The sequence below is a fragment of the Equus quagga genome, chromosome 11, assembly GCF_021613505.1.
Source record: "Equus quagga isolate Etosha38 chromosome 11, UCLA_HA_Equagga_1.0, whole genome shotgun sequence".
Taxonomy (NCBI): Eukaryota; Metazoa; Chordata; class Mammalia; order Perissodactyla; family Equidae; genus Equus; species Equus quagga.
Genome location: NC_060277.1, coordinates 76,299,248 through 76,351,591, shown reverse-complemented (window position 1 = coordinate 76,351,591; position 52,344 = coordinate 76,299,248). Strand labels below are relative to the sequence as shown.

Below are 52,344 nucleotides of genomic sequence, written 5' to 3'. Positions count from 1 at the left end.
GGATTGCTGGTCATAGCGCAGGCCTCCGTCTTGGCTTCCTCATTAGACTACAAGCTTCTGGGAGGTGGGGCCCTTGTCTGATCCCTCTGAGCCTGGTGCCTGGTTCACAGTAACCTCCTACAATACCTGCCGGTGCAGGCATGCTCCTTTACTAGGGTGGTAAGGCAATGACGACTTCAGAGCCATCTGGGTTGAAATCCCCAGGGCTTGAGAAAGTTGATTCCCCTCTCTCACCCTCAGTTTCCTCCTCTGTGAAATGGAGAAGCAAGGAGGACTGGCAGTGAGGTTAGAATGAGATCAGATGTGGGAAGCACTTCGAAAAGTGTAGTTATTCACTTTTCCCTGACTCCGCGCGTGTCCGGAGGAAGCACCCCGTCCCAGGCGCGGCGCGGGAGCGGGGCCGAGGTCAGGGACCTAGGGGAGGGCGGCGCTGGGACCCGGCCGCCCGGCGCGCGCGGCTGTCAATCAAGGCCGCCGTGGGCGGGGCGGGGCGGCGCTTCCGCCTGCGCGTGGCCGCGCCGGGCCGCTCGGCGGCACCCGGGACAGTTAGGAGCCGCGCCCGCAGCCGCCGGCCGCGCGGCCGGACGAGGGGCGATGGAGCTGGAGCCCGAGCTGCTGCTGCAGGAGGCCCGCGAGAACGTGGAGGCGGCGCAGAGCTACCGGCGGGAGCTGGGCCAGAGGCTGCAGGGGCTGCGGGAGGCGCGGAGGCAGGTCGGAGGGCCGCGCCCGGAGCGGCGCTGTGGGCCCCGGGGAGGGCGCGGGGTGCCCGGCGGTGGGCGAGGCAAGGAGGGCTCCGCGGGGTGGGATGTGCGAAAACTCCAGACGGAGAAGGGAAGAGGCGCTGATGTGCTGGGACACCCAGCAGGGTCTGGGGAGCGGGGAGGTGGGTGCTGGGGGAGGGTTTAAGGAGCAGGGACAAATTTGGGGCACCGCGGGAGAGCGCGAGGGGCGTTCCCTAAACTGGGGCAGTAATGCGCATGGGGGGTGGGGTCCGAGGTTGGACAGAGTGAGGAACCAGAACAAAATCCCGGGGCGTCACAGAGGGTGGTGGTGACTGGCGGAGTTGGGGGAGGCGAAGATTCTTTGGGAAGAGCTGCTGTGAGGATGCGGACTGGCTTTGGAAAGCCTCAGGAAAATGTGGGGCAGTGACTTGGGGAGACCTGACGGTGGAGGCAAAATGGATATTGGAAGGGGAGGAATAAAGAGAGAGAGAAGCAGGAGAGTTAACACTGAATGAATGGGATTAATGCCTGAAAGTGGTACTTAATATCTCATGTGATCTTGAATGCATGAAAAAAACCCATTTAGCGTAACCCCATTCTAGATGGTGTGGAATTTAAGGTGAAGCTGTGTTGCAGAGACAAAAGAAGGAAAATGAAACACTGGAGAGATGGAATACAAAGGTGTAGGGAAATAGAAACATTTAAAGAGGAGTGCTGAAAGGAGATGCTAAATATACTTTCAAGCGACAGCAGTGACCTGTTCCATGGGGACATGGCTATCAAAGATATAGGAAAGCCACGTGGTTTCTCTACACTCTGGAACATATACAGAAAAAGATAGAACCCCCTGTAAATGTGTAATAGGACAGATAATCCTCAAGCTACTCTTAACTTTTTGAGTGAGCGGGATTCCCTCAGAGTGGAATCGTTTGAGTGATTGGGAATCCGTTCAACATTTGAGGGAATGGGATCTCTCTACGTCGCACTTGGTATTAATCTATATCATCATCCTAGTCACTCCCATGCTGCGTAGAATCTGAAAATGTCCAGCTGGTAGAATAGTGCTGTGATAACACTGCCTTTGGATATGGTCATTATTAAGGGTACTTACCATGCTTTAGGTTTTATATATTTTAAAATCCTTACGGAGCTGGTGCAAGCCAGGTGTCATTTGCGGTTTAGTAGCAGCAGTGGGAGCAAAATCTAGATATGGTTATCCTGATTTGGTGAATGCTTTTCAAGGTCTTCCAATGCATTTATCTTGATTTCCATTTGAAAACATCTGCATTATTCTTTCTGCTGTTTTGAAATAGAGCTTCTAAACCTAGGACATTGTTTAAAAAGAGATTAAAGTATTTCTTACATTTGGCTAAGGTTCCAGCCTGTTAAGATATGTTATATATGAGCAGGACTATTGCTTAACGTCATCAGCAATTAAGCAGCAGCAGAGTGGACGCTAAATGAATGAGCTCGGCACTCAGGAGTAGTACTTATCAATTTCTGGTGTGATATTGGATGCATTAAAATTTAGTATGATCCCATCTTGAATGGTTTAGTATTCAATTTCCAAAGCTATATTCTTTTAAATTTGTTTTTTTTTTTTTGGAGGAAGATTAGCCCTCAGCTAACTACTGCCAGTCCTCCTCTTTTTGCTGAGGAAGCCTGGCTCTGAGCTAACATCCGTGCCCATCTTCCTCTAGTTTATACGTGGGACGCCTACCACAGCATGGCTGCCAAGCAGTGCCATGTCCGCACCCGGGATCCGAACCAGCGAACCCCGGGCCGCCGAGAAGCGGAACGTGCGAACTTAACCGCTGCGCCACTGGGCCGGCCCCTAAATTTTATATCCAATAATTTAAATACAGGACATACTTTCCTATAATTTAGTGTAATTTGCTATGGGTTTTTGTTTTGTTTTTGAGGCCCATTGTCTTGGGCTTGAGACAGAAAACTCTAAGAGACCATCCAACACAGTTAGGTTCCTGATGACATTGCCTTCTGACTAGACTGAGTAATCGTGGAGTTCTGTTTTGTGAACTGGAATGTGTTTTGTGCTGGTGCCAGTTACAATGTGTCTCTCCTCAAAGCTAGTGGATTGTACACGTTTGGGTTTGTAGAATAAGGCCTCTGTCAACTTGCATTTTAAGGAAGGTCTGTGTTACAAAAATGTTATCAAAATAAGCAGCTGCTTTTGTTTGGTGGTTAGGATATTTTTAGGGTTCCAGTCATTTTCAGAATAACTATGTGAAATAGATGGCTTTTTAGTCAAAGATTTTGCACGGAGGAGGAGAGCAGAGAGGAAGGATGCTCCCCTTTATATCTATTTTTTACTTGCTCATTCTCTTTCCTTTTGGCGTATGATTTTTTTATTGATACGTAATTTATATACCATAAAATTTGTGCCTTAAAATGTACAATTCAGCGGTTTTTAGTGTGTTCACAAAGTTGTACAACCATCACCACTATCTAATTCCAGAACATTTTCTTCACCTCCAAAAAAAATCCCATACCCGTTACCTGTTACTCCCCAGCCCTTGGCAACCACCAAATTACTTTCTGTCTCTATTTGAATTTGCCTGTTCTGGGCATGTCATAGAAATGGAATCATACAATATGTAGCCCCTCGAGACTGGCTTTCTTTGACTTAGCATAATGTTCTCAAGGTTCATCCATGTGATAGCATGTATCAGTACTTTAATCCTTTTTATGGCTGAATAACATTCATTGTATGCATATACCACATTTATCCATTCATCGATTGATAGACATTTGGGTTATTTTTACCTTTTGGCTATTATGAAAAACGTTGCTACGAACATTCATATACAAGTACAAGTTTTTGTGTGGACACATTTTCAATTCTTTTAGTATGTACTTAGGAATTGCTGGGTCGTATGGTTAACTCTTTGTTTAACCTTTTCAAGAACTCCTGGCATACTTTTTATCTTTGCTTTTGTTTCTTACCCTTTAAAAATCTCTCATGAAATTTGTGTCATATTAAGAAATCGTGTCTATGAAAGTCTAGCAGGAAGAAGAGTAAAAATCTTTTAAGTTATTCTGTCAAAAACAACTGCCAACATGTAGCAGTTTCTCCTCTTGTGGTTAAGTTTAGGCCCTACCCCCTGTCTTCAGAGAAAAGGAAGTTCTGTGTAGGAATGCAAGGGTAGTCTGTAACTCTTACTGTTTGAATAAGTTAAAGGCTAGATAATGTTTACAGGCAGCCTGGCCTAACGGGTGTTGAAATCGTTAAGAATAGTTATCCATAGCTCCCTGGAATTCTTGGTACTAAGATGTAAATACCAAAGAAATTAACTCCCACTCTTCTTAAATACTCATTTGTCCATTCACTCAATAAATATTTGTTGGATGCCTCCTGTAGGTCAGAGATACTTCTAGGTCCTAGAAATAGTGTGGTCAGGAAAACACACCACTGCCCTCATGGATTTACTCTTTTCTTTGATGGCTGATCATTAGACTGTTACCCCTAAAAATGAAACAAATAGGAAAAACCTAAATTCGTATGTATTCACTTTTAGATTTCACTTCCATTGTGTTTTCATCTCTTGTTTATTTCTACAGAGTTGGGTTTCCTGCTTGTTGTAAATAGAGATAGCTGATCAAGATGTCACATAGCGATGTCAGCTGGCACTACCTCCCAGAGTGGCACTACGTTGATGACATTGCCACTGTCCGGAGTCTAGTCCTTAAGCTGTGCGGTCCAGAAACTCCATCTTTGTGCGTTATCCAAGGGGGATTAGTTTGAGGTACTGGAAGTGCCTACAGTGAGAAATACCAGTGTTCTGGTCTGTGTTCAGTTATAGTTCGCTCTGTAAAATGAGTGTGTTGGCTTTCCTGTGCCTTTTAGTTCATGTGATTCAGTGTCTCTCAGGAGCATTGACAAAAGCAAGTCTCTACTCTTCAGAGTAAAGGGCCAGATCCTGGTACCTAATTAAGATACTATCTAGTGAGGACTCTGGTCAGTGGTGTCCCTCTGATCCTTGCTACTACGAGTGTGGTCTGTGACCACAGCAGTGGCATCATGACCTGAGAGCTTGTGAAGAATGCAGGAATCAGACTCCACCCAGACCTACTGAATCATAATCTGGACTTTAACAGGATCGCCAGGTGACATATGTAGACACATTAAAAAGTGAGGCACATTGCCTTAAGAGTATACCATTATTGCTTCATCAGCTCTCTACTGATTTCTGCAGTTTCATCTAAACTGTAGGTGTGTGTCATAAATTGTTGTGGTTTATCCTCAAGATTAAAACTAATGTACAATACCAGGTTCTCCATAGATCATTATTCCTGCAGGATTTGAAAACACATAGCATACTAGTTAAAAACTGGGACAGATACAGAACTGAGCGGAAAAAAAAAAAAAGTTATTTCAGAAAACCAGGGCAGGAAGTCTTAGTAGCTCTGCAAAGAAAAGAAAGCTATTATTGCTTCTTTTATCTCCCACTTCCCCTTCTGTTACCGATTTTCAAAACAGTCCAGAAATCTGTTTGAAAATAATTTGTTACTGCAGTAGTATTTATACTGTCCCTATTACAGTATCCTAAGAAAAGGTTAAATCTAGAGCTGGGGAAAACCAAGCACAGATGAAATAATTTTAAGATAACCTATAATTCTGCCACCCTCAATGCTGTTAACATTATGGTGTATCCTTCTAGACATATTATTTTGCAAAATTGAGAGACTACTGTATATGCAACTTTGTATCCATTTTTTTCTTTTGGTTAACATTATGTCATAAGCATTTATTATGAAAATTTTCCCATGTGTAGTCTAATTTTTAATGCAGAAGTGAAGAGAGTCTATTGTATAGGTACTTATGGAGCATTTGTTGGTGGTAGGCTGATATATATTGGCTGAGGTATGCCAAAGTACTGAAAGCAAGGCTCTAGAAGCAAAACTAATCAACAACCAAGAGAAAAAAAAAAAAAACAGCTGCACAGGGCCAGGCCTGGGGGCCTAGTGGTTATGTTTGGCTCACTCTGCTTTTGCGGCCTGGGTTCAGTTCCTGGGCATGGACCGACCCCACTAGTCAGTGACCATGCTGTGGCAGCGGCCCACATACAACATAGAGGAAGATTTTCCATAGATGTTAGCTCAGGGCACATCTTCCTCAGCAAAAAAAAAGAAAGAAAAGAAAGAGCTGCACTTATATTTGTGTGGAAAAGACCACATATTTACATTGGCTTTTCAGTCATATTTTCTCAAATAAGTCTTTTCACAAATTGTCTATAAACATGACACTCTGAAAGCTTCTTGTTGAGTCCAAAACTCACTTGAAATATAGAAAAGTATAGAAGGGATTTGAAACAAGTATTCTGAATCAACAATGTTAAAATTAATGACGTTAATTAAAAAGTGAGGGTTGGGGCCAGCCTGGTGGTGCAGCAGTTAAGTGTACACGTTCTGCTTTGGTGGTCTGGGGTTTGCCAGTTTGGATTCCGGGTGTGGACATGGCACGGCTTGGCAAACCATGCTGTGGTAGGTGTCCCACATATAAAGTAGAGGAAGATGGGCATGGATGTTAGCTCAGGGCCAGTCTTCCTGAGCAAAAAGAGGAGGATTGGCAGCAGATGGTAGCTCAGGGCTAATCTTCCTCAAAAAAAAAAAAAAAAAGTGTCAGAGTGCCCACTTTTTCTCTCTAGATTTTATTTGCAATGTAAATTGTAGTGTATGTATAATTTTGATAGAGAAGAACTATTCTTATTACTATAAATCTGGTAAAAAATATGCCTAATTTGTGATCTAAAAAGCCGAACAAATGTAGGACAGGCTTTGATTATCGAGGAGTATCAATGAATCCCTTGTATTTGCAGTCGTTTTACTTTGTTAGCATTTGCCTCTGTTAGCCATGAGACCTTGAGAAACAACTTTCCTGATCCGCCCTTTCCTTATCTGTACAATGAAGTTGAGAATAGTACCTTCTTGGCCAATGTGGGAATTAAAATGAGAAATGTATTTAAAATGCTTAGCACCATGCCAGGGACATATGAAGTGCTTAATAAATATTAGCCATAATGATAATACCACTAAATATAATTGTTATTCAGGGTGATCTTCCCCTGCATCTCCAACTGGCAACTTATTCTTTAAATGTCCCCTGCTCTCTTTTCCAGCAGAATGCCCTTTTTGAGCTCTGATGGCAGTTTGTGGCTGTCCCACTTAAATGAGAACTTAATACGTTTTATTATAGTTATGTGTTCATGAACTTTCTCTTTTACCAGAATGACAGTTTTTCTGAGGTTAGGAGCATGCCTTATTCATCTTTATAGCCCCAGTTCCTGGCACATACTAGACCTCAGTAAATATTGAATGAGTGCCTTTATGAATGTTGTGGGTGTAATTTTGCAGACATTCTTTTTAGATTGTCCATGGTCTTGATTATATGCATTCTATTCATTAATGCAGACGGTCAAGAATTAAACATTTGTTATATCATGTGATTTGGTTATTTGTTACCACATAAACTATGCCAAAGTGTAACGGCTTAAAGAGCAATCGTTTTATTTGCTTCCTAGTCTGGGGATTGACTGGGGCTCAGTTTTCCTGATTTTGCTGGCAGCACTCATGTAATTGCAGTGAGCTGGCAGCTGAGGCTGGAATGTTCAAGTTAGAACGTTCACATACCTGTTTGGAGCCTTCGCAGTAGCACAACTCAATTGGAACGCTGGCATGGCTGGACCTCGGTTCATCTCTCTCCTTTCCTCCCTTCCTCTCCCTCCCACCCGTCCCACTTTTCTCCCCCTTCTATTTATTGTCTCCAGAAAGAGAGCTGTACTTCTTACATGGTGGCTCAGGACCCGTAAAAGTGCGAAAGCAGAAGTTGCCAGGTCTTTTGAAGGCTGAGGCCTGGAACTGGCACAGCATCAGTTCCACTCTGTAGCTATGCACATTTGACTTCTTTGCTAGTCTCTGGCCCAGCCTATGTTCTAGGGGAGAGGACTGTTCAAGGTTATGAGTACCAGGAGGTGTGGTTCATGGTTCAGTGGGGGCCGCTAATGTAAGAGACTACCAAATCATAAAGATCTTCTTTTTGAAAGTTCAAATAAGCATTAAAAAAAAAGTCTAAGAGAGACAAGAAGGAAATCTAGCAGTGCTTAGGAGTCTATACACGAGTCAGACAGTTCAAATTCTCTGCCACTTTACTAGCTTTGTGATGTTGGCAAGTTCATCTGACTCCCATATGTTACTCATCTTACAGATGCTTTCTTCATAGGGTTCTGGTAGAATTTAAATGAGACCATAGGTATAAGTACCTGGCCTATAGCCGGTGTTCAGTAGATGATAGTTGCTGCTGAATTGTTATTGCCATCTTTATTATTTTTTTTAATGATTTGGTGTCAGTGCAAAGACAAATAGCTAATGCAGTACATTTCATATGAACTGAGAGGAAACATTTTGGTTAGCTTTTTCAATTTCAGTTAACTATTTTATATCTTTACTTTGTCTTTATTTTTGATCACTATGTTCTTGTTAGCTAATCGTATTTAAAGCCAGTCTCTAATTTTAAGATCGTTTTAGTTTCCTATTAGCAATTTTCCTAATTGGGTAAATAGATTCTTAGATTAAACTTGGAGGATAAAAATTCTTTTCTTCTATAAAGTCATGATGTTTTAGAGGAGATTCCAGTTACTTAATTTCCTGAAATATACACACATATTATATTATATTGATATAGCAACTATATATTGCCACTTAAAACCAGAGATGTCATAAATCAGATTCTATGTAGGTTTTATGACTTTTTGGTAACTAAACTGTGGACGAAGCTGGATCGGTTCCTGTTGTCTTGGAGGGCTGTGAAGTGTGTATTTACTAGGTTTTTGCATGGCTTAGTATTGATGTATAAACTCGGTGACTTTTTGGCATTTTGTGAACTTATCCTCAAGTTAAAACTTTGAAATTATAGTTGCTTTGGGATTAGATTCAACTGCAGTGGAAACTTTGTAAATAAGTTTTAATGGTCTGTTACAGTAGAGGTTTTAGTGGAAAATTCGTTTGGAATATTATCAATGTAAACAATGTATATTACAATTTCCTTTTGGAGACCTTGAGTTGTGTATCATTTGTATTCCTAAATCTACTTTGTTACTAACCATCACAGTTCTTTTGCCTAGAATGGCTAGGGAGCATTTGGGGCTGATTGGTTGTCTGCCGCAGGATTCTTCATGCAAGGACGAGAAATACGTGTTAAGAGCAGAACGTGTCTTCAGTCAATACATAATTTACAGGTTTACCTGAGAACTCTTTAAAATGGGATCTGTAAATACTGAACTGCTTGGTACAGTGGGAAGACCATGGTCCTTGGAGTCAGACTGTTTCTGGCACCGTGAAGCCTTGGGGAAGTTATTTGACTTCTTCGAGCTTTACTTTGTTTACTTTTTTTGATAAGTTAAACAATACAGATCCCCGTCTCAGAGTTGTGAAGATTTAGTGAGCTACCAACATGTTGGTGAACATATTGGAGCATGGTACCACATCGAATATGAAGAAATTCACCCAGCGGTGAAGTCTGCATTTTGAAATGAGTTCATAGAGCCAAGCAAATGAACCTCATTAGTCACATGATTGGATTAAAGGGGACTGAGGCTTTAAATTATGAACTATTTCAGGGAGAAGGAAGTGATGCCAAGGTAGCATCAAGTTTGAAACAGCAACGGTCGGGATTCTCTGAACAAAAGGGACCAAATTTATAATGAAAGTACAGGAGGCGGGTTTGGAAATGGATTCTCCCTTCCCCGGCCCTCTCACTGCTTTGTGTTCACATACTTCCTTTTTTTCTGAGGTTCTGAAACAAAAACAAAACATAGGCTCTGCAGCAGCTGAAGGAGCTTTTGAATTCTTTCTAAACAGGAAATTGACTTTACCTAACCGATGCACTTCCTGTGTGTGTGCCGTATCCGTTAAAGAGGGCGCCAGGCCCTCGGTGGTATAGTGCTCCACTGCAGAATTTCCTCTTGGTGGTGGGAGTGCACACTATATTACAGTGCTCCAATGTGTTGTCTTCATTTATTCTGGTATCTCTGAGGTCTACATGCATCACCTGGGGATCTTGTTAAAAATGTACGTTCTGGTTCAGTAGTGCTGGGCGGGGCATTTCTAACGATATTCCAGGTGATGTATCAAAATCATAAGGCATTCTCTCCCTGGTTCTTTTAAAAAGGTCTTAAAATCACACAGGATTAATTTTATTTTTACTCAACGTTTATTTGCCAGCTGCTATGTATGTTAGGGCTGAGTCTCAAGGATCCCACAGTTGAGTGAGCAGCCAAATCAAGTACATTTTGAGTATGGCCTCTTTTTTTTAAAAAAAACTTTGACTTGGATTTGTTTCGTAGAAGTTCTCTAGTAACTTTACAGAGATTTGTTAGCAATGGAACTTAACTTAGCATCTCTCCTTTTCTTTATGATTTGAGGGCTTCCTTTACTTACTGCACATACGCCGGCATAACTCACATTAATGTCCAAAGGAGAAAAAACTGTTTCCGTGATCTGCCCACCACAGCCGATCAGACTGTTCCTTTTTTTGTTTTTCTTCTGTATTTCTTTGTAGTCCTTGGGCATGGGCATTTTGTTTTTACATGATTGTGAACATTTCTGGAAAATAATTTTGCGTTCTGAGTTTTATTTATTTATTATTTTTTTTAAAGATTATTTTTTTTCCTTTTTCTCCCCAAAGCCCCCCAGTACATAGTTGTATATTCTTCGTTGTGAGTCCTTCTAGTTGTGGCATGTGGGACGCTGCCTCAGCATGGTTTGATGAGCAGTGCCATGTCCGCGCCCAGGATTCGAACTAACGAAACACTGGGCCACCTGCAGCGGAGCGTGTGAACTTAACCGCTCGGCCACGGGGCCAGCCCCGCGTTCTGATTTTTAAATTTAGTATTTGAGGATAAATAGAAAGCTTTCTGAATTTCTCTATTAACTGTTGAAATATTGTGCTTTATCCATATTTTGATATACAGTTGTTCCCTCCATACCCACGGGGGGTTGGTTCCAGGACTCCTGCAGATACCAAAATCCACGGATGCTCACGTCCCTTGTATCAGATGGCTTAGTATTTGCATATAACTTATGCACATCCTTCCGTAGACTTTAAATCATCTCAAGATTACCTATAGTACCTAATACAATGTAAGTAGTTGTTATATTGTGTTGTTTAGGGAATAATGGTGAAAGAAAAAGTCTGTACACGCTCAGTACAGACGCAACCATCCTAGTTGGTTATTAGTGATTGATTGAGCCTGTGTGTGCAGAACATGCAAATAGGGAGTGCCAACTGTATTCTTTCTTGCTGGATTCTTCTTTGACTTCAAATACTGTTGTTGAGATAAGTTAGCAAAAGGGTTAGGGTAGTAAACATAATATGTCATATGAAACTGATATGATAATATCTGCAAAGTAAAGTATATGTTTGTTTTAATTCAACTAGGTGTTTGGCTGTAGTAAGAATTTCCCTGTTGAGCGAGAGAGTGAATTATGTTATCTCTATTCTTTAAAAAAATGAAAAACAAAAGATACTAGTGTCTGTATACACAACTAATTTGTTTTCAAAATATGTGTGAGAGGTAAAGATTTTCCTGTGATACCTCCTGGAACAATGGTTCTTTTTTTTTTTTTTTTTTGAGGAAGATTAGCTCTGAGCTAACTGCTGCCAATCTCCTCTTTTTTGCTGAGGAAGACTGGCCCTGAGCTAACATCTGTGCCCATCTTCCTGTACTTTATGTGTGGGACGCCTGCCACAGCGTGGCGTGCCAACTGGGGGCATGTCCACACCTGGGATCTGAACCAGCTAACCCTGGGCCACCAAAGCATAATGTGCGCACTTAACCACTGTGCCACCTGGCCAGCCCCATGGGCAACCGTTCTTAATCTGGGCTCTGTGACCCTGAGGGCAGTGTTTCTCAAAGTATGGGCTGCAGAGTCATGGGTGTGCTTGTGGAAAGTGAGAACGCCATCTGTACGCTCCTCCAGTCTCTCCCGCAAGCTTCTGGATGTGTAAGTCTGGGATGGAGCCCTGCAATCTGAATCCTAACAGGCAGCCTACATGATTCTTCTGCAAACCAAGTTTCAGAAATACCGCTCCAGGCAAGCCATGGTTGCCATCTGAGGGAATTTGTAACCTCTGAAATGGAAGAAGTTTCTTTAGGGTATGGATGATTCATTTTTCTGGAAAGAGGGTCTGTAAACCTCTCATTGAGATTTGAAAAGAGGACTGACTCACAACCGACTAAGTCATTGCCCCAGAGGTGTGTTTTTCATGCACATTCTCTGCCTCTTTTGAGTCTCTTCGGATTTTAAGTAAATTCTTAGTTTTCTTTTAGCATAATGAGGGCATTTTATCCACGAGGTGATTTTTTTGTATTATGGCTTTCTAGTCTACCATTTTTTTTTACTTCTTTTCAGTAAAATGAATTTTAATCCTGTCCTAATTAAAAAATTTTTTGTACTGAAATGTATTATTGCCAAGAACTACTTCGTGCAGATAATAATACTTTCTAACATTTATTTATTGAGAACAACAATGTGCCAGTTATTTTACCAAGTGTAACACATAGATTATTTTTATTTAGTCCTCACAGCAACTCCATGAGGTAAGCATTATTATATTCTTTAAACGAAGAAGGAAATTGAGGCGTGATGTGCTTAATTAACCTGACCAAATTGACATAGTTTGTGAATGATGGAACCGGAGTCTGAGCCCGTTCTGTGTCCCCTGAAGGCCAGTTCTGTGCAACTCTGCAAGTTTGTGCGAATGAATCACATTTGGTTTATCAATAAATGGAAGATGATGGTTGTGCCGTGCCTTGTGGTTATGCGTGATGCCTGCGGATTAGCTTTTCCTAGGGATTCTGAGTTTTTACGTTGTTTCTTTTCAGATCAAAGAGAGTGCATCACAGACAAGAGATGTCCTCAAACAGCATTTTAATGATTTAAAGGGAACCCTTGGGAAGCTTCTGGATGAGCGATTGGTGACCCTTTTGCAAGAGGTGGACACCATTGAACAGGAGACGATTAAACCACTAGATGACTGCCAGAAGCTCATAGAGCACGGAGTTAACACTGCGGAGGACCTGGTCCAAGAAGGTGGGAGTTTAGAGAGCCTATAAAATGTGACACATTCAGATAGACACTGTTGATTTCTCCGGACACCAGCAGGCTTCTCGCCATCTGTGAGCTGCTTGGGAGGTTCCTACCTTGGGTCAGTTTGTAATATAGGATGACGGATACACAGTGAAGTATCCCAGGTTAAGAGGTTAAGTGCCATTAAAGTGTTCATTATAGTCATTTACAAAACAAGAAGGAGTAAATTATTTTTTCAAATGGTTCTGTGATATCTCATTTACTTTTTTTTTTTTTGAGGAAGATTAGCCCTGAGCTAACATCAGTTGCCAATCCTCCTCTTTTTGCTGAGGAAGACTGGCCCTGAGCTAACACCTGTGCCTTTATATGTGGGACGCCTACCACAGTATGACTTGCCAAGCGGTGCCATGTCCGCACCCAGGATCCGAACCGGCCAACCCCAGGCTGCCGAAGCGGAACGTGTGCACTTAACCACTGTGCCACTGGGCTGGCCCCTCTCATTCATTTTTAAGACAGTGATTTTAAGGTCATTTTGAGTCTGTTCAGATATTTTTCAAAGTGTTGATTGTTTATAGTATTTAACTCCATTATTTTTAGAAGGTTAAGAAATATGATTGGTGTTTACTCCTGAAATTGTAGTGGTTCTAGTCCTAACTTTAGCCAATTATTTTGGTTAAAGCATCCCCGATCTTGCCTTGTTACCTGCCTGCCTTTGTGTCTCCCTTCCTTCCTTCACACAGGTCTTTGTCAGGTACATCAAATAAAAGGTAAGAGTTCTGCCCTTTGGGGTTCACAGCCCAGTGAGAGAGGCGTGCGTGCCGAGATCTGAGACCTGATGGGAGCTGACCAGGGGAAGTGCTTAACTCTGTCTGGAAGAGTGTAGGGTAGCTTTCCGTAGGAGGAGTGCTACAGAGGCTTCAAGAAATTCATCAAGAAGGCAAGGAAGAAAAGGAAGTAACAGCACAATTGGCAGCAGAAGTAACAGCACGAGTGAGGTGAATGGCATATCAGGGATCTATTGAAGTATTTTAGGCAGCAGAGTTTGCAGTCAGATTTGCATTTCTGAAAAACGACCCTACCTACAGTTTGAAGACTTGATTAGAGGTTGTGAGACTGGAGGTAAAAGAGACTGATTAGAAAGTTGTGGCTGTCATCCAAATAGGAAATGATGAAGGCAGTGACAGGTGAAGATGACGCAGAGCTGGTTTAAGACTTCTCGGAGATAGCCTGATTGATGATTTTACCCATCAGTACGTGTTGATTATTGGTGATTGCCTGGATGTAGGTTGGAGGAGAAAGGGAAAGGCTTAGGATGACCAAAACCAGCCTGATTTTGGATGACCAGGTGAATTGTGCTACTTACTGACATAGGAAACAAAGAAGGAGGGTGGGCTTCAGCAGGTAGTTAGGCATTCAGTTTGGGGCATGTTGAGTTTGAGGTGCTTAAGATGCCGGAAGGTAGTTGGGAATGTGGATGTGATGCTTGGGAGAGAGATCATACCTGGAGATGTCAGTATGGCAATTAATGGTATATATGTCAACTCTGAATCCATGGGAGTAGGTAGTCATCAAGAGACAGTGTGCAAGATGAGAAGAGAAGGTGGCAGAGGGTAGAACTCTGAGGGGTGCCAACATTTAAAGGGCAGTGGAGGAAAAAGGAGCCGAAGGAGGAGCTTGAATGCCATCCATTCTTCATTGAGTGCATTCTTCATTGATAGCATAAAAAAGTGTGCGTGGCTCACAGGTCTGTCACTCCAAGTGGAAATTAATCCCCTTTTTAGTCCCACTTACAATGTGGTTCTAGTGTTATCTTTCCATGCTAATTACATTTTTGTCTTATCTTCAGTGAGAAGTGTTTATCTGCCACTGGCCATAACAGTGCCTTTGAGAAAATTCTTTTTCGCAGGACCACAGGCTGTCTTTCCCTGGAGACTTTGTATTTGGAAACAAACCCAAAAGCAGTTCAGCACAGGTCAGGAGTGTACTCCCATCACCCTGAGGACTGAGAAATGTTTTTATTTTAGAAAAGAAACCCTTTGAGGCACGTACATGTTTGTTATAGCATCTGATACTTGAATATTTCTACACTTCAGAAATATTTTAAATTTCATCCTCTTGCCTCCTCTCCCCTCCCGAGGGATAAAAACTTATTTATGGAATTTTGAGGACTTTGAGGCAGTGTTCAGTGTCTCTGTTTTCCTTTTGGTGAGGGAGACGGTCATGTCGTGTGGTCTCCAAAAACTTGAGTCACTCCAGGGTGCCTTCAGATGGAAGAGAGTCCTGGTAGTGTTCTTCAGGGCTGTGGAAGGACATAGAAGTTGGTCTTTTTTTTTTTTATGGCTTTTTATAGCGTTTCCTTTCTATTCTGTTGAGTAATTTCCAATCTAATGTATAATATTCTTTTAGGAAAACATAACTCTATCATCTGGCTTTATAAGACCCCATGCCCTATTGCTCCTGTTAGGGTAGTATTTGTCCTTGCTCCTAATGAAGTTGATGAAGATTCTGTAGGAGAGATGGAAAAAAGCACCTGGGCCTTCTGCTTTGCATAAAATTGGTTGACAAAGCAGATTTCCTTGTTGAGAGCAGAATCTTTCCTCTCTGGCAAAGTATTGCCATTGTGTACCGCTTTTCCTCTTGCGCTTAAGCTTAGAGTCACTTCTAAAATAGTTTCTACTTTTACTTTTTGGGAGTTTAACTGCGGCATCACTTAAGAATTGCTTGCAAGAAAACCGGAGACCAGCCTAGGCGTGAGTTGTGTTGATTACTTTATAATGTGACCATTTTTCACTGTACTGGTTCTCTTATTCCTTATTGTAGGTGAGATCGCCATTCTTGGTGGTGTAGGAGAGCAGAAGGAAAAATTGTGGAGCTTTACCAAAAAGGCCTTACACATTCAGTTGGACAGGTAAAGGAGGTAGAGCCTTTTGGGATTAGTTTTAAGCATTTAAACTGTCTACCTTTTTCCCCCCAATTAAAGATTTTTTTTCTTTTTTTTTTCTTCTTTTTTTCCCCCCCCCCCCCCCCCCCCCAGTACATAGTTGTATATCTTAGTTGCATGTCCTTCTAGTTGTGGCATGTGGGACGCCGTCTCAACGTGGCCTGACGAGCGGTGCCATGTCCGCGCCCAGGATCCGAACCCTGGGCAGCCGCAGCGGAGCGCGTGAATTTAACCACTCAGCCACAGAGCAGGCCCCTAAAGATTCTTATTAAGGGAGATAGAGAATATATTTTTCAAAATTCACTGCCCATTGCCAGTATTACTGGTATGAAATAGTTGTGATTGTAATCTTTGGTAAGGTGTCACTACAGATTATCTGCAATTCTGATGTGCAAGAGAAGTGTTAAATTTTAAAAATTGTGAACATGTCATTGAAACTGAGTCGTATCTCAGTGAAGTGGACCTTTTTTCTTTGGTCAGGAAGATTGGCCATGAGCTAACATCTGTGCCAGTCTTCCTCTATTTCATATATGGGACACCACCACAGCATGGCTTGATGAGCAGTGTGTAGGGCAGCGCCTGGGATCCAAACCCACAAACCCGGAGCTGCCGGGAGCAGAGCACACAAACTTAACCATTATGTACTACACCACCAGGCCGGCCCCATGGATCTTTTTTTTTTTCCCCTGCTTTTTCTGCCCAAATCCCCTCAGTACATAGTTGTATATTTTGGTTGTGAGTCCTTCTAGTTGTGGCATGACCCATGGATCTTTTGATATAAACTTGACAATTATGATCCTCCCAGTTTTCTGTCTTCTTGCTCATGTTTATTTGAGAAAGGAATCTTTATGTAACATCTTGCAGAGCCCCCACTGCCATTAGCATTATTTACTGGGTGCTTCAGCATCATTGTAGTATGTGACCAATCTAAAATATTCCTTGTGTTTTTAATTCTCAGTTAAAAGCCTCATAAACAATGAGCTTTGTTTCCTCAGTTTACCAGAAGTGCCTTTACTGGTTGATGTGCCTTGTTTATCTGCTCAGTTGGATGACTCAATTCTTAACATAGTGAAAGACCACATTTTCAAGCATGGAACAGTAGCGTCTCGCCCGCCAGTACAGATAGAAGAACTAATAGAGAAACCTGGAGGCATCATCGTACGGTGGTGTAAGGTACGTAATTCAGAATTGTAGAAATGGCTTCAACATGATGAATTTGAGATTTGGGGTCTTTGATTTTTTATTAACTACCTTTGAATATTTTTTCCTCTTTGTTGCTTTACAATTAAAGTCACAGGGAGCTTGAACTGAGGTAGCTCGTCTTGTTTGAGATACACAGTTTTGACGGTTCTTTTTAAAATCTCTGTATCACAACACATATTTCCCATCACATATTTCCCAAACTTAACTCTTAGTGAGTTGAGGATCTCTCCCATTTCTATTTATTAGAAAAGTCGAAAGTCGATGGTGAATATCGGTGTCTCATATTTTCTGTTCAACACTGTGCTAATAATACCTCTGAAATAAAATTCCTCGCACTCTCAGCATTGCTGAGAATATTGTGTCTTAAATCATATTATGTGTATGAGTTACCGTATTTTAGATAGAAACCATGTCCACATGAGTCATAATGTCTTGGCTGTTGACAAATACATCATTCAGAAGTGGGTGCTCAGCTTCTGGAAACTATTTTTTTAAGTGGAAGTTTTTTAAATGAAGCTTTCATATAGAAGAAAGAAGTAGAGATGCTTTTGATGGTTCAAAACAAGGGCTCTTATTCCATTTTTATTCTTTTGCCTGTCAGTGGACCTAGAGTTTCCAGTTTTTTTGCTATAAGCGTTATTATTCAGGTTTCTTTGTGTACATGTGTAGGATTTTTTTCTAAAGTATATACCTAGCCATAAAATTATGAGGTCTTAGAGAATTGGTAATACTCCACTGGGTAATACCAAATTCTTCCCAAGGGGTCGTACCAGTGTATCTTCCACCAGCAGTGACCTGCATGGTGTTACTCTGTATCCTGACCAATACTTGGCATTGTCGGACTTTATGTTTTAGCCAGTATAGCACCTTGTGGTTTTAGGTTGCATTTTCCGTATTACAAATTTGGTTGAATATTTTTATATATTTTTGGCTGTTTATATTTCTTATTCTATAGAATACTTATTCTTATCTTTTGTCCATTTTTCTGTTGGGTGGTTTGTCTTCTATTAATTTTTAGGAATCCTTTATATATTCTGGATGTTAATTCTCTCTTGGTCTTATGAATGATGTAGTTGTGGAATTCTAACTTGAATATTTTATCTTTCGCATCATTGTGTAGAAAACATGCTATTTCTTCAAAAGAAGCAGATTTTTTTCAAGTCAGACTGGGAAGTCTAAAACACATTGTTTAATAAGGAAAAGAAGGGAAAAATTGATGGCATATTTCCTGTGACCTTCCTGAGAATAGCCCATGCTCAGCACGTGGGCTTATGCTTGGCCGAAAATGCCCCCGTTCAAAGTTCTTAAGCAATACTGCCGAGAGAAGTTCTTCTCTGATTTTTACCTAACATAAAGCCTTTCTTTTTAGGTGGATGACGACTTTACAGCCCAAGATTACAGGCTCCAGTTCCGTAAATGTACTTCAAATCATTTTGAGGACGTGTATGTAGGCTCTGAAACTGAGTTCATAGTATTGCACATAGACCCCAATGTTGATTATCAGTTCAGAGTCTGCGCCCGAGGAGATGGCCGACAGGAGTGGAGTCCCTGGAGCGTCCCCCAGATAGGTCATTCCACATTGGTGCCTCATGGTATGCTGTTGCCTTCTCACTCCTGAAGCTTAACTATGTATAATAACGCTTGTATTCTGTACTAAAGGCAGCCCGCTAACAACTTTTTTTCCCAAGGATAAACCCTGAATTGATGAGAACAACATGGAATATGTCTTTTACTTCCTGCTCAAATTGCTTCATGTGAATTTTGAGAAATTTTCATCAGTTCTTATCTTCAGAGTCCAAAAATAGTGCCAGACAGGATTATTAGCATCCCCTAAAACCGGAGATTTTAAATATTGCATTAGGACACTGATTTCCCAAGCCTTCAATACGTATCTGGATAGAGAGTTTTTCTTAAAAGTCTTATGATTTGAAATTGATCTCTCCTGTATACTATTTTAAAAGATTTAGATTCATTTGTTAATTAATTCTTAATCAGGTTGGAATAAGCTCAAAATTATGTTTTAACCATGATTTTATTAGATAGGAGATAACTCTTCTTGATCGTCCATGCCAGAATTGTTCAGCAATAGCCTAAAACCTTTTTGTGGTTTACAGGATTAACCACGATGCTATGTCACTGAATCTTTTTTTTTATTGAACTTGCCCATGACCCCTAAGAGTAGTCTCTTCTACTTTCAAGTTTTATTTAACATGTCTGTATTAAAGATATTCCTCAAAAGATTCCAATAATTTTTGCTATCTTTGCTTTTTAAAAAGAGTGGACAGCTGGCTTTGAGGGGTACAGTCTGAGCAGCCGAAGAAATATAGCACTCCGGAATGATTCTGAATCCTCAGGTGTTCTCTACTCCAGCGCTCCAACTTATTTCTGTGGGCAGACGTTAACATTCAGGCAAGTAGATATTAAAATATCTGTGTGTTGTGCCATAGGCGGGCTAGTGAAGTGCATAGAGCGTACGCGAGCTTTGGATTCAAAATAGTCTGAGTTTATTCCATTGTTTGTAGGCAGTGGAACTTTGGGGAGATTTCCTTATTTCTCTTTGCTTCCGTTTTCTTATTTGTAATCATAGGGTTATTATGAAGATTAACTGAGATAGTGTATATAAAATGCCTCGCTTATGTCTCATACATAGTACCTACTCATTATGTTTAGATCTCTTTTCCTCTTGGAGAGATAGGGATAAATAGAAAACCTCTCAAAAGTCAATCTTAAAAATTAAGAGGCCAAGAATGTTTTTCCTTTGTGAATCAGTAAGAGTAGGTCTCTGAGAGGGACAACCTATCAGTGTAAACGCACTATGTATATATATGTATAGTTCTCTGTCAAATAAAACTGAAAGCAAGCTCTTCTACCACCAATTAATTTTCTCTTTATCCATTTCTTTTTGTATTAGAAAAATTTCCTTTTTCCTGTTTTCACGTTATCTGAGATGTGTTCTCTATGGTCATATTTCCAAATAGTTCCTCCTGGAACCGAAAGCCCAGTTTTGAATTTAGAAAAGGAAAGCTTGCCTGATCTTCACCAGACTCACCTCAGTGTAGCAAACTCTTCTCTGTTTCATGTCTTGAGATCGTGAGTGCTTGTTCCAAGTCCCTTTTTTTCTTGGCCCCTTGTCATATAAGGCATGGAGGAGCTCTGCAAGTTTTATCTAAGCTAATGGTGCCATGTTCTCCATCAGCCAAGTCATTTGAACTGTCACCAGTTATCAGAATGCACTAGTTTATGCTTTGGCTCATTTCTTTTTTAACGTATTTTTTTATTTTATTGAAGTCATATTGGTTTATAACTGTGTAATTTCAGGTGTACTTTATTGTATATCAGTTTCTATGTAGACTGCATCATGCTCACCACCAATAGTCTAGTTTTCATCCGTCACCATACATATGTGCCCCTTTACCCCTTTTGCTTTCCTTTCTACTCTCTTCTGCCTGGTAGCCACTAGTCTGTTCTCTTTATCCTTGTGTTTGTTTATCTTTCACATATGAGTGAAATCATACAGTGTTTGTCTTTCTCTGTCTGGTTATTTCGCTTAACATAATACCCTCAAGGTCCATCCATGTTGTTGCAAGTGGGACGATTTTGTCTTTTTTCGTGGCTGCATCTTTATCCATTCATCAGTTGTTGGGCACTTGGGTTGCTTCCACATCTTGGCTCTTATGAGTAATGCTGTAGTGAACATAGGAGTGCATAGATGTCTTTGTATTGTTGCTTTCATGTTCTTTGAATAAATACCCAGTAGTGGCGTAGCTGAAGCGTATGGTATTTCTAGTTTTAGTTTTTTGAGAAATCTCCATACTGTTGTCCATAGTGGCTGCATCAGTTTGCATTCCCACCTGCAATGTATGAGGGTTCCCTTTTCTCTATATCCTCTCCAACACTTATTTCTCATCTTGTTAACTATACCATTCTGACAAGTGATATCTCATTGTATTTTATTTGAGGAATATTAGCCCTGAGCTAACATCTGCTACCAATCCTCCTCTTTTTGCTGAGGAAGATTGGCCCTGAGCTAACAAATGCACTCATCTTCCTCTGTTTTGTAAGTGGGATGCCTGCCACAGCATAGCTTGATAAGCGGTGCGTAGGTCTGCACCTGGGATCCGACTGGTAAACCCTGTAACACCAAAGCAGAGCACGCGAACGTAACCACTATGCCACGGGGCTGGCCCTTCTCATTGTAGTTTTGATTTTCTTTTCCCTAATGATTAGTGACATTAAACATCTTTTCATATGCCTGTTGGCCATCTGTATATCTTCTTTAAAAGAATGTCTGTTCACATGATCTGCCCATTTTTTGATCAGGTTGTTTGTCTTTTTGTTGTTGAGAGTTGTATGAGTTCTTTATATATTTTGGAAATTAATCCCTTGTTGGCTATATGATTTGCAAATATTTTCTCCCAGTTTGTGGGTTGTCTTTTCATTTTGTTCATGGTTTCCTTTGCCTTGCAGAAGCTTCTTAGTCTGATCTAGTCTCATTGGTTTATTTTTTTCTTTTGTTTCCCTTACCTGAATAGATGTGATATTCGAAAAGATGCTGCTAAGACCACTGTCAAAGAGTGTACTGCCTATATTTTCTTCTAGGAGTTTTATGGTTTCAGGTCTTACCTTCAAATCTTTAATCCATTTTGAGTTAATTTTTGTGTCTGGGGTAAGATCATGGTCTACTTTCATTCTTTTGCATGTGGCTGTCCAGTTTTCCCAATACCATTTATTGAAGAGACTTTCCTTTTTCTACTGTATGTTCTTGGCTCCTCTGTCGAAGAGTAGCCGTCCATAGATGTGTGATTTTATTTCTGCACTTTCACTTCTGTTGCATTGGTCTGTGTGTGTGTGTTTGTGCCAGTACCATGCTGTTTTGATTTCTGTAGCTTTGTAGTATGTTTTGAAGTCAGGGACTGTGATGCCTCTGTCTTTGTTCTTTTTTCTCAGGGTTGCTTTGGCTATTTGGAGTCTTTTGTTGTTCCATAGAAATTTTAGGATTCTTCGTTCTATTTCCATGAAGAATGTCACTGGGATTCTGATTGGAATTGCATTGAATCTGTAGATTGCTTTAGCTAATATGGACATTTTAACTGTGTTTATTCTTCCAATCCGTGAACATGGACTATCTTTCCATTTCTTTATGTCTTCTTTGATTTCTTTCAAGAATGTCTTGTAGTTTTCAGTGTATAGGTCTTTCACCTCCTTGGTTAAATTTATTCCTAGATATTTTATTTGTTTTGTTGTGATTGTAAATGGGATTGTATACTTGATTTCTCTTTCTGCTAGTTCGCTATTAGTTAATAGAAATGCAGCTGATTTTTGTAAATTGATTTTGCACCCTGCCGCTTTGCTATAGTTGTTGATTATTTCTTATAGTTTTCTGGTGGATTCTTTAGGGTTTTCTATATCTGGAATCATGTCATCCACAGACAGCGAGAGTTTTACTTGTACCTTTCCAATTTGGATACCTTTTATTTCTTTTTCTTGCCTAGTTGGTCTGGCCAAAACCTCCAGTGCTTCCTTGAATAGGAGTGGCAAGAGTGGGCACTCTTGTTTCTGTTCTCAGAGGGATGGCTTTCAGTTTTTCACTGTTAAGTATGATGTTGACTGTGGGTGCTTTGGCTCATTTTTGACACCTCCTCTCACCCCTTACATTACGAGGAAAGAATGACTCAATAATCAGAAAAACGCCAACAAAGAGAGAGAGAAATAAGGAGTCTAACACCCAAAGACTACTTAATTATTCCGCAGAGTAATTATGAGTTTTCTATACTAACATACCCATTCTCTGTTTATGTCCCTTGTTTTCAGAAATACTTTCCTTAGTGGATCTCCTGAGAACAGGGTACTTTTGTGTAATGATAGGGCTTCCTGAGTTAATAGGTTCAGGCCAGATATATCAGACCATAGTAAGAATGATGATCATAGTAATAATAATTGCAGTTAATATTTAAATAGCATTTACTGTGTGCCAGGGACTGTTCTAAGGACTATACTTGTATTAACTCATTTGATTCTCACAAGAACCCAGTGGAGTAGGTGTAGTTACTCATTATAGGGATGAGGATGCTGTGGCAGAGAGAAGTTAGTTCACTTACCCAGTGTCACATAACTGGTAAATGGCAAAGCTGGAATTTAAATCTAGGCAGTCTGACTCCAGAGTCTGTGATTTTTTTTTTTTTTTTTTTGAGGAAGATTAGCCGTGAGCTAACTACTGCCAATCCTCCTCTTTTTGCTGAGGAAGACTGGCCCTGAGCCAACATCCACGCCCATCTTCCTCTACTTTATATGTGGGACGCCTTCCACAGCATGGCTTGCCAAGTGGTGCCATGTCTGCGCCCCGGATCTGAACTGGTGAACCCCGGGCCGCCAAGAAGTGGAACGTGTGCACTTAACCGCTGCACCACCAGGCCGGCCCCAAGAGCCTGTGATCTTAACTGCTGGAATATACTGCTTCTTGTTTGTCGTTTTCATGGGAGAATAAATGTGATTCTAGTTAATGTTGAAATCTACAGTTTCTCTGCAACTGTATCCTTAATTCTTTTTCCTCTTCTCTGACCTTTGTCCCCTGGTGATGGCGGCCTGATGCTCTCCTGCTTTTAAATTCTTCTTCTATGAACACAAGGGAAGGTCTGATAGATGACATACTTAGGTTTGTTACTTAAGTCATTCAATAAATATTTATTGATTAAGACATTGGAAATTACACGAATTGATTTAAATGCACTTTCTCTCTGTGGACTGTGATCTGACACTTAGTAGGCCTCAATAAACCATTAGTTCCTCCCTCCTCCTCCAGAGGGGCTTGACTGGGCTCCACTTGGCGGAGTGATTAACTGAAACTTAGTTAAAATCAATATTATCTTAGCCAGACCTTTTCATTTTTGTCATTTTTCCTTTGCATGTGGAATGAAAATGTTTTCTCTCCTTGTTTAAAGGAATTTCAAGTATCAGCAGTTAAGTCAGAAGATGTGAGTTGGGGGAGGGCACCCCCATGCACAGGGGAGGGGCAGATGGGCCTACTTGAATAAAGGTAAACTTTATTCAGCTTTTTGGCAGTGTTTGAGGGCCTCATAGAAGGGAGATTATAATTCCGTAGGCACTGCCCTGTTGCTCAGCCCCATCTGTCCATGTTCACATTTCTGGAATGCTTATGGCTGCTGAAGCCAAAGAAACCTGCCACTGGTTGGCTCCTAACAGCCTCGAGAGCCCGGTCTCATTTGGTGCCCGGGTCTGCTAGCAAAGCCCTCCTTCCAGGCCTCTTCCTGATTTCCTGTCTAACATTCCTGCTTTCCTTCCCCTTGCTTCTGAGATTTCCTGATCTTGCTATGTTTTTTTTTTAAAGATTTTATTTTTTCCTTTTTCTCCCCAAAGCCCCCGGTACATAGTTGTATATTCTTCGTTGTGGGTCCTTCTAGTTGTGGCATGTGGGACGCTGCCTCAGCGTGGTTTGATGAGCAGTGCCATGTCCGCGCCCAGGATTCGAACCAACGAAACACTGGGCCACCTGCAGCGGAGTGCGCGAACTTAACCACTCGGCCACGGAGCCAGCCCCGATCTTACTATTTTTTTAATCATATTTTTTTTTACTTTCTCTTCTCTACCACCTACTTTCTTTAAAACAGCTTCCTTAGTCCTAATAGCCTAGAAGCTTATTGTCTTGTTTTTACCGATGAAGAAACAAAAGCACAGGGAGACTGAGTGACTTGTCAGTATTCAAATCCTGGCCCTCTAGCCCCAAAGTCTGTGCTCGTAACCACCGTGCTACCCTCCCTCTCACAAGTAACACAAAGTGGTAAATCAAGGGGCAATAAGTTGGCTATTTTTTGTTATTAGCTTTTCCTTCAAAGAACATAAGAAAAGTTCCAGTTATCTATTGCAATGTAACAAAACTTAGAAGCTGAAAACAACAGTAGTCATTTATTTTGCTCAGAAAACTGCCATTTGGGCAGAGCTAGGCAGGGACAGCTCGTCACTGCTCATGTGGTGTTAGCTGGGGTGGTTTGACTAGGGATGGTCACTCACGTGGCTGGCACATTAGTTCTGCTTCTTGATGCCTCTCCATGTGGGCCTCTGCGTGGGCTGCCTGGGCTTCCTCATAGCACGGTGGCTGCCTTCTACGAATGAGCATCCCAAGAGATAGGAAGTAGAAACCGCCGGTTTCTTAAGGCCTGGGCCTAGAAACTGACACAGTGTCACTTCTGCCATATTCTGTTGTTCAGCCAGTCACAGAGTCCAGATCCCAGGGAAGGGGCATAGACCCCACTTCTTGACCTGAGAAGTGTCAAAGAGTTTGTATCTCTTTGAGATAACATTCTAAGATACAAAGTATCTTAGAAATGCTATGCTTGATAGCTGTTAGAAATAGTTCGCTTTGATATGTGAGTTTGGTTTAGTGCTTGCGTTTAGTTAAGCAATTTAGCGTTACCTTTTCTGAATGAATTTAAGCTTGGGGAGATTTTCTTTTTCTGTACGAGCCTGGTTTCTGTCATTACCAGGTGTATCTTTAAAACTAATTGTTAGCTCCATATATTAAAAAAAACTCCAGTCTAATTTAATGTTTCCTGGAAAATTCTAAAAAGGCATAGTCTCTACTAGGATTAAGAAGTTAATTTGGGGGCCAGCCTGGTAGCCATGCTGTGATAGGCGTCCTACGTATAAAGTAGAGGAAGATGGGCATGGATGTTAGCTCAGGGCCAGTCTTCCTCAGCAAAAAAGAGGAGGATTGGCAGTAGTTAGCTCAGAGCTAATCTTTCTTCAAAAAAAAAAGGGAAAAAGGAAGTTAATTTGGGGGCCAGCCAAGTGGTGCAGTGGTTAAGTGCACATGTTCTGCTTCAGCTGCCTGAGGTTTGCCAGTTTGGATCCCGGGTGCGGACATGGCACCGCTTAGCAAGCCATGCTGTGGTAGGCATCCCACATATAAAGTAGAGGAAGACGAGCACAGATGTTAGCTCAGGGCCAGTCTTCCTCAGCAAAAAGAGGAGGATTGGCAGCAGATGTTAGCTCAGGGCTAATCTTTCTCAAAAAAAAAAAAAAAGTTAATTTGTTTTTAACTAGGGTCTTTGAAATCTTGTCATTTCCTCTTTATATTTGAGATAGAATGCAGTGTCCCAGAGAGAATACAGCTTTGCTGGGGTTTTATATTTTCCCAAGGTGATCCCCTCTAGAGATATGGTGTGTAGTCCTTTCAGGTTGGAGCTTGGCTCTTATTACAGACATGGGGAATGTCAGACAGAAGAGTTTTCCCCACAGACCCTTTATTATCGACTTGGGTGAGATAAGCCAGCTGGTTTCCTAAGTAGATCTCCTGTCGGATTCTGTACTGTAGCTTTTAGTTTATTTGTAGGGGGAGGATTGCCTGAAATCACCAAGGTGTTTCTGCTTTGGGGCGTTCGCATATAATAGCTATTCCTCCCAGATAATCTAGTGAATATTTCTTAGACTTTTTTCCTGTCCATGTTCTCTCTGTTGTAAACTACTTTTGCAAAATGTAAGGACAGATCTCCTGAGCCGCTCAGTCTTTTTGAATCTGAGGCTGATCATTTCGTTCAACACTTATTCCACTCAGATGGTATTTACAGTACTTGGTATCATAGGGAATGCAAAGCTTAAGAAGAAGAACAAAGCAGAACCTTTAGCTCCCTGTGGAGTAGGCAGTTTATAAATTAATCTAAGAAAGATCCAGACTGCTGTGGAATATAGAGGAAGGAAGGGTTCCTTCTGGATGAGGGGTTGGTGAAGGCGTTATCTCAGTAGAGCTGGAAGGACAGTTCGGGTGGGCAGACGAAGCAGGAAGCAAAGATATGGGGAAGAAAAATGCAAACAAGAGCAAGTAATGAGTCTGCGTGGGCCTAACAGAGATGGGGAGTATGGTCAGAGAATCCCAGAGAGGTGGGCTATTCTTTTGGAAGGCTAAATATGTTTCTTCTTGAATTCTCAAAGAAAGGCCCTTTTTGCACCCCTTTTGGAGGTCAGCTGTGCCCACTTTACAAGGAGGATGTTTGATACTGCATACAGAGATCCCCCCGCTCCTCAATAAAAGGCTTCACGAGGTAAAACCAAGTCAGGCTTATGTTTCACAGTCTTGGGGGTCATAGCTAGCTAACAGTTTTGAGCCCTACTATGTGTTAGTTCTAAGTACTTAAATGAGTTAATGTATATAAATCCTCATTACATCCTCATGAGGTAGACACATTTTACAGATGTGGAAACTGATGTGTAAAGAGATGAAGCAACCTGCGTAAGGTTGTACAGATTAATAGTGATGCTGAGTTTCCAATCCTGATCGTCTCGCCCTGTAAGACTCTGCTTTGACTTTGAGTGAGGTGGGAGGCCTTTGGAGGATATTGAGCAAAGGAATGACATGATCTGACATATGTTTTACCAGTCATCTTGGCGGCTGTGTGGAAAATGGTCTGTAAAGTGGTATGGGTGCAGGCAGGAAGACCAGTTAGGAGGCTGTAACAGTCATCCTGGTGAAAGCTAATGGCAGCTTGGACCAGGATGGAGCAGTGGAGGCAATGGTGAGTAGTCAGAATCTGGATATATTTTGAAGGAAGAACTGACAGGATTTATCAACAGATTGATTGCGGGATGTGAGAAAGAAAGTCAAGTAGGACCCCGGGGTTTTTGGACTAAGTAACTGTTAGGATAGAATTGCCATTTACTGAATTTTATAAGGCTGTAGGAGGACCATATTCTGGGTAAATATCTGTTTGTTCTTTCACAAATTAAATTTGACTTCCCTGTTAGACATACAAGTGAAGATGTGGAGTAGACAGTTGGGTATGCAAATCTGGAGTTCAGTGGAGAGGGCCAGGCTGGAGATATTAATTTGAGAGTTTTTAGCATATAGGTAAGTATTTCAAGCCATGAGACTGGATGAGGTCAGCCAGGGAATGAGTGTAGATCGAGGACATTGGAGAATTCTAACGTTTAGCAGTTGAGGAGAAAAGGAAGAACCAGCAAAGGATTCTGAGGAGGAGCACATGAGGTAGACAGGAAAAATGGGACAAAGTGGTGTTCTTGAAGCCAAACCAATGTAGTGTTTGAAGGAGGAGGTAGTGATCAGTGATGTCAAATGTTGCTGATCCATCAGATAAGAAAAGGGCTGAGGATTGACTTTTGGGTTTGTAATGTGGAGATCCTTTGGTGACCCTGACATGAAGAGTTTCAGTGGAGTTGTAGAGGGGAAAGCTTGATTAGAGTGGGTTCAGAAGAGAGAATGGGAACTTCTAGGACCAATAGATACATGGTACCATGTTAATTCTGAATTTTTCTACTTCTAGAAACTTTTTGGAGTAATAAGAAGAATGTAAGTGGGGGACCCATAAGTGCTTTTTCAACAAAACTAAGACAGAAAACTCAGATTCCAAATTAGGTGTAAATGCTTCCTAAGCCACAGCCAGGCAAGAAATCCATTGAGAAAATCATGACAGTTTGTTGAGAGGAAAATGATGAGTGTGGAGGGGTCAATCTGAGAAATCCCCAAATATTCAGTCCCAGAAGAAGACCCCACCTTAAGGCTGTAAACTGTGCTTGAGTGTTCTGCTTGAGGAAGCAGAGAGAAAGGTGGAAAATCCCAGGGGAGTCCAGAGTGCGTCACCTTAGGCAGCAAGGACTGTGTCCCTTGGTGACAGTCACCAGTGGTCTGTGAAACAGCCTCTGAAGAAGTCAGGGAAGCCCAGGTCTGGCAATAGAAGCTCTTCTGAACCAGGTTAGGTTTTGAGTCTTAGAGCAGACATGGCTTCAAGGAGAAGCCATGTTATAAGGCAGTATATTCCTATAGCAATGGGGGACAGGCCATAGAACTTAAATCTGAAAGTTACCCTGGTTTGCCATGCACCCCCTTACATCCCTCCACCTATTACAAGAAAACCCAATCTATTTATACAAATGACACAGAATGAGTGCTCATAGTGTCTATACAAGGTAAGATAAGAGAGAAAAATGAAAAAGAGCCGTAAATGTTTTCTACAGATGATGAAAACACACCCAAAATATTATCAGAAACGAGGAGAAAACTGTATCCAGCATCTCAGTATTAATTATTTTAAAAAGGTTAATCACAGTTATGAAGGAAGATTACAAAGAAGCAATACAAGAACTCAGGGAGGAGATGGCCAGATAGTAAGAGGTGATGCACTGACAACAGGAGGATATGAAATAGCAGTTGCCAGAACTTAGTAAGGAGGTAGAAGAAAAAGACACTGTTTCAAAATCAAGACCAAATTATAGGGAACACAAGGAAGATTGATACCATGGGAAGCAGGGATAGTAAGAAAAATGAACAAATTGAAACAAAAATAGGGAAAAAAGGATTCAAGAGAAAATGATAGAAAAAAGGTAGGCCAAAGAAATCTAACAAAGGGGTAATTAGAGGCCCTGACAAAGAAAACCAGAAAAGTGGAACATAACGCCTATGTTAAAATACAATTGAAGAAACATTTCTGAAATAAAAGTTTCTATTTTTAATTTATCATGATTTTTAAAATCATTAATGGCTGTAGAATTTTGTGAAATATCTTTTCTCCATCTCCCTGGTTCCCAGCCCCCCCTTTAACTTCTTAATGTAGTGATTTAAATGAATAGATGTTCTGACGTCTTCTTTGCATTCCTGGGATAAACCCTACTTGAAGGCATTGCTTTAAGTTGTATGTACATTGCTGGTTTGAATTTGCTAATATTTTTATTGCTTTTTATTTAATCTATATTCATGAATGAAAACATCCTATAATTTTCCTTTTTCAAACTATCCTTTTGTGATGTCTGTCTCAAGATTATGATAGGGGCGGGCCCTGTGGCCAAGTGGTAAAGTTCACTTGCTCCGCTTCAGCAGCCCAGGGTTTCGCCAGTTCGGATCCTGGGCACAGACATGGCACCACTCATGGCAGTGTCCCACATGCCACAACTAGAAGGACCCACCACTAAAAAAAAATATACAAGTATGTACCAGGGGGCTTTGGGGAGAAAAAGGAAAAAATAAAATCTTAAAAAAAAAAAAAAAGATTATGATAGCTCCATAAAATAATTGTATGATCTTTCCCTGTTTTCCGTTTTCTCAAAAAAAAATATGTGGTAGGTTATCTCTTCCTTGAAGCTTTCATAAAACAGTCTGGATCCATTAATTTTTTTTGTTGGGGGGCCAGTTTTTTCAGTTGTTAAAATTTTACATAAGTGAATTCCATCTTTTTGTTGTACAGTTTTAGGAGTTTTGACAGACGTATTCAATCATGTAACCGCTGCACAGTCAGGTCCAGAACGGTTCCGTCACTCCAAAACACCCCCTCATGCTGCTGCTTTGTCCTAAGCCCTCCTCTCTCTGGCTGCTATTGCTCTGTTTTCTGTTTGTGTAGTTAGCCTTCTTCAGAATATCATATAAATGGAATTATGCAGTATTAGCTCTTTGAGTGTGGCTTATTTCCTTTAGCATTATATATTTCAGACTCACTCACGTTGAGAGAGAGATATGTATCACTTGTTTGGTCCTTTATGGCTTAATAGTATTTTGTCATGTGGATAGATCACGATTTATCTTCCAGTCTTTGGCAGTATTACAGCCTCTGTAAACATTGATCTACAGGTTTTCGTGTGAACATAAGCTTTCATTTCTCTTGGGTAAATGAATATCTTAGGAGTGTGCTTGCTGGATCATACTGTAAGTGTTTGCCTATCTTTATAAGGAAGTGTCAAACTGTTTTCCAAAGTGGCTGTACCATTTTACATTCCATCCAGCAGATTATGAGATTTTCAGTTGTTCTGCATCCTTGCCAACATGTGGTATTGTCAGTGTTTTGTTTTGTTTTTGCTTTTAACTTTAGCTATTCTAATATACATGAGTCATGCCTCTTTGTGGTTTTAATTTTCTTTTCTCTAATGACTAATGATGTTGAGCATCTTTTCGTGTGCTTATTGGCCATTTGTATATCTTCACTGGTGAATTGTCTTTTCAAATCTGTTGCCTAAATTGAGTTGTTGGGTTTTTTTAAATTATTGAAACTTGATGAATATAAGTCCGTTATGTATGTGTTTTGAAAATATTTTTTCTCAGTCTGTCTTGTCTTTTATTCTCTTAGCAGTGTCTTTTGCAGAGCAAAAGTTAATTTTGATGAAGTACAATTTAGCAAATTTTATCTAGTGCTTTTGGTGTTGTATCTAAGAAATCTTTGCCTAATGCAGGGTCACAAGGTTTTCTCTTATGTTTTCTTCTAGAAGCTTTATTTTTAAAAATTATTTTATTTAGATCTATGAGCCATTTTGAGTTACTTTTAGTATCATATGAAATGTGGGTTGAATTGTGTTTTGTTTTGCATCTGAATGTCCAGTAGATCCAGCACTATTTGTTGGGAAGACTTTCCTCTCTCCATTGCACTGCATTTTCACCTTTGTCGAAAATCGCTTGACCATATATGTGTGAATCTATTTCTGGAGCTATTTAAACTATTTCTAGTTTCTTTGTCTTTCCATTTAACTTTTAGATTCAGCTTGTCCATTTGTAAAAAAAAAATTCTGCTGAATTTTGATTGAGATTGCCTTGAATCTATAGATCAGTTTGAGAGTAATTGATATTTTAATTTGCATGTGTGTGTGTATGTGCGCCCCCGCACGTGCTCGAGAGGAAGATCGGCCCTGAACTAACATCTGTTGCCAGTCTTCCTCTTTTTGCTGAGGAAGTTTGTTGCTGAGGTAACATCTGTGCCAGCCCTCCTCTATTTTATATGTGGGATGCTGCCACAGCATGGCTTGATGAGTAGTGTGTAGGTCTGCGCCTGGGATCTGAATGTGTGAACCCCTGGGCCACCGAAGTGGACCTTTCAAACTTAACCTCTGCACCATCGGGCTGGCCCCAATATTTTAATTATTTTGAGCATTCCAATCTATGAACATCGTATATTTCTTAAATTTTTAAAAAAATGTCTTTCATCGGTGTTTCATAAGTTTTCTTCTTCTTATCTCATTACACTGGCTAAGAAGTATTATTCTGAATAGCAGTGTTGAAAGCAGGCATCCTTGTCTTTTATTTCTTAAGATTTTATTTTTTCTTTTTCTCCCCAAAGTCCCCCGGTACACAGTTGTATATTTTTAGTTGTGAGTCCTTCTAGTTGTGGCATGTGGGACGCCACCTCAGCATGGCTTGATGAGCAGTGCCATGTCCGCACCCAGGATCCTAACCAGCGAAACCTGGGCTGCCAAAGCGGAGCGCGTGAACTTAACCGCTCGGCCACGGGGCTGGCCCCTCCTTGTCTTATTTCAGATCTTAGGAGGAAGGCATTCAGTCTTTCACATTCAGTATGATACTAGCTGTAAGTTTTTATATAACCTCTGTCAGCTTAAGGAAATTTCCTTGTAGTCCTAGTTTGCTGAGAGTTTTATCTATAAAGAGATGTTTAATTTCAAATTATTTTTATATATCTATTAAGATAATCATACAACTTTTCTTTTTTTGGTATGGTGAATTACGATGATAGATTTTTGAACATTGGACAAGCTTTGATTCCTAAGAGAAACCCACTTGATCATGTATTGTTCTGTATATATATTGCTAAATTTGAGTTTTAATAGTTTCTTGAGGATTTTTATGTCTCTTCATGAGAAGGATATTTATTTTTTGTTATAACGTCGTTGGTTTTGTATCAGGGTAATGGATAGCCTCATAAAGTGAGGTGGGAAGTGTTTCTTCTTTTTTTTTCCAGAACTGTTTGCGTAAAATTCTATCCTTTCTTCCTTTAAATGTTTGGTAGAATTCACCAATGAATTTGCCATCCTAGAATTTTGTTTTTGGACGACGTTCACTTTCTGTAATAGATCTAGGACTGTTCAAGTTGGAAGTTTTGCTCTGAGAGTGGATAAGAGCTATTTTAGGATTTGTGTAGTAAGGAACATGTTTCTATGTCAAAAGTCCTCCTTTGCCGTGACTTGATGAGGCAGCCCTTCTTTCTCTTCCTAACCCTGCAAGTCAACCTGTGCCATGACCCTCTTTGTTGACATATGGCTTATTCTCTATTCCGTGGGCTAATTTCCGGGTAGCGACACACAAACTGATTAACTGTGTTCCTGGAAGCACTTACGTTCTTCCCAGCAGTGTGTGAGGGTACTGATGTCACACTTTTAAGTATTACTGTATTTACTTAATCTATAGCTGCTACACCAAAATGAAATTCTCATTTTATTTCTTATATTTATCACAAACTTGGATATTTTTCATATATTTATTAGCCAAACAGCTGAATTTTTGGATGTTTGCTCTAGGAGTTCATTTTGGGAGGAAGGAAGCTTGAGAGGGTATAATAATGAGAAGATGCCACTTAAATCCAGTCAAAGTTGGCCAACAGGCAGAGTGACAGGAATAGATTAGCTTTCTTGTTGCCATCGAAATTGCTCCTTTTATGGACATGTTCTTTCTCAGAGCATTTTGCCTTTGAGAAAAATTATCATCCAGAACTTTCTGCTTTACTCTATGAAATGGATGCATTCCTACTAACCTGTGCAAAAATTGATTTTTATTAATTGTATCTCAGTTGTAAGTGCATTAGAGGAGGTCACTGTACCCTACCGTGAATTATTTTGTATAGCGTTTTTCTTTTTTATATAGTTTTTGTATTTGTATGATTTATACCAGGGTTTCTTATAGGACTTGTCTATGTGAGAGAACAACTACTGTAGTTTTTTAGGATATAATGTCCTGACTACTTGTCTTGCAATTTAAAAAATTAAAAGGTTTTAAACTTCTGTTCTGTTTCTTAGTGAACCATGAAAATACTTCTTTGCTTCAGGCATATTAGCTATTCACTTTTCTCGTTCATTCTGTGTTTGGAGCAACTTTTGTAAGCTCTTTATGCTATGCTTCTCTTATTTATCAAATGCTGTTTGATTGCAGGATGCTTTTAGGAACTATTTTGTGATTCATTTAAATAAGGAGGTTTTTTCCTTCTTCCCAGGATTTTTTTTCCTCCCTGCTTTGAGGACCTTTTTGTGTTTTACTACTTTGGGTTAATTTCAAGAAATTTTATTTGAATTAATTATTCATTTAAAAATTTTAATTACTGAAAAAGTGTATCCTTGCAATGAGTTGGCCAAACTCAAGATTAAGAGCACAGTCCTCCTAAAGATTGCCCTCACTTCAGGTGCCAGCTGCAAGTGCAGGGGACCCCAGGGCCCACCCTCACTTCTCACTATGTAGATGACTACAAATTCTGGGGTTCCCACGACCACCCTCGGGTTCTATAATTCGCTAGAATGACTCACAGAACTTAGGAAAGCACTACTCTTATGATTACAGTTTTATTATAGCCAAAGGATACAAATCAGAACCCGCCAAAGGGAGGGGATCCTAGGGCGAGATCTGGGAGAGCCGAGCGTGAAGCTTCCATTGTTCTTAGAGACGCGTGGGCCTCTAGCATGACAGTACTCAGAGTATTGCAAACCAGGGTGCTAACTCAAGCGTTGGTGTCCAGAGATTTTTGGGGGTTTTATTATGGAGACATGGCTGATTAAATCGTTCACCACTTGACTTACCTCCCTTGCCATCCCAGGAGGTTGGGCTGATGTCATGTAACTCAAAGCCTCAACCCTCTAATTGCATGACTGGTCTTTCTAGGGTGACCTCCTCCCATCCTGAGTCATCTTGTTAGCATCAACTCTCTAGGCGTCCACCACGAGCACCTCATTAGCATAAACTATCAGGTGTGGTCTGAGGGGCCCACCACGAATAACAGACACTCCTATCACTTGGGAAATTCCAGTGGTTTGGAGGTTACGTCCCAGGATCCAGGCAGGCCAAGTTCTTCATTACACAATACTCTTTTTTTTTTTTTTGAGCGGGGTTTGAATGCCTACATTGTTTCATTTTTATTTATTTATTTATTTATTTTATAATTGTTTTTTTTTTTTTGAGGAATATTAGCCCTGAGCTAACATCTGCTGCCAATCCTCCTCTTTTTTGCTGAGGAAGACTGGCCCCGAGCTAACATCCATGCCCATCTTCCTCTACTTTATATGTGGGACGCCTGCCACAGCATGGCTTGCCAAGCGGTGCCATGTCCGTATCTGTGAACCCTGGACCACCACAGCAGAACGTGCACACTTGATCACTGTGCCACTGGGCGGCCCCACACAATAATCTTAACAACTATCTGCTCTCTTCTATCCAGAGTTAGTGATATTAGAATGTTTTTACCTTTCAGAGAAACAAAATATTAGGAATATTAGGGCTAAAATTCAGGTACTTTGTGTTCCTCGCATCCCTCTCTCTCTCTCTATTTATCTATGTAGTATTTTGTGTGGTTAAAAAATCTTTTTAAACATAATTTCAGACTTACAGAAAAGTTGCAAGAATAGTACAGAAAATTCCCAAATACCCTTCACCCAGATTCCCCAATACTGTATTTGCTTCATTTTCTCTCTACTTTTTTCCTAAGTCATTTTTAGTGAGTCTTTCATAAAAACAAAGAGATTATCGAGATCAGAAAATTAACCTTGATCCAATACTATTATCTGACCTACAGACCTTATCAGATTCAGTTGTTCCAATTAATGTTCTTTATAGAAAAAAAGTCTTGGATCAGCGTTATTTTCAGTTGTCGTGTCTCCTTAGTCTCTCTTAATCTGAAAAACTTTCTCCATCTTTCTTTTAACCTTTATGTACTGACATTTTTGAAGGGTACAGGCCATTATGTTACAGACTATCCTTCAAATTGGGTTCATCTGATGTTTCCTAATGATTGGATTCAGGTCGTCTATCTTTGGTGGGAATAATGTAGAAGTAATATTGCATTCTTCTCAGTGCATTGAAATCTTTGGGATATCTACCCAGAAATGGGGGTGCCGGATCATGTGGTGGTTCTATTGTTAATTTTGTGGGGAACCTCCATACTGTTTTCCATAGCAGGTACACCATTTTAAACTCCCACCAACGGTGTTAGCACTCGGTTGAGGATTTTTTAATCTATAGTCATCGGAGTAATTGGCCTGCAGTTTTCTTGTAGTGTCTTTTTCTGACTTTGGCTTCAGGATAATTTTAGCCTCATTAAATGAGTTTGGAAGTATTCCTTCCTCTTCAGTTTTTTGGAAGAGTTTGAGAAGGATTATCATTAATTCTTTAAACATTTGTTAGATCTGGTAAACATTTGGTAGAATTCACCAGTGAAGCTGCTTGGTCCTCTTGTTTGTTGGAAGGTTTTTGCTTACTGATTCAGTCTACTTTCTAGTTATAAGTCTGTTCAGATTTCCTGTTTCTTCATGATTCAGTTTTGTAGGTCATGTGTTTGTAGGAATTTATCCTTCTAGATTATCCAGTTTCTTGGTGTATACTGTTCATAGTAGTGTCTTATAATCCTTTTCATTTTTGTAGCATCAGTTGTGATGTCTCCTCTTTTCTTTCTGACTATATTTGTATCTTCTTTTTCTTTTCTTTCTTTTTAGCTAGTTATCGTAGCTAAAAGTGTGTCAATTTTATCATTTCAAAAAGCCAACTCTTAGTTTTGTTGATTTTTTTCTATTGCTTTTCTGTTCTCTATTTTGTTTATTTCTGCCCTAATCTTAATTATTTGCTTCCTTCTACTAACTTTGGGCTTAGTTTGTTCTTCTTTTTCATTCCTTGAGGTGTAAAGTTGTCTTTTTTGAGATCTTTTCCAATGCACATGTTTGTAAACTTCCCTCCTCAGTGTTTTTGCTGCATCCCATAAGTTTTGCTTTCTTGTGTTTTTGTTTTCGTTTGTCTCAAGGCATTTTCTAATTTTCCTTTTGATTTTGCTTTTGACTCATTGGTTGTTCAAGAGTTAATTGTTTACAGATATTTTGAACTTTCTAGTTTTCCTTCTGCCATTAATATCTAGTTTCATTCCGTTGTGATCAGAAAATATATGTGGTGTGATTTCAGTCTTCTTAAATTCGTTATGACTTGTTTTGTGACCTAACAAGATGTGTCCTGGAGAATGTTCCATGTGTGCTTGAGAAGAATGTATATTTTGCTTCTGTTGAGTGGAATGTTCTGTATATGTCTATTATGTCCATTTGGTTTATAGTATTGTTCAGATCCTCCTCTGCTCCTTATTGATCTTCTGTCTGGATGTTCTACCCGTTATTGAAAATAGAGAATTGAAATTTCCTACTGTTACTGTATAACTTGTCTATTTTTCCCTTCAGTTCTGTCAATATTTGCCTTGTATATTTGAGTGCTCTGAGGTTGGGTGCATATAAATTTATAATTGTTTTTTCTTCCTGGTAAATTGACCCTTTTGTCATTATATAATGTCCTTCTTTGCCTGTTTTGTTAGTTTTTGACTTAAAAGTCTGTTTTGTCTAAGTATGGTTTTGGTTATCATTTGTATGGAATATCTTTTCCATCCTTGCACTTTCAGCCTACATGTGTCCTTAAATCTAAAGTAAGTCTGTTGTAGACAGCATATGGTTGGATCTTTTATATGTATCAGCCACTCTATCTTTTAATTGGGGAGTTTAATCCATTTACATTTAACGTCATTGATAGGGAAAGACTTACTATTGTCCTTTTGTTCATTCTTTTCTGTTTTGGAGCTTTTTTCTTCCACTTTTCTTCACTTGCTTGCTTGCTTTGTGTTGCATTGATTTCTTTTTTTTTTTTCTTTTTTAAATGAACACATGTTCTGGCCTCCTTGGTGATTATTAATGGCCAGATGCTCATACTTTTTTTTTTTTTAAAGATTTTATTTTTTTCCTTTTTCGCCCCAAAGCCCCCCGGTACATAGTTGTATATTCTTTGTTGTGGGTCCTTCTAGTTGTGGCATGTGGGACGCTGCCTCAGCGTGGCTTGATGAGCAGTGCCATGTCTGCGCCCAGGATCCGAACCAACGAAACACTGGGCTGCCTGCAGTGGAGCGCGCGAACTTAACCATTTGGCCACAGGGCCAGCCCCACATTGATTTCTTTGTAGTGACATACTTTCATTCCTTTCTCTTTTTCTTTAGTGTGTATTCTATAAATATTTTCTTTTTGGTCACCATAGGGCTTACATAAAACATCTTACAGTTAGAACAATCTATTTTAAGCTGATAACAAGGTAACTTCAATCACATACATACACTCCACACTTTTACTTCTTCCCCCTCCACACTTTATTGATGTCACAAATTACATCTTTCTATATTGTGTATCCATTAACATATTTTTATGGTTTCATTTATTTATTTATTTTTGCTGAGGAAGATTCACCCTGAGCTAACATCTGCTGCCAATCTTCCTCTTTTTTTGCTTGAGGAAGATTAGCCCTGAGTAATGTCCATGCCAGTCGTCCTCTATTTTGTATATGGGTTGCTGCCATAGCATGGCTGATGAGTGGTGTAGGTCTGGACCCAGGATGTGAACCCAGGCCGCCAAAGTGGGTGCACCAAACTTAACCACTATGCCATGGCGCTGGACCCTATACTTATTTTTTATACTTTTATCTTTTAACTTCTATATCAGAATTAAGAGTGGTTTACACACCACCCTTACAGTGTTACAGTATTCTGTATCTGTCTATATATTTAGCTTTACCAGTGAGCTTTATACTTTCACACACTTTTGTGTTGCTGTTTGGTGTCCTGTCTTTTCGTTTCAACTTGAAGGACTCCTATCATTTCTTTTTTTTTTAAGATTTTATTTTTCCTTTTTCTCCCCAAAGCCCTCTTGTACATAGTTGCATATTTTTAGTTGTGGGTCCTTCTAGTTCTGGCATGTGGGATGCTGCCTCAGCATGGCCTGATGGGGTGCCATGTCTGCGCCCAGGATCTGAACCAGTGAAACCCTGGGCTGCTGAAGCAGAGCGCACGAACTTAACCACTCGGCCATGGGGCCAGCCCCTCCTAGCATTTCTTGTCAGGCAGGTCTAGTGATGATGAACAACCTCAGCTTTTAGTTATGTGGGCATGCCTTTATTTCTTCCTCATTTTTTAAGGACCGTTTTGCTGGATATTATATTCTTGGTTAGTGTTTTTTTTCTTTAAGCACTTTGAATATGACTTCCCACTCCTTTCTGGCCTGCAAGGTTTCTGCCTAGAAGTTTACTGATAGCTTTATGTGAGTTCCATTGTACATGATGAGTCGCTTTTCTTTTTCTTCTTTCAAAATTCTCAGTCTTTGACTTGACAATTTGATTATGTGTGTCAGTGTGATTTCTTGGGTTCATCCTAGTTGGAGTCCTTTGGGCTTCTTGAATCTGGATGTTCATTTCCTTCCCCAGATTGGGAAATTTTCAGCCATTATTTCTTTAAGTAAACATTCTGTCCTTTTTTCTCTTTTCTCATAAGTCTCGTAGACTTTCTTCACTCTTTTTCATTCGTTTTTCTTTTGTCCCTCTGACTGGATAATTTCAAATGAATTTTCTTCGAGTTTGATGTTTCTTTCTTCTGCTTAAGTGTGATGTTAAACTCCTCTTATGACTTTTTCAGTTCAGTTATTGTATTCTTCAGCTCCAAAATGTCTATTTTCTATACTTTCTTTCTCTTTATTGGTATTCTCATTTTGTTCCTGCTTCATTTTCTTGAGCTTGCAGAGCATCTTTATGGTGGTTGTTTTGAATTGTTTGTCAGATAATTTGTATACCTCCATTTCACTCAGATAATTTTCTAGGGATCTGTTTTAGGTTTTTTTTGGAGCCGTGTTTCCCTATTTCTTCCTATGTCTCTTAATTTTCTGTTGGGATCTGCATATGTGAAAAAACAGACCCCTCTCACAATTTTTATGGCCTGGACTTGTACAGGAGAAGACCCTCACAAATGAGCCCAGCTAGATATTTAGGGACCACTGAAACCTTTTGAGGGTGATGTGGCTTCCCTGAGTTCCTTTGCAGTTTCTCAAGTAGAGAGCCTTGCTGGGTTTTCAGGAGCTCATAATCTCACGCTCCCTCTAGTGCCTGTTTGTGGCACTGCAAGTTCTCTCGTGCTACAGCAGCAAGCTGCCTCCACACACTCATACTCAGTGGCCACGAGGCATTCAGAATATGCCGGCTCCCCATCAGCACCCCACATCAGGTGAGACAGATGCCATTCCCTTGAGCAGCCCTGTAAAAAGCTGGTACACCAGAATTGTGTTCTCTTCTCCCTCCTGAGGGAGAGAAGCCTTGAGTTCTGTGCCTTCTCCCAGTTACACCAAGTTGTGCTGGCTGCAGGATGCCACCTCCCACTTTTTTTGGTCTCACCAGCATTCAAGAATCCATACAATGCCAGTTCTGTCAGTGCTCCAGGTGAGGTGTGACAGAAACCAGTCCTTTGGGCATCCCTCCAAAGAGTTGGAATGCTGGATGCACACTCCAAAGGAAAAATCAGAAACCGGGGTGTTCTTGCCTGGCAGTAAGCTGTCATAGCTTAGGAGAGGGGCTGACATGGGGAAAGTGAAATTGCTCTTCTTGCCCATTTCAGTGCAGCTGTTTTCAGCTTTGTGTTCCTTGGGGTATTGCAACTTCTTAGCTGGATTCTAGAAATCTCATAAAGGTATTTTTATCAAATCTGTCTATCATTGTTACAGCCATGTTTCTGTGATAGAATGAATACTATTCTGCCATGTTGCTGACATCGCTCTCTTCCCCATACTTCTTTAGACTGCTAGTTTAAGAAGTGAAATGACTTCAGGAACCCATCCACATGTTTATTATGATCCTACATGTTTGCCAATTTACAGTGAGACATTTTGAGGCCACACTGAGTATAAATAAGCACATCTTCCCTTGGTAAAGCTACATTCTGTTCTTTGCTAATTTTTCTTTTTCTGTCGTTGCAAAGTCTGGCCCCCTGGAATGGAGGGAAAGATGAGTCTGATAATAGGGATGTAAGTTGGCCTCAGTATCTAAGTTTCCTGTTTCTAGAGTACACGATGATGTATTATTTGAGACTAAAACACAAAAGGAAATGATTAAATTTTCCCCCTAGTAGGGTCTCCAAGCAAAACTGTTCATAACCGTATTAACTGTATTTTAAGACAATAATGTCTATTTTTAAAGGCTTTAAATACTTGACAAGCACTAATCAAATCATTGCATAGAATCTCATCTTAAAGGTTTAGGTGATGGCAGTAATAATCACATTTATTATAGGCAAACATGGCAGGTTTTATGTGTATCTACAGCCAGAACATAAAGTAGAAGTGTGCTGTGGTAGCTGTAAATAGTTAACGCAGACTCTTCAGTCAGAACACCTGAGTTCATATCCTAGTTCCACCACTCAGCCAGGGCATCAGGGTGAGGTTACTTAGCCTTTTTTAAATCTTGCTTTTCTTTTGTGCCTCAGTTTCCTCATGTATAAAATGGGTATGATAATAATAGCACTTACCTAGTGGGTTGTTACGTGAATTGAATGGAATGATCTATAGATAGCTAGATAGATATGAAATTTTTAGAATAGTGCCTGGTATTTAGGAAGTGCCGAATCAGTGTTTGCTATTATTAGGAGGAATTGTGATGAGATTGCTCTTTTTAAGGTTAGTAACTGTTAGATATCATGTTAAAAAAGAAAAAGATTAAATAACCTTTCTAACTCATTCACAGAGTTGAAACTGTGGGACAACCAGACAGAAGAGACAGTATAGGAGTGTGTGCAGAAAGACAGAATGGATGTGACTCTCTGCAGCGGGATCAAGCGGTGTGCATTAGTACTAACGGTAAGAGATAAATAACTGTCATTTTCTTTGAAATATGTGAATTACTGTAGTGAGATACGAATCTGTTTCAATATCACAAATTTATAGCAGGAGATGAGAAGATTTAGGACTTAGTGACATATCTCTATGGGTACTATGTGCCTGGCATTGTTCTATGCCCTTTACAAATAATAAATCATTTAATCCTTTTAACAACTTTTTGAAGTGAGGAGTAATATTATATCCGTTTTATAGAAGATGAAAAGTGAGCCACAGAGAGGTTGAGTAACTGGCTTAAACTCACATAGCTTGGAGATGGTTGAGCTGGAATTTGCACCAGATGGTCTACCTCTGGATGCTGTTTCCATAGGTCATCTAAATTCAACATAGATTAGGGAACACAAGTTCAGTAGAGATTAGGGAACTGGGAAGAGAGTTCACTTAATTTGCTATGTATCTCTGATGTTCTTTCTTCCCTTTCTCTGCAACAATCACGCTTTTGAAAGTCCCTACCAAGACGAGTTAATATTTTGTGGTGTGGGTCAAGCAGCAGGCAGAGCAAGACTCCTGTTTATTCCGTGTGAAACAATCTTGCTATCCCACAGGATGTAATTTTGTAGTTGAGTCAGGTTTCTTTTGACGCCTTCCACATGGGAAACTCCTAGTCTCTATTCTAGAAGAGTAAAACCCTGGACCAGAACTCTGAAATGTTAACGCATTTTAATTTTTTCTCCTGCCTTGGGGGTGGGGTTTGATTAGCATATACAAATGCATTATCTTTGACCAGTTGGCATTCCAAAATGTTTTCTTTATCTGCATTAGGAAGTGAGCTGTGTTACCAGCAATCTAGAATCTGTTTCAATTCTTAGTTTTTGCTCACATGTAAATGACTCTTTGCCTTAACATTTTAGGTGCAGTTTTTGTAAATGGAAAGGAAATGACTAATCAGTTGCCCGCAGTTACTTCTGGGTCCACTGTCACATTTGACATTGAAGCTGTGACTCTAGGATCCACCAATAATAACGAAGGCGGAAACTTCAAGCTTCGAGTCACTATTAGCTCAAATAACAGAGAAGTGGTTTTTGACTGGTTACTTGATCAGTCTTGTGGTTCTCTTTACTTTGGATGCTCGTTTTTCTATCCTGGTTGGAAAGTATTGGTGTTCTAGATTTCTGGATGAGTGGCTTTGGTCTGCAGGGTTTTAATGTAGCTGTCCTCAGCCCAGTTTAGTTATAGTTGATTTAAAAAGTTGTTAGATTCATTTCTCAGTTAAACTATTGGAAATGGAAATTGTTTACTGGTTTATTTTGGAATGTCTCAGCAGTAAGTGTCTTGAATATTGTGGACAAAGCCATAATGCAGTCAGTTTTATTTTTAGCATAGTATTAATTGAAATAACACATCAAAACAAAAATTTACTTGGCTTTTGCACTGTGAGCAGATACAGAAAGCCCTGTGCCCTTCCCCTTTACTTCTTTTTAATGTTGGTTATTAGAACAGAAAAACTTAATGTAACGTTGTTTTACTGAATCTCCATCTTTTAAGGGTCCAAAGCCGTGTAAGACATTAGAATAAAACCACAGGAATAGACAAGATGGAAGCCAGAGTTCTGTAAAATGCATTCACTCGTGTGCCCTCCACGTGAATGTTGACTGTACTCTCCATGTTCAGGTGTCTGTAAGCAGTATTGAATTTTATGTCATGTTCAGTAATCTTTCAGTCCCAAAAGCATGATAATATTTGCGTTTTTAAATGTTCTGAGCAAATGTCTAACATAGTCAAAGTATTTTCTTTTGTTCTTTCCTTGCAATTCCTTGCAATTCAATTCATGATAGGCTAGAGGATTTTTACAGGGTAAAACTACTTACGGAAGTAGTATGCACAGCAGTGTTAGCTGTTCACTGCCCGTCATGTGCACATGTGCATATCCAGCCTCAGAGATGTGCATGTTACTATCCGGAAGGTGTGAGCTGCAGTCCAGTTTAATGTCAGTTTTATAAATGGTCTTTTAGTGGACCAAGCAAATATTGGGTAAATACTTGACCTATTTTTTGGAAAACTTAAATTTGTGTAAAATATTTATTTGAAGGACTTACTTAGTATGTAAAAATGATTATCTTGCTATACCAGCCTACAGATTTTTTTTTAATGTGAATTTCTTTTTTTTCATTTTTAACAGTAGAAAAGTGGAAGAGCAAGTTTGATATTTTTGTAAGGTAATTTATTTGGGGATTCAAGTTCCCTGTTGGACAATCATGACCTTTTCCCTTGCCTTTTTATATATAAGTAAGTCGTCTTTCACTTGTTCAGTGATTGTTAAGAAGATGTGCTAGAATGTAGATGCCTCGTCCAGCTGTCTGAAACAAAATAAAAAACTAAAAGTTGTGTGTGTATTTTTTTCTTCCATGAGATTGATGAATCTAATTTTAATCTTTCCTTTTAAGTAGAGGGAGAAAAGAGTTTATTTGTGGCTCTATCTCATTTTAACTCATTTTAAAATGAGTTAACTCTCATTTTAACTCATATCATTGCAACTTGTGAAAAGTTACTTATACTTTCTTATATTTTGTGTATCTGATACAAAGCATGGTGCCTGACATGCACAAAAAATGTTTGATTGAATAAATGTAGATGAGTTATTATCTCCAGAACATCTTCATCTCATTCCCTTCATTCAGCAGATATTTATTGAACATCTTTATTGTCCTCCATACGAGAATGGCATCTTAAATCTATACCAATAGAATCTGCTTTTCATAGAAGTGACTGAAACCTGACTTAGTTTTGGACCGAAGTGAATTGTAATATTTTGAACTCTGAAACTAATTTAAATATCAGGTTTTTTTCTTGAGCTGTGAACTGAAGATTTTGTTAAAAGCCAATACATTCTGTTTAAATAGATGAAGGAACCTAGTATTCCAAATCTGTTTGTGTGCGTGGAGGGGCAAGATAATTTGGGTGATGATAATGATAAGAATTGATATTTATTGAACCCCTACTCTGTGCCAGGCACAATGCTAAATTTTCAGAATGCATTCATTAATCTCATTTAATCCACATATCCTGCTTATGATACTGTTCCTATTATTTCTCCTTTACGGATGAGAAAACTTAAGCTCAAGAGATATGAGCTAATTTGTCTAAGGTCATGACCAGTAACGAGTCTAGTCAGGACTCTGACCCAGACCTGTTTCACCGTGGAGCCCCACCTCTTAACCATTCTGCTCCTGGGAGGCGTGGACACTAAGGGGAAAGCCCCAGGTGGGGTAAGTGGTAGAACCTGCAGGAGGAGCACTGAAGAAGGACTCGCTGAATCTGCCTGAAGATCTCAGGGAGCAAAGTAGAATCTTAAAACGTGAGTCGAAATTTGATAAACACAGAACTGGAATTTGAAACAGAAGGGCAAGAATTTGCAGTCATGACGGAGGTAAGAACAGTGTGTGTTAGGACGTCCCCCAGCATCCTGGTGGGCCTGTGGAATGTGAGACTGCGGTGAAGGTCTGAGGGGTGCAGAGAAGTTGCGTGTTTTTGAAACTGCCAAACTGCTTTCCAAAGGGGCTGTAGCATTTTCACATTCCCGCTAGCAATGTGTTCTCTGAATCCTCCCCAGTATTGGTTGTCACTGTTTTTCATTTTAGCCTTTCTGATAAACGTGTGGTGGTATCTCATTGTGGTTTTAATTTGCGTTTCCCTAGTGGCTAATGATGTTGAAAATCTTTTTTACACGCTTATTTGCCATCAGTAAATCCTCTTCGGTGAAATGTCTTTTACCCATTTTCTAATTGGATTGTTTACTCTTAAATTTTAATATTTCTTTATATATTCTAGATATTAGTGTGTTGTTGGGTATGTGGTTTGCATATGTCTTGTCTTTAGCTTGTCTTTTCATTCTTTTACCAAGGTCTTTTCCAGAGCACAAGTTGCTAATTTTGATGAAATCTAATTTATTAATTTTTCTTTTATGTATCAAGCTTTTGGTGTCAAGTCTAAGAAGAACACTTTGCCCTAGATCCCAGAGATTTTCTCCTATGTTTTTCCCTAAAAGTTTTATAGTTTAACATTTTACATTTAAGTCTGTGATCCAGTTTGATTTAATTTTTGTATAATGTGTAGACGTAAGGTTAAGGTTCATTTGGGAACATATCTGTTCATAGGGATGGCCAATTGCTCCGGCATCATTTGTTGCAAAAGCCATTTTTCCTGCATTGAATTACTTTTGCATCTTTGTCAAAAATCAGTTGGGCATATTTGTGTGCATCTATTTCTGGGTTCTCTTTTCTCTTCCCTTGATCCGTGGGTCTGTCCCTCTGCCCGTACCACACAGTATGATTACTGTAGCTATATAATGTTTTAAAATTAGGTAGACTGATTTTTGTCTTTTTCAGAATTGTTTTAGTTATTCCAGTTCCTTTGCCTTTCTAGATAGATTTTAGAGTAATCTTTCCTCTATCTACAAGAAAATCTTCCTGGGATTTTGATAGGAATTGTGTTAAACCTTTATATCAGTTTGGGAAGAGTTGACATCTTTACTGTATTTCGTCTTCAAATCCATAAACACAGTATTTCTTTCCTATTTAGATCTTTGATTTCTTTCATCTGCACCTTTTAGTTTTAGGCATGCAAGTTCTTCCACATGTTTTGGTACATTGACACCTAAGTATTGCTTTTTTTTTTTTTTTTAGTAATTATAAATGATATTGTATTTTTAATTTGATTTCCACATGCTCATTCCTAATATATAGAATTGATCTTTGTATGTTTGTCTTGTATCCTGCCAAATTGCTGAACTCAGTTTTTTTCCTCCCTTGAGATTTCTTCCTCTTTGACCCAAGGATTTTCTAGAAATGTGTTGTTTAGTTTCTGAGTGTCTGGAGATTTTCCTGTTATCTTTCTGTTATTGATTTCTAGTTTGATTATATTGTGATTGGAGAACACACTTTGTGTGATTTCCATTCTTGGGATTTGTTTTATGTCCCAGGATATAGTCAGCCTTGGTATATGTTTTATAGGCACTTGAAAATACTGTGTGTTTTGCTGTAAATGGGTGAAATGTTTTATAAATGTAGGCTAGATCCTGTTGGTTGATGGTGATGGAGAGTTCTACTGTGTCGCTGATTTTCTGTCTAGTTGCTCTGTCAATTCTTGAGAGTATTGAAGTCTCCAATTGTAATTGTGGGTTTATCTATTTCTCCTTAGAGTTCTGTTAGTTTTTGACTCACGTCTTTTGCAATTCTTTGGTTTTTTATGAATGGTGCACTTAGCATTGCTATATGACCATTTTATTACAGTGTCTCTCACTGTCTCTGGTAGTTTTCTTTGCTCCAAAGTCTACTTTATCTGGTGTTAATATAGCTGTTTCTGCTTTCCTTTGATTAATGTTTGCATATATATTTTTTCCATCCTTTTACTTTCAGCTTGTCTATGTCATTATATTTGGAATGAGTTTCTTGTAGGCAGCATATATTTGAGTCATTTAAAAAAATTTATTCTATCAATCTCTGTGTTTTTTTGGTATTATTTATATTTACATTTATTTGGTATTATTTACATTTAATGTTATTATTTATATGTTGCTCAGAGCTTAAGTCTGCCGTTTTTCTTTTTTGTTTTCTGTGTGTTCTCTCTGGTTTTTATTTCTCTGCTTTAATTTCCCGCATTCTTGTGGGTTACTTGAACATATTTTAGAATTCCATTTTGATTTATCTATAGTGTTTTTGAGAGTTTCTGTGTATAGCTTTTTTAATAGTAGTTCTAAATATTATATACATATATGTACATAATATATACTATATATACACATTAATATATGTGTATATATAGTATATATGTTGTGTGTGTATATATAACTTAGCCATTTTATATATATATTTTTCATTTTATATCTATCTACCTTATCAGTCTATTGGTCTGATGATTTTACCAGTTCAAGTGAAATACAGAATCCTTACCTCTCTTTATCCTTTCTGCATTTACAACATAATTTTTGTTCTTAAATATTTTCTCTACATAGATTTAGAGCCACATCAGACAACTTCTGCTTCAACCATAAAATATTTTAGAAGACTCAGAAGGAAAACCTATTGTATTTACCTGTATTTCTGCTTACTGTGTTCTTTCTTCCTCCATCATGTTCCAAGTTCCTTCTTTTATCATTTTCTTTCTGTTTAGAGAACTTCCTTTAGCCATTCTTTTAGGATAAGCCTACTGGTGAAAAAGTCTCTTCATTTTCTTTTATCTGAGAATATCTTGATTTCCCATTAATTCCTGAAGGATATTTCCACTGAGTATAGGATTCAGGGTTGACAATTCTTTTCTTTCAGTACTTGAAAAATATTGTGCCACTTCCCATGGTTTCTGATGAAAAATCTGCTGTCATTTTAATTGTTTTCCCTTGTAGATAAACTGTCATTTTTCCCTGGTTGCTTTGAATATATATGTTTTTTCTCTTAGTTTTTGGAAGTTTAATTATGACATGTCTTTGCTTGGATTTCTTTTCAGTTATCCTGTTTGTTTTCCTCAGCTTCTTGAATCTGTAGTTTTATGTCTCTTGTGAAATTTGGGAAGTTTTCGGCCATTATTTCGAGTACTTTTTTCATTCCTCCCTCTTTTTCTTCTTCTGGGACTCCAATGACACAAATTTTACATCTTTTGTATAGTCCCACTGATTCCTGAGGTTCTGTTTTGTTGGTTTTTTTTGGTCTGTTTTCTCTCCCTTGTTCAGATTGGGTTATTTCTGTTGTTCTCTCTTCTAGTTCGCTGATTCTTTGCTCTGTCACCTCCTTTCTCTGTTGGGAGCATCTACTGAGCTTTTTATTTTGTTATTTTGGGTATTGTATTTTCCAGTTCTAAAATGTCCATTTGACTCTTCTTTATATCTTCTCTTTCTTTGCCAAGACTTCCTGTATTCTTTGCTAAACTACTGATTTTCTCATTTCTTTCTTTTTTATTGAGTTCATAATAGTTTATATCATTGTGAAATTTCAGTTGTACGTTATTTCTTGTCTGTCACCACATAAGTGCTCCTCTTCACCCCCATGTCCACTCCCCACCCTCCTTATCCTGGTAACCACTGAACTCTTTTCTTTGCCCATGTGTTTGTTCATATTCCACATATGAGTGAAATCATACAGTGTTTGTCTTTCTCAGTCTGGCTTATTTCACTTAGCATAATTCCCTCCAGATCCATCCATGTTGTTGCAAATGGGATGAATTTGTCTTTTTTTCTGGCTGAGTCGTAGTCCATTGTATAATATACCGTATCATCTTTATCCATTCATCAGTTAATGGGCACTTGGGTTGCTTCCATGTCTTGGCTATTGTGAATAGTGCTGTGATGAACACAGGGGTGCATATGTTACTTTGGATTGTTGATTTCAAGTTGTTTGGGTAGATATCCAATAGTGGGATAGCTGGGTCATATGGTAGGTCTATTTTTGTTTTTTTGTGGAATCTCCATACTGTTTTCCATAGTGGCTGCACCAGTGTGCATTCCCACCAGCAGTGTATGAGGGTTCCCTTTTCTCCACACCCTCTCCAACATTTGTTATTTTTGGTCTTAGTGATTATAGCCATTTTAACAGGTGTCAGGTGGTATCTTAGTGTAGTTTTGATTTGCATTTCCCTGATAATTAGTGATGTTGAACATCTTTTCATGTGTTTATTGGCCATCTGTAGATCTTCTTTGGAAAAATGTCTGTTCATATCCTCTGTTCATTTTTTGATTGTGCTGTTTGTTTTTTTGTTGTTCAGTTGTGTGAGTTCCTTATATATTATGGAGATTAACCCCTTGTCAGATATATGATTTGCAAATATTTTCTCCCAAGTGATGGGTTGTCTTTTGTTTTGGTCCTAGTTTCTTTTGCCTTGCAGAAGCTCTTTAGTCTGATCAAGTCCCACTTGTTTATTTTTTCTTATGTTTCCCTTGTCTGAGAAGACATGGTATTTGAAACGATCCTTTAAGTTCAGTGTCACAGAGTGTACTACCTATATTATCTTCCAGGAGTTTTATGATTTCAGGACTTATCTTCAAGTCTTTGATCCATTTTGAGTTTATTTTTGTGTATGGCGTGAGATAATGGTCTACTTTCATTCTTTTGCACGTGGCTGTCCAGTTTTCCCAATACATTTATTGAAGAGACTGTCTTTTCTCCATTGTATCTTCTTGGCTGCTTTGCCGAAGATTAGCTGTCCCTAGATGTGCGGTTTTATTTCTGGGCTTTCAGTTCTGTTCCATTGATCTGTGTGCCTGTTTTTGTACCAGTACCATGCTGTTTTGATAACTATGGCTTTGTAGTATATTTTGAGGTCAGGGATGTGATGCCTCCAGCTGTGTTCTTTTTTCTCAGGATTGCTTTAGCAATTCGGGTCTTTGGTTGCCCCATATGAATTTTAGGGTTCTTTGTTCTATTTCCGTGAAGAATGTCATTGGGATTCTGATTGGGATTTCCTTGAATCTGTAGATTGCTTTGGGGAGTATGGATATTTTAACTTTGTTTTTATTCTTCCAATTCATGTGCACGGAATTTCTTCCCATCTCTTTATGTCATCATCTATTTCTTTCAGTAATGTCTTATAGTTTTCATTGTATAAGTCCTTCACCTCCTTGGTTAAATTCATTCCTAGATACTTTCTTCTTTTTATTGTATTGTGATTGTAAATAGAATTGTATTCTTGAGTTCTCTTTCTGTAAGTTTGTTATTAGAGTATAGAAATGCAATGATTTTTGTAAGTTGATTTTGTACCCTGCGACTTTACTGTAGTTGTTAATTATTTCTAATAGTTTTCCGATGGATTCTTTAGGGTTTTCTATATTTAAGATCATGTCATCTGCAAACAGCGAGAGTTTCACTTCTTCACTCCCTTTTGGACTCCTTTTATTCCTTTTCTTTTCCAATTGCTCTGGCCAAAGCCTCCAGTACTATGTTGAATAAGAGTGATGATAGTGGGCACCCTTGTCTTGTTCCTGTTCTCAGGGGGATGGTGTTCAGTTTTTCCCCATTAAGTATGATGTTGGCTGTGGGTTTGTCATATATGACCTTTATTATATTGAGGTAATTTCCTTCTATCCCCATTTTGTTAAGAGTTTTTATCATAAATGGCTGTTGGATCTTGTCAAATGCTTTCTCTGTGTCTATTGAGATGATCATGTGGTTTTTATTCCTCATTTTGTTGATGTGGTGTATCACATTGATTTGCAGATGTTGAACCATCCTTGTGTCCCTGGTGTAAATCCCACTTGATCGTGATGTATGATCTTTTTGATGTATTGCTGTATTCAGGTTGCCAATATTTTCTTGAGGATTTTTGCATCTATGTTCATCAGTGATATTGGCCTGTAGTTTTCCTTTTTTGTGTTGTCAGGCTTTGGTATTAGAGTGATGTTGGCCTTGTAGAATGTGTTAGGATGATTTTTTCCTTTCTTTCAAGGATGTTCATAATTGATCATGGAAACATGTTTATCATGGTTGGTATAATGGGTAGTCTTATGTGTCAACTTGACTGGGCCAGAGGATGTCCAGACAGCTAGTTAAACCTCATTTCTGGGTATGCTGTGAGGGTGTTTAGGGAAGACGTTAGCATTTGAATTAATGGACTCAGTAAAGCTGATGGCCCTCCCCAGTGTGGGTGGGCATTACTCAGTCTGTTGAGGGACTGAATAGAACACAATGGGACATGGATCTGAGCTGGGACATGGATCTCCTGTCCTCTGTGCTTCTGGTTCTAGGGCCTGCAGATCTGGACTGGAATCTACAGCAGTGGCCCTCAGGCCATCAGTGGCTTTCCTGGGTTCCCAGCTTGCAGACAGGAGGTTGTGGGACTTCTCAGCCTCCATAATCTTGTATTGGTTCCCTTTTTCTGGAGAACTCTAATACAACTGCTTTAAAACCTTTGTCAGATAATTCTGATATCTTTGTCAGGCTGGTATTTGCATCTGTTGTCTTTCTTCATTCAGTTAGAGATCTTTCTGGTTTTTGGTATGAGGATTGATTTTCTATTGGAACATGGACATTTTTGTGTTATATTATGAGACTGGATCTATTGAAACCTTCCCTGTCAGATGGCTTTTTGACACTATCCCAGCAGGAGAAGATTGAGGGGAGGGGCACTGCCTCATTCCTGCTGTAAGGAGATGGAAGTGTAGCTTCTACTTGGCCTCTGCTGACTGCCAAGGAGACTCCTTGTTACTGCATGGGTGTGGGAGTCTGGTCCCTTATGTGATCTCCACTCACACTTATTACTGCTGGTGGGAGTGGAAGTCCAGGCTTCCCTGTCACCACGGGGGTGGGAGGCCTCGTCCCTACCGGGTGGGGTGAAAGTACTGTCTCCCTACTTGGCCTTCTCCAACACCATTCTGGTAGAGGTGTTGGGGTGCCTCCTTACAGCCTTGTGAGTGTGGAAGTCTAGGCTCCCCACTTGGTCTTTGCTAACGTTGGTGGGGTAAGGACAGTTTTTTCTGTAGTTATATTAGTTTCCTGGGGCTACCATAACAAATTACCGTAATCTTGGTGGCTTAAAACAACAGAAATTTATTCTCTTACAGTTTTAGAGGCCAGAAGTCTGAAATCAAGGTGTTGGCAAGACGGTGGTCCTGCTACCAAGGGTCTAGGGAAGAATCTCTCCTTGCCTGTGCCAGCTTCTGGTGGCTCCAGGCCTTCCTTAACTCAGTGCTGCCTAACTCCAATCTCTGCCTCCGTCTTCACATGGCCACCTCCTTCTGTCTCTTAAAGGACACTGTGTTGGATTTAAGACCCACCCAGATAATCCATGATATTTTCAGCTCAAGATCCT

At 39.6% G+C, this 52,344-nt stretch overlaps 1 protein-coding gene across 1 annotated transcript; it reads left to right on the top strand.

Moving 5' to 3' along the window:
- The first annotated feature begins 519 nt into the window (after positions 1–519).
- Positions 520–43,941, top strand: CRLF3 (cytokine receptor like factor 3). Its single transcript, XM_046677835.1, has 8 exons — positions 520–711; positions 12,623–12,830; positions 15,648–15,735; positions 16,764–16,941; positions 18,341–18,563; positions 19,248–19,380; positions 41,465–41,577; positions 42,468–43,941. Exons 1-8 carry the CDS (start codon positions 595–597, stop codon positions 42,722–42,724), a joined length of 1,317 nt encoding a protein of 438 aa, XP_046533791.1. The 5' UTR covers positions 520–594; the 3' UTR covers positions 42,725–43,941.
- The last annotated feature ends 8,403 nt before the right edge of the window (positions 43,942–52,344 follow it).

What these genes read in the sequence shown, in the direction of transcription:
- CRLF3 (XM_046677835.1), top strand. Translation starts at nt 595, where the DNA reads ATGGAGCTGGAGCCCGAGCTGCTGCTGCAGGAGGCCCGCGAGAACGTG. An exon ending in TCATCGTACGGTGGTGTAAG is followed by an intron (nt 16,942 to 18,340) that starts GTACGTAATTCA and finishes CTTTCTTTTTAG; the next exon opens with GTGGATGACGACTTTACAGC. An exon ending in TTCCACATTGGTGCCTCATG is followed by an intron (nt 18,564 to 19,247) that starts GTATGCTGTTGC and finishes CTTTTTAAAAAG; the next exon opens with AGTGGACAGCTGGCTTTGAG.